Genomic DNA, 56001 nt, shown 5'->3' with positions numbered 1-56001 from the left:
ATTATCAGCGATCGGGATCACGGATGTCTTTAAGGAAGCGATTTCGAACAATTACAGCCGCCGGGGTTGCATTATGGTCCATTAGGGGTGGGCTGGAGCTGCTCTAACGAGCTCCAGAGCGCGGACTGTTAAGTTTTCAGCTTGAGCCCGGACACCTGGGGAACTGGCTCTGGAGTCTCTCCTCTTCCTGCAGAAGGCTCCCACGCCCCGACTCCCTCTCCGTGGACACGTGGGTGCAGCAGAGGCCAGAAGGCCGGGTCTGGGGTCGCAAAACCGAGCTCAAACGCAGCCTCGGCAGCTCCTAGGGGCTGCGGGCCCGGACCGGGCTCTTGGCCTGTTTGTCTCCCTCGTAGCATCTGGACGATAACAGTCGCGACTTCACAGGGTTGCTGTGAGCATCCGTGTGGGAGACTTGTCAGACGTACATACGAGGGGCTCGCTCTCTCACCTGGGCAGCTCTATGCAGAGAGAGGTTTACCTTCTCAGGGAGATGCGTGTTTGAGGAAGGCGCTGAAGAAAACCTGGGCTCCAACTGAGCCGCTGAGAGAGGCTTGCGGATCTTGGGCAAGGTGCCCTGGGTCTCGCTTTCCCCATTTTCCAAAGCAGGGTATCGGCCTAAGGGGGTCCCTTCGAGCTCAGTGACCTTTGACATCCCTTCCCGTCCGAGGTTCAAAGGTCCTCAGTCACTAAATGAAGGCACGATGCCGGCTTAAGTCCCAGCTAGCCCCGCCTCCCTCCAGAGCCTTCCCCCCGTTATTCGCCTGGTATCTCCCGAGTTTCGGGGATGGTGATTAGCTTCTGGCGACACCCCCAAGTCGGTGGGATCGCGAGCTGCTGGGGGCAGGGATTGTCACGGGCCTTTTTGCATCCCCGGCAGATGCTTACTGCGTCTGGATGGGATTGGATTGGGGAAGGGTTGAGGCGTTTGGGATGCTCTACTCCCGTTGGGACAAAGCCGGTCCCTTTTCCTAGCACCCGGCACACCATAGGCACTAAATAAATGCTCGGGGAAGGAATGAGTCTCGCCGGAGGCAAACCCTGGCGACTAATTAATCGCGCTTCTGACACGGACATTTCCGCGTTAACGTCTCGGGGGCCTCAGTTAACCCCCCCCCCCCCCCCCCCGGCCGTAAACACGGGATGGGGGAGGGAGGAAGGGGCTGGAAAGCCTTCCAGAAGCCAGGGGAGGCGTGGCCCGGACGTCTAGGCTCCGGCTCCTTCCTCCCCCAGGCGCCAGCCCTCCTGAGCGCGTGCACAGGCGGACGCAAAGCCTGACGCCTGGCAGCGCGCGCCCGAGCCCCGGCCAGAGTCGGGAGGGCCCCCAGTCGCGCGCTCCCGGCACCCGGGCCTGCCCTCGCCGAACGCCTGAGGGGCCATCGCCCTCGCGACCATTCGCTCTCGCTATAGCTGGGCGGGAGCCTTAACTTCTCGCTTCTGCCTCCTCCTTTCGAAATCTGCCCCGCTGGACGTGGGCAATCGGGCAAAGCGCGGGAATCCTCCCTCTCGGGATCACAGCCCTCTCGCTTTACTTTTGAAAGAATTGCATTTTCCATTCAGGCTCCCCCGAGGACACCTCCTAGCCGGGGACGGGGGGCGGGGGGAGCCCGGAGTGTTGTCAGCCGCGGCGATGCCGGCGCAAGCGCAAGGGCCGGTGCGTGGAGGGAGTTATTAAAGGGGCGGGGAAAGGGGGCGGAGTGAAGGCCCCGGTTACGGCGGCTGAGGGGAGACAGATTCAGAGCTCTGAAAAAGAAACTAGCGAACGAGCTGGCGCTCGGGGCCGGGGAGGGTGGGGCGGGAGTGGGGCCGGGCCCAAGGAGCGTCCGGGGGAGGGTCAGCCGGGCTCGGGAGCGCGCGCGCGCGGGGCTGCGGCTGCGCGGGGGCCCACGGAAGGCTCGGGGCGGCCCTCGCTCCCTCGACCTCCCTGCGCACGCGCCGTCGCGCTCACGCTCGCTCGGGGCGCGAGGCGCAGCCAGGCGGGCAGGAGGGCGAGCTAGCGGGCGGGCAGGGGGCGGCCGCGGGGCCGGGCCGGGCCGGGGCCGAAGGCGAGGAGGGCCGGACGAGCACAGGGCGGCAGCACGGCGGCCGTGACGGTGGCGGCGGCGGCGGCGCCGGGGCCGGGGCCTGGGCCTGGGCCGAGCCCGGCCCGAGGCGCTGCTGAGGGGCTCCTCTCGTCGTCCCTGCCCGCCTCCCTTTTCCGCACGGTGAGTGCGCGGCCCGGCCCCCGGGAGGAGGGGCCTGCGGCCAGCCCGGCGTCGGGCCGGGGCCGGGGGCTTCCTCCTGTCCGGCCGGGGCCGAGCGGCGGGGCGGGGGCGGGGCCCTGCCGGGGTGGGCAGCGGGCCTAGCCTCTGCTCTCCTTCCTAAGGTAGGCCGCCGCCGCGGGGGCGGGGGGGGGCCGGGGCAGCTGGAGCCCCTGCCCGGCCCCGGCAGGCTGGAATGCTTGCGCGGGGGCAGCCGGGTGGCCCGCGGGAGCGGAGCCTGACTTTGGCCCCGGAGGGCTTCCCGTGGAACGGGGCTCCCCTGCGGGGAGGGAGCTCCCTCGGAGCGAAGCTCGGGGCCGTGCGGAGCTCCCCCGGGAGTCGGGGGCGGCTAAGGCAGATGGAGGCCCGCAGCCTTCCGATTCCTAGGCTCTTCTCCTCCCTGGGGAAGAAGGAGGCTACAGTCCCTCCTCCCTGGGGAAGAAGGAGGCTACGGTCCCTCCTCCCTGGGGAAGAAGGAGGCTACGGTCCCTCCTCCCTGGGGAAGAAGGAGGCTACGGTCCCTCCTCCCTGGGGAAGAAGGAGGCTACGGTCCCTCCTCCCTGGGGAAGAAGGAGGCTACGGTCCCTCCTCCCTGGGGAAGAAGGAGGCTACGGTCCCTCCTCCCTGGGGAAGAAGGAGGCTACAATCCCTCCTCTTCCGAGCTGGGGGTGGGGACTTCTTGGGTCAGGTCTGGGCTGTCCCGCGTAACGCGGGGCAGCCGGGGCCCTGACATCTGCTTCTGAACGCTGAGCCCTCGTTAACACCGGGATGCGTAATTGGAGCTCGCGCGGATTCGGGGAAAGTTTCCTTCCCCGAGTTTAGCAGCTTTTTCTTCTCCACGAAACTTCCCACCGCGCTCTGTGGCCGTGACTAATCTTCGGTTATCTTGTGCCCGGTTGTGCCGTTCAGTGAGCTCAGCCCCTGCTTCTGCCGCTCTTTCTCTGCGCTAATTCCTCTTAACCTGTGAGATGAGGGACGTTCCTCTTTCCCAAGTTGGTTCAGAAAATAGCTTCTACACCAGTGTTTTTTCTTTGGGGGTTTTTTTTGGCCACTCGGGTTAGCTCCTAGGAGAGGAGCCCCACTTTAAAGAAAGGAAAGCCACTGAAATGTATTTCTAAAGCCCACTTAGATTGAGCCATAAACCTGCGCTGGTTTTTCCTTTCAGGTGCATAGAGTTAAAGACCCACAAATAGCCATGGATAGAAGAGGTGGGGGAGAGACAGAAAATGGTGAACCTTTCCTTGACCTGAAGAAGCTGCCAGCCTCAAAATCCCCACATCGTTACACAAAAGTAAGCTTTGCTTCTAATAGTTTCTTTTACAGATTGGAGGGAAGTGACCATTGAGCAGCTATTATTCATCTTGGCTCTGTGTTGGAAATTGATTTGATGATCAGATGACATTTTTTGGATTGTGCAGCGAGTTAGGAACATTTAAGCCTGTTTTAGATCCCAGAACCTTAGAGCTCAGGGGAATCTTCTTCACTCCTATGTGAGTGCTTGTGCTGTGGAAGCATCCTTTTTATTGAGGGTGCTTTGTAAATTCTGTAAGTGTTCTGTAACTAGTGTGTTATTGGTTCAAATAGTTGTGTAAACATTAACTCCTTAATGATTCACAAAATGAGTGTCTTGTGTGGAATATTTTCTTAGGAGGTGACATATTTCCTGAAAGGAATGCTGTCTAGTGTGCTTGTTCAGATTAATTGGGTATGAGGTTTGTTGTTTTTTTCCCCCCTTTTCCTTGTTTTTTCCTTACATTCTAAATTAGGCACAGGAAACTTTTTTTTTTTTTCCGTTTTGTCATTGTAACACAGAATGTTACAAATTGGCTCAGAAAATGTTTCTCAGATTTTTGTGATAGTTACAAGTGAAAGATCTTATAGTACATTTATAATTCTTACCTTTAGCCTTTCCGTTTTTTCCTGGGGGAAAAGCTTTGTGGACTTGCCTACTCTGACTTTATTTTCAATATAGGGAGATAGGGCTGCCAAGCGAATCTAAGAGATTAACAGGTCTCCATGATACTTTTCTTATATTGTCTATAGAGCCCATGGGAAACATTAATGTTGGTGAGAATATCTAGAGTGCTTTAACATAGTAACTGTTATTATTGGAAGAAATTCTTTTGTATCCCTGTTCTTTCTCTGGGTCAGAGCTAATTTAGAAGGTTAAGGGATCTGCTGTAAAGTGGTTGAGGTTCAAGTGAGAACCAATGGGAAGCAGCTGGGCAGGTGTGGTTGAGCAGCTCCAATCCAGGTCATCTCTGTGGATGCTAATGCCGTTGAGCTTGGGTTTCCCCTTGTTTTCTGCTCCTCGCCATAGCCATTCCTGTATTAAAAAATTAAGATTAAGTGGTGTTCCTCGTTGTACCTTTTGGTTTTACTTGTGGTTTTAAAAAAATTATTACAGGAAGCCAGACTCACAAAGCCATTTGCTCCAAAATCTGTTATTTAGCAGGTTGTTTTGATAAATACAAAGGAGAGGCAGCTGGGTGGTGCAATAGATCATTGGCCCTGGAGTCAGCAGGACCTGAGCTTAAATTTGACTTCAGACTAGCTGTGTGACTCTGGGCAAGTCACTTCACCTGGATTCTCCCCCACCCCCATCCCCCAGTAATATAAAAAATTTAGTAGTTGAACAAGAGTGATAGATATGATTTTTTTTTTCCCCTTCACTGGTTCATCTTGCTTGAATTTTCTGTCTTGCAAGCTCGTTGACTTGACTGGTACCCATTTTGAAAGCTTTAAAAATGCCTTTTTAATAGCTCCATATTTTAGTTTATCAAATAGGCATGTGAGAGCGGAAGGTGTGACTTCTCTATGTGAAAACAAAGGAAAATGATTTTGAAACACTTTGGTATTGGTTTGGTGGGGGAAGCAATCTTCTTTGATAAGGAAGCACTTGAGGGCTAAAAAGCACTTGGCTCTCTGCATGTGCTTCACCAGGTTGTTTGCAGAGAGGATGACAGTGGGGTTAGGGAGTTGTTTACCCATAGAGGAAGTATTGGAACAAAGCTTGGGTTCTCAGTGAACCTTCAACACTTTAGCTGCCTTCCAAGTACAAAAACTTTACTTCTGAAACCAGGACTGGGAATTTCAGGTCTGGTTCAAGGTGCCTTGTGCCACATTTCCAAATGTTCAGATCTTGTTTGAGGGGACACAATTGTTTCACTAAAATGTGACCATAGGAAGTGAAATTAAAAGATCAACAATCTATGCTCCTCTCTGACCCTGCCTGTTCTACATCATTGCATCAATGAGTGTTTGTTTTATCTGAAGTGTGGCCTTAGAGTGCTGGATTTTAGATACCACAGACATAGCTTCCCATCCTGCCTGCCAACCTGGGGGACCTTGAACAGGTCTCTTATTCTGGATCTTGGTTTCCTTTTCCATAAATAATCAGAAAATTGGAATTGGTCATCTAAGATCATTTGCAGTTCTGAATCCTATGATTCTGTGAGTATATCTCAATTTTTGTGTCTGGATTTTGACTCTTAAAACTTTCATATCACCCAAACCAAAATATTAAATAAAGTTTTAAAAAATTTAGCTTGGAGAAATCTCCAAAACAGGCTTCAGAAATGTATTAATATAAGTAATCCTTAAGTAATCCTCTTGAATATAAGTAATCCTTAAGACTTCACCTGAATTTCACTACATCTGGCAAGTACAGTGGGACCTTGTTATCAAGGCCAATGGTTTTTGAACAATCAGTTTTGAGATCGATTAGTGGGGAAGTGTCAGAAGGACTGAATTACGAGGTCAGAGTGATCAGAGTATCTTTCAGCATTAGCTCTTTGGTATACAAGTAGTTCTGAAAAAGATGGTATCACCGGCTTTTTTTCTGAATGAGATGAAGCGAAAGATAATTCTTCCTCATTTCCCTAACCATTCCTTCCTCAGACCAGGTGTTTCTACAGTTGAAAGTGTTAATGATCTCGGTGGTAAATTGGACTTGGATAGGTAGTATGTTATTTGGGGTGCATGTGAATGTCAAAAGCAAGAATAATGACTGGTGGAAGGGGACATGTCTTTGATAACGGGCTAGATGTTCTTCCCTTGGATTATGGGAATCAAATGTTTCAAAGTTATAGGCTTTAGTTTGTACTTGTCATTTGCTCCAAAAATGGACATGAGGCAGTGTGCTAGTCTCTGAATGTAGTGAGCTTGGAAGCAGGAAGACTTGGATTCAAAATTCTGCCTCTTACTAACCGTGAGACCCTGGACAGCTCCCCAGCCCTTCTTACTAAATTGGAGAGACACTCCTAGAGGTGAAAGGAATTTCCATACATTGAATATAAAAGTTTGCACTTGAATGCTTCAGGTAAAAATTCTCTCATATTGGATACATGAAATAGAATTTTGCCAAGAACTAAGTAGAAGGGCTGATGTACATAATTAAAATTCAGATGTCTTCTCTGAGATGATTCAACCGTCCTTATATCCTGATCTACTTTTCCTTTTGCTAACCTGTGGATTGTTGGAAGTCTTGGTGGAGATGACCTAGCTATGAGAAATTATGCCCGTTTTCTCTTTAGAGAGATGTTAAAGTGTATTTATTACATCTTCTTGAGAGTCTTCATGTGGAGGTTTTTAATAGCCCTAATTTTAAAATATGAACAGTAAGCTATTGTAAAATGGGCATTTTGTTTTAAGTGTTTTGTTTAGATGTTATAAACATGTTCCCAAGCCCCCTTTTGTTTTAGGGACCCGAGATAATCCAGTATAAAAATTGCTAGCTAGCAAGTGGCCCAAGGGAAAGTCAAACTCTTCAAAAGTGGAGTAGCCTTCCTGTTGACTTTGTCCTGTGGCAGTCTATCTATCACCTCTACCTTAATGTTTGTTTGTTAGCAGACAGTCTTGTGTCTATAGGCTGCATCATCTGAGGGTGTCTGTCTCAGTCTTTTTTTTTTTTTTTTTTTTTTTTTTTTTTTTTTTTTTGTCATTTCTGCTTGTTGGTGCCTCTGAAATGGTAGTGTGTCACAGGAAGCTAGAAAAGGTCATCAGAAGTACAGTTGGCTGGCCCGAGGTCACACAGAACAGAGGAGAGGCTTGGACCTAGGCGGTCTTGGACTCCAAACCCATCCTGCCATCCAGGAGAGGATCCCCTTCCACTACTTACAAAGCCATCCCAAAGGGGTTAAGTATAAAAGTATTACAGAAAAGCTCATTGTAGAAGTGGCCACTGTTATAGGGAGTTCCTCATACAAAAGAAATCCAGTCCGGTCCCCATCCTAAGCCTGAGGCAAGCGATCAGATGAGGGGACCCAGGAAGCCAAAGGGTAATGAAGGAGCTGAAAGTGGATCTTTATAGTTTGACTTGACAAATGGAAGTTTGAGGCCCTTACTTCAGATCTTGGATCATTGATGAATCTGAATTTACTCCACTGTTTGTTGCCCATTGACTTAGTTGGAGATCATGTGAGATGCCTTTTTAAACCAGGAGTGGGCTGATATTGAGGGTCTGGTTTTGAGTACCCTGTCAAAAGAAAGGGAATTAACTGCCATCTAGGGGAGGTGTTGAGGGGAAGGAGGGGAAAATTTGAACACAAAGTTTTGCAAGGGTCAGTGTTGAAAAATTATCCATGCATATGTTTTGAAAATAAAAAGCTTTAATTAAAAAAAAGAAAATGAAAGGGAGCTAGTGGGCCATTCTCCTGTGCTAGTGATGTCCCTCCTTTCCTTGGAAAGAGAGATGAGAAGAGTATTCTTGGGAGCTATAGATGGGGGTGTAGAGGAGCACAAGTAGCTCTCATTTTTATGAGAAGGGGGAATTGCCCATTTTCTATAAAGAACACTTGTGGTTCAGCTTAACCTGAATGCTTGCCCCCCTGTCTGCAAGGAACCCCGAGGTAACATGCCATAGCAAGATATTATGTAAATGGGAGGTAATCCCAGAGCAGAGGCTGTGAGGGTTTGGGGGGGGCCAACAATGTGATGGATCAGCAGAAACTTCTAGGTGGGGGTGAACTGAGGGGGTTGGTAGTTTCAGACACAGATTTGGAGGTGAGAGATTAACTAGGCTGCCTTAGGGACGAGAGCAGGTATAGATCGTGGTAGCTGGCTGTTAGATATAATGAAGCTTCTGTTACTGGGGATGAATTTTAGTGATGTGCTTGTCTAGAAACTATAAATTCTAATACTTGAGGCATGTCAAAATGGCCTAAGCGTCTTAGAACCTCTCAGGTAGAAGGAAGGTTTGGGGGGCTAAATTTTGGGGGCTCAGGAGTAAAAGATGGAGAATCCTGGGGGAGGGGAGGAGCCTGCTTTTAGGTCTTGTTTGTGGTTGTTGTGTTTTGTTTTGTTTTTTTGAATGCCAAGTACTGAACAGCAGGGTCCCCTTTGAGGCTGGGGCTCCAGCAGCCTTCCTTGTGTGGTGGGGGACTAAGAACTTCTGTAAACTGCCCTGCTCCATCCTCCCATTCCCTAAGAGGAACCCAGCCAGGCCCTGCCTGATCTCTTTGGGTTCCTGGGTCCCCTCATCTGATCACTTGCCTCAGGCTTAGGATGGGGACTGGACTGGATTTCTTTTGTATGAGGAACTCCCTATAACAGTGGCCACCTCTACAGTGACAGCAAGCTTTTCTGTAATACTTTTACACTTAACTCCTTTGGGATGGTTTTGTAAGTAGTGGAAGGGGATCCTCCCCTGGGAAGGCAGGAGATGTACCCCATTCCCCATTCCCCATTCCCCACCCTTGAGGATGACAGGGTTACTTTGTGGCAGTGGAGGCTGGATTTGAAGCCAGCTCTTCCTGACACCAGGCCCTACTCTCTGTGGCACCCTCTCAAAGCCTCTGCATTTAGGTTAATTTGAGGGGAAACTACTTGCTGGGTTCCCCAGCTAGTGCATGTTGGCTGTGGTTCTGGGGCAGCTCCTTGCCTTTTCCACATGCTATCTTCTCCCTGGGGAAGAATCACTAAGAGAATACAGGGCAAATGTCCTCAAGTGAAACCAGTTGGCGAGCGCTAACAATTGATTTCCACTTTTCCCTATTTTCTCTTTAAATTTTGTCTCTTGACTCTTGTTTTTGTGTCACCTTGGTTTTTCTCTTGCCCTGCCTCCCTTTTGTTAAAAGGGCAAGTGAAACTGACCCCCCACCAACACCGAGACAGGACGGGCACTGTCCACGCCCGAGGACTGCCAGCTCTGCTGGGAAGGGAGGACTCTTGGGGAGAGGGAGAGTGCCTCCTGCTTGCCGCACCCAGAACTGGTTTGCTTGTGCTCTTTCCTCCCAGAGATGAGGAGCTCCTCGAGGGCAGGCGCCCTTTGTCCTTGTCCTACTCTTACTTTGGGTCCCAGCCTTTGCACAGTGCCTGCCCTCATAGCAGGTACTTAATAAAAGCCCTTTGCCACGATTCTTTTGGTTCCATTTGATCATTTTAATAAATACCATGTAAATTGCCTTCATTTTCTCTCCCTTTTAAAAACATTTCCATTTCCGTTATTGTATATATTGTCTTCCTGATTTTTACTCTGCAACAGTTTGTATGAGTTTGGTCATACTTTTCGGGGTTCTCCATATTCATTTACAGCATGGCAACATTCTTAACTTCTTTTTAATAGTGAAGAACGGGTGAAAAGACAGTATTGGGAGCCAAGAGTCACAGGAATAGTCTTAAAAAACGTTTGGTATCCGTTTCTCTGTAAATAGAAACTGTTCAGTGGAAGTTGAGGCAGTGTTTTTGTCATGAATCTGTCCATAGATTATGTTGCCAGAAGATTTTGTGTTTTTTCTTGTTTTATTTTTTGTTTTTGAACAAAGTATTTTTTTCCTGGATAATTTGAGTTATAGTCATTTCTAGGGGAGTGATGCTTGAGCTTAATCTTTTTTTTTTTTTTTTAATTTTTCTATTTCTGATTTCCCTGGCAATCCATGTATCCCTTCTCCTTTCAGAGAACCATCCTTTATGATAAATTGGACTTTTTTTTTTCTTTTTTTAGAGGAAAAAAAACATCAGCACAATTTATTGTTAGATAAAGTCTGAACATCTGTGCAGTGTACCTATGGACTTTCTACTTCCATGAAGGGATAGGTTGGAGGGGGCGGGGGGGTCTCTTCTCATCTCTTTTCATTTTGTTATATTTATCGTTAAGCTTTTGGTGCATAGGTCTATCTGTGTTGTCTCTGTGTAGATCGTTTTCTTGACTGTTCATACAGATCTTTCCAGGCTTCTCTGTATATACATCATTTCTTACGGCACCATAGGATCTATTACATTCTTACACCACAGTTTGTTTAGTCATTTCCCAATCGATGGGCATTTACTTTATTTCCAAGTCTTCGCTGACACACAAAAAAAAATGCTATCAATATTTTGGAGTCTGTGAAGACTTTTTAACAGTGGCTTCCTTGAGCTTTAAGGCAAGTAATAGATTCTTTTGGTCAAAGAAACATTTTAGTTACTTATTTGCATTATTTGAAATGGCTTTTTAGAATGCTTACACTGTTTCACAGCTCTACTAACAATGTATATATTAAGGTGCCCATCACTTCATAGCTTCTCCAACATTAACTTGCTATTTTTTGGCATCTTTACTAATTTGCAAGGTTTGAGGGTTGGAAGCCCAGGATTGTTTTGATTTGCATTTCTCTTTTATTAGTGATTTGTAGCTTTTTCCTTGTGCTTCTGAGTATCTTGCAGTTCTTTTGAAAACTATTCCTATCCTTTGACTATTTTATCTATTGTGGAAAGTCTATTTTGTTTTTTAATGTGTGTGTGTGTGTTGATTTCTTAGTTGTTTATACATAATCTTGGATACCAAATTTTCACCAGGAGTTTGAGACAAAGACCTCCCCCTCCCCCCAATTCCTTCTCCTAGATTCATTAATGTTGTTTGCACAGAAACTTTTCAATTTCAAGTAATCAGTTTTCTATTTTAGAGCTGAGTTTTTTAAGGAAACTCAGGGATTCTTAGAATCCCATTCCAAGGATAGGGTTTTGACCTTTAAAGCAAAGATCCTCTGGTCCACCTTCATGGGCAGAGCCTGTAGCTAAAATTTAGCTGTTTATTAGCCACTTGACTTTGGGTCATCATTGCCCCCAGGAGAACTTAATATTTTTTCACTGAGATTGAGAGGATTATATTAGGTCATCTTTTCCAAAGTCCCTTCCAGCCCTTTTCCAGTAAGGGTCTAGCCCCCCAGAATGAGCAGCCATAATGAAACTCTCATTTCTAAAATCATCTGTGAACTTCTCTTTATAGAGGCAACTTGGTGTGGGGCAAGCGAGGGAGGCCTGGTTTCAGTCCTGCCTCTGACACTTCCGCCAGGAAACCCCTCTTAAGTCATTTTTCGCCGTTCCTGTTTTTTTTTCATCTGTCACATGTAGATGATTCCTGTAGTATATACTTCACAGGGTTTCTGCACAAATCAAATTAGTTCATATAAAGTATTTTGGAAGCCTTAATAATGAAAGCTGAAAAATACATATAGTATTTGCTTACAACAATATTCATATTTCTTTCCAAATCCATCACTTGGAAATTACTTCATCTGTCTTGCATTTCAATTCTCTTTTTTTATTAACAACTGAGTGACTTGATTAAAAAACCTCTAGGATTTTTATCACCTATTTTTAAAAAATGTTTTCTGAATTATCTCCCCCTCCCTGTTGCAGTTCCCCAGTCCCTTAAAAGGACAGGTGCTATGCCATCAATTATACATGTGAAGTCAGGCAAAACATGAAGAGCCTTTCCTCAGAGGTGACTCGCCCCAGAAGCCTGCAGAGGAGCCACATTTCTTTTTCAGTTTGTCTTGGACTTAGCAGAACTTTGCATTCTCCTGGACTCAAAGACCTGCATGGGTTGTTGTGAGGAAAGTGCTTAGAATTCCACAAAATGCATTTAATGTTCACTTCTGAGGTGTCATTGTTTGAAGGAACATTAGTCAGTAAACATTTTTTAAGTCCCTATTGTGTGGCAGGTGTGGAGGATACAGAGCCTTAAGGTTCTTGCCCTTGAAAATGGGGAGGCAGTATGCAAAGAGCTGAGTGGACAATCTGCAGAAAGGATCACCTGGAGGGGAGTCATTGGGAGAAAGTCCCAGAGTTAAGGGCTGTTGACAGCAGCCTTCTATAGAAGATGGGACCTCATCTGGGACTTGAAGGAAGGGGAAGCACTGTAGGCATGGGTGCTGGCCAGAGTCAATGCTAGGAGTCAGGAGGTGGAGGCCAGTGTTAATGGGAGGAGGAAGATAGGATAGGGGCTAAATCAGGTAGGACTTGGAACGCCAATTGATTTTATATTTGATCCTGGAAGTGATAGGGAGCCACTTTTATTGTAGAGAGCGTGACATATAAACCCTGTGCTTTAGAAAAATCACTGTAGGACTCAATGGAGGTTGGACTAGGGGGAAGAGAATGGTAGCAGCCTGCTAGGCATTTTCTTTCAGCAGTAGCTCTGTCTTTCTAGATCTTTATGAATGGAGACAGCCTCAAGAAATAGACCCCTTTTTGCAGTGTCCTTGAAAGCCCTTCTCACAGCTGCCCTAGCGGCACGATTGGTGCTGCTAAAACACCCCATCTGCAGCGTGCTTCTTTTTGGGAGCCCTGGCGCGGGTTTGAGTTCTCCCGGGCTCTTAAGGACAAAGTACTCCTGCTTAGGATGAAAGTAGTCTTCTCAACCAAAAATCAGAAGATACCTAACTGGAAGGACTGAATTCTTCCTCCAAAGAAAACTGGAAAGGGCAGCTTCATTTTTCCTTGCGTAGTGATCCTCAGATTTGGGGGGGGGGGGGTCACTGCTGTTCTCAGAATCCTGTGTGAGGATTGGATGAGCTCCTCCTTGTGAGGCTTATAGAGGGTTGAAGCAGACTTGGTCAAATATGTTCGGTTAGGGATGAGCTGGGTCAAGATAGCACTGCTGCAGCCTGGCCTTGCCTGTATTTGAGATCTGGGTACCCTAGAGTGAAGCTCTTTGGTTATTAAACTAAATGCATTGAAAACAACTGACGGCCCTGTCCTATTCCCCTGTTTTATGAGGAACTATTGCAGTGTTGGATTTGTTCTACAGAAGATATGGGACTTTTGTTTTAAGTTTTAATATATATATTTTTTTAATCTCTGGGCTCAACACCAGAGGTGAACAGGTAATTTGAATCTTCGTGTTGCAGGCTTTTTTCACCCTTTTCATTACCCTAAATAGCCAATCCCTGGATGTTCTTGTCAGGTCATTAGCAACAAGCATTTCATTAATGTCTAGTTCATGTACCATTCTGTGCTAGATGTGTTGAAAGTACCAAGACAGAAACCTAAGGTCCTGTCTTCAAGGAGCTTAGTAAATTCAGTTGTATGGATACATAAAGGGGGGAAAAAGTGAAAACCTATATACCATAACTAAACTTTTTTAGGCTGGAAAGATGGCCATCAGGAGTTGGGAAGTTGAGGCATGCAGAGGCACTGAAATGAGAGCTGGGAGGAGAGCTTGTTATGAGGACTGGCAAGTAGACCGGTCTGGTTGGCCAAGAAGGGCTTTGAAGGCCAAACATCAGAGCTCGTATTTTATAGGGAGCTACTGCAGTATCTGGAAAGGAATTGAGTTTGGCATTAGAGACTTGCCAGCGTGGGCTCTGGAGTCCGAGGGACAGAAAGGCAGGCAGGTGCTCACAAAGGGCCTCAGGAGTCGAGGAGGTGGGATTGACCAAAGGGAGACTCTTAGCCCTTGTTTGTAATAGGCTGAGCCTCCACTGAGCTCTCTTGGGAAATGATTTCTTGGATCTCAGATCTGGTGGTTTTGTTGCTTGGGTCTTAGCTGGTTTTACAGGGGAGAGACGAGCCCTGTCTACTCCTGCCAAACCCTGCATAGGGAGGATTTCCGCACCTCTGAAATGGAAGCAGTGACTGCATTCTCCCAGAGGACTCTTGGGTCCCCTCTCAAAAGAGAATGGGTGGCCTTTGGTCATGTGAAACACTACCACTTAGGAGAGGGTCTCAGGTGCCTGGACAGTGGCACGCATCCCTTTGTTTTCTGGGAATTGTTAGGGTTCCTTCTGCTCTTTTCTAAAATGCCTTTTGGTGAATAAATAGGATGCAGTTTTCTTCCCTTACTGTTGCAAATGGGGCTGCCTTGAAGGTGTGTTAGCATTTTTGGTAGTGGAGCTTTCTTGCCATTAATAGTTTCTGTGTCACTGAAAGATGATCTTTGCCCTGCATAGAGGAAGCACAGACGTGTTCATCAGAAATGGATTGGCTGTTCTGAGAGTCAGCTTCTTTCCTCATGCCATTTGGACTGTCTCATAGGTTAGATTTTAATATGTGTAAGAGTAATATTCAGGAATGAGGCAGCTATAACTAGGTGATCTATGTCTTTGTAAGCGTGATTCAGAGCAGCACGTTTAATTCTCTTTTCAGGAGGAACTTTTGGACATTAAAGAGCGCCCTCACTCTAAACAGCGGCCTTCATGCCTTTCTGAAAAGTATGACAGGTATGTTTACCATTTGACTATCTCTCTTTGAGAGATTTTCTTGCTGTGTTTGACATGTTGGCATTAACTACATTTCTAATTTTGGGGAAAAAGGAAGGTTTGCCATATTTGGATTATAATGAGAAAGATCTTTGTAATTATTGAGAACAGATACTTGGTCTCCAACCTCCTTAGTCTATCTCTCTCACTCACTGGTCATGTCTAGCTCTCCCTGTCTGTGTGTATGTGTCTCTCTCTCCCTGTCCTTGTCTCCCTCTCCCCAGGTCTCTTTCATTTCTTTCTTGCCAGCTTTGAGACAGCTTTTATCTGCCACTGCATCATATTAGAACTGTTTGAATGCAGCCATGTGTTTTATGTTGTAATACACAAATACTGTGTCTCCCTGTGTTGGCTGTTACTTGCCTAATGCTTCCATAGCTCACCCTCTCCCCAGTTTCCTGTAGGGAGACCTCTGTGTGCCTCACTGTCTCTCCCCTCCCCCTCTTCCCCTATTCCCTTCATTTAGAAAACAGCTAGAAAGTGCCTTCTTTCTTTCTTTGGCTGATTCTCAAGGGTCTGAGGCACTTCTCGTCAGTAATAGACAGGCCCCATTGAAAACTTTTATTTTTCCACTTTGCCCCAACTGCCGTCTCCAGAAAAAGCTAGGTGGCTGTGAAAATGCCTCTCCCTATTTAGAGCTAAACAGCTGGGTGCTGCCTCATGAACAGAATGCTGGGTCTGGAACTAGGGAGACCTGAGTTCAAATCTAGCCTTTAGACCCTTCTCATCTTGGCTCTGGGCAAGGCACTGAATCTCTGTCAATGTTAGTTTCCTCAAAGGTAAAAATAAAAATATATTTGGGAGGGAATCCTCCAACAGACCAATCACAGATGACTTGGTCACCTAGCAGGGGATTGGAATTCTTGGGAGACATCTCTAATGAGAGCACGGAGCCAGGACTCTGGTGTGCTCTAGGACTCGGTACTAGTTGTTAGGAGGCAGGCTTTCCTCCTAAAGGAGGAGGAGAAATAAAATCCCAAACAACTGTTAGTCCTTAGGTGGCTGCCTCTGGGTCCTGGGCTGTGGCTAGCTCTGGAGGGGGAGAGGCGGGATTTCCGGGGAGGGTCTTTGAAGGAAGGGGCAGCCTTAGGTGTGTGCTCTTCTGACTGGGCAGTGGGAAGGCAGGGACAACTGAGACAGCCCTGACTGCAGAGGTGTTGAGGGGAGGCCGCGCTAGCACTTGTTCCGCTGCCCTGCCCATCCCTCGGTTGCACACAAATCTGGAGTCAGGGTGGACAGCCTGCCTTTCCTCAGTATCATGACTTGAGTGTTTTCCCTTGGCCTGCAGCGATGGCGTCTGGGATCCTGAGAAGTGGCACGCGTCCCTTTACCCAACCTCAGGGCGAAACTCTCCGGTAGAAAACTTCAAGAAAGAGCTGGACTTGGAGCGGCCCCTGATGCGGAAGGCAGCAGGTAAGCCTCTATGGGCAAGGAGGTAGTGGGCAGAGGCCTTGTGGGAGGGAGAGCCTGACTTGGTGAGATCATGGATCCTTCGACTAGTTGGAGCAGGGCTTTCTTTAATGTAGGACTCCTGAAGCCTTTGAACCCCTTTGTTTGTGGGTCACAGTAACAGATAATCAGAGGAAATGCTCGAAGTTAATAAAAATGAAGATGGAATGGTTTTCAACATCCAAGTTCACAGACCCCTGATAGGAATGGACAGGACCCTTGGGGAAGATGGTAGGTCCCCTAGGAAAGATTTTCATCAATTGGGAAACCATCCTGTCCATTTAGCTCCTCTGGGCCAAGCTCAGCTCTTTGGAGGCCGGGGTCCGGCCTCATTCCTGGAGGAGTACTGCAGAGTCAAGCCTCACTCCCAATTCCCCCAGCAGTCTAGTCTGCCTTGGAATCCCTTTCACTGAGGTTGTGATAACAGTAGCTTGAAGCAGAATTTACAGGTAGCGACGGACTAGGGCTTGGGCAGTGGTGGCTTCCACAGGCATTCTGCCTGAGAAGTGAGTTTTCTGCTTTCCGAACATTTTACAGAGAGGATGTGGTTTATTGAGGGATTTTGGTTTGCTCAGCGTGAGATGGGCCTTCACAGTCGTGGCCACAGCAAGTAGGCTCTTCTTAGCGAGCTGACGCAAGTGTCTTGTAGGAAAAGTGGATGCTGAAAAGGCTAGAATTGACTGGAGTCTTGATGATTGGGCCACAGTATTTGTTGTTTTCTTGATGGTCCAGATTTCATGGAATTGTGAAAATGAATTGTTCTGAAGAATGTTTTTGAGAAGAAAAGCAGAACCCGTGCCCTCTCTCTGTTTAAAATAGAAAGTATCCCTGCCTTTTTGACTGACAGTAGCCTTGCTTGCTCTGTAAGGCCCCACAGAGAGTGCCCTTGGACAGAGAGGAACGTAATGCTGTTGTTGTTCCTCCCCCCTGCCTTTTTTTTTTTTTTTTTATAACAGATCCAAGAGAGCGGGTAAAAGAAGATGATTTAGATGTTGTTCTAAGTCCCCAGAGACGCAGTTTTGGAGGGGGCTGTCATGTCACGACCTCAGTCAGCTCCCGGAGATCAGGGAGCCCCTTGGAGAAGGACAGCGATGGCGTCCGCATGATCGGAGGCCGTAGGATTGGCAGTGGAAGGATCATCTCTTATAAGGACCACCGCAGTGGGGATAAAGACTTGAGGGACTGCCGAGACTCGAGAGACCGGGAGAGAGACTACAAGGATAAGCGTTTCAGGGTGCGTCTTTTCCATTGGTGCCCGGGAATCACTTGTGTTGCCTCTGTGCCAGATTTGGGGTCATAGCACTGCTCGGGATGGGCACAGGGTGGCTGGCAGGGGCAGAGATGAGTCTTGCCTATGGGCCCCCTTGTAACGCCTCTGTTCTTTTCTGCGTTCTTTTAGAGAGAATTTGGAGACAGCAAGCGTGTCTTTGGAGAGCGCAGAAGAAATGATTCCTATACAGAAGAGGAGCCTGAATGGTTTTCTGCCGGACCCACGAGTCAGTCTGAGACCATTGAGCTCACGGGCTTTGATGACAAGATTCTGGAAGAAGATCACAAAGGGCGAAAAAGAACGAGACGACGTGCACCATCGGTGAAGGAAGGTCAGTTGCCTTATCCGATGCCAGGAGGGGCCTGCACATAGATGTGTTGTCCCCTTTATGGGGATGGTGGGGCGAAAAGCGGTGAAGTCTTCATCCCATGAAGGGCGGCTCTGTTGGTATGAGCCTTAGCCCTGCTTTTCCCGAACCAGACCTCGAAGGTTGTTGGCCTTGGGGGAGCCTTCGGAGCTGGGAAGTCTGGTCAGCGCCCCTGGAAGCTAGCTTGTGAGGGACCATGTCCCGGGTCTCCCATGATCTTGTTCTTGCTTTGTTCTGGGTCCCTGACTAAGGCAGCACCTCAGGGGGCCGCGGTAGCTCTGGCTTCTTCCATCGGGTAGCACTGTGAGTCTGACTTGTCTCCCCCCAAAAAGGGAGTGGTGGGTAGGTGAGCTCTGGAGGCCCTGCCATCAGCTCTCTGCTGCTTGTCCTCTGGACCAACCAGCGTGTTGGTATTTAGAGCTAGAGAACAGTCAGAGTGCGTGAGAGCTGGCACGGCCCTGGACACCTAGTCAAGCCCCTGCCTGCCTTGCTAGTCTGGATGCAGGGTTAAGTATGGGAAAGAGGGATGGTGGTGGGTCCTTTTTGGGGGGAGTGGTAGGGGTAGGGGGGTAGCTGCTTTGACCAAACTCTTCACTATCCATGAATCTGTGAAACCATTCCTCATTTTACAGAGTTGTAAAACTATGAAACTTGTTAGTTTTGGCTGAGAGATAAGAATTGGTATCCCAGGTAAGGGTCTCTCAAGGGCAGAAGCAGCCCATTCCTCAGTAGTTTGGTTCCCTGGCTGAGCTGCTGTGGTCTCTTTATCTTAGGACCAAAATGATTCTAACCTGATGTTCTTCCAGTGTTTTTATGTCCAGTTGATTCAAAATGGTGGATGGGGAGAACCTTTAGTTTCGGTAGCTCTGTTCCTTGCCCTGGGTTCCCTAGTCATCCAGCTTTAGCATTAACTCATTGGAACCCTGACGTTTCCCAATCCTGAGGGACCTTAGGACACAGCTGGGGAGATGGGAGAGCTCTGAAGATAGGAGCTTAGCCTCTGGGGCAGGAGAGGGCCACAGTGGCCTCTCCTGGAGGGATGTTGGAGGGATGACCGCTCAGGTAGCAAAGGGACTTCTTGAGGAGGAGCCACCTTTGGGTGCTGGACACCAAGTGTGAGCATTGAGGATTCCCAGGTGAGGGGCTGCAGGTGGCCCCTTCACAAACTCCCCAGAGTTCTTCCCCTCCCTTGGTTGTTAGAGCTCAGTTCTTCTGCCTCTGACGTTCTCACGTCTCCGTCTTCAGATCTTCCTCTCTTCTAAGCCTTGCCCAGTTCTCTCAGGAAAAGCTCTGGCTCTTCTGCAGCACCCGCTCTTCTGTTGCCCCCCACAGATTCCACGCACAAGTCATTAGCTTTTGTGCGTTAGTGTGTTGTGCTGTTTTAACATTTGGGGTGAGGGGTTTCTGATGGATTTGGACTGTAAGAGACTTGGGCTAAAGAAAAAGCACATATGCAGCCGCTGCCACGAGAAAAAGTGACTCTGGGCGTTCTGGATCCTTCATAGTAACGTTCCTTACTAACGTATACTTAGCTCTCGTTCTCCTTCGTTGATGACTAATTCTTTCCAGGAAAATTAGTTCCATTAAAGTAAGACTTTAAATGTGCTCTTCGTGTTTTCAGACTAATGCCTCAGTGCTAGGAAGGGGCTAAACTAGCAGTGACTTGCCAGCATCTCCCAGAGCCTTAGAGACATTTATTTATTTTTATAAGGAGATTGTGCTTCACCTTTTGGTTAATTGTTAGTGTTGTGACAGGAGCCATTAGCCCACACTGTTCCAGGCACTTGTGCTCTCTAAGACTCGAGCTGCTTGTCTCCCATGGGACAGGCCCATGCTTCCTCCAGGCCTTCACAGGTCGCCCTATGTAAACAGCCAGCAGTGCGAGGCTTGCTGTTGATGTTTGGGACGACTCCCGTGCTGTGGGACTTCACAGCCAGCTCGCTTTCTAGGCGGGATCCGGCTGGGCCGGGAATGCATACCCAGACTACTGGGGCTTTTTTAACTTTATTTTTTAAATAACAGCAGGTTTAACCCCCACCACAAGAAAGCCAATTTTGTTTGGCCATAAAATCTTCGTCTCGCCATCTCTTAAAAGAAGGAAAGATGTCAATGTTTATCTTTAGCCTTTGCTAGATCAGTGCCTGCTCTTTTGAGGCCTTTACTGCTTTCTGACAGAACTCGAAGGCAGCCATATTTTTGTCCCCTGCACAGTCCAAAGAAGTGAGGGGATTGGTCCCTGGCCTTGTCTGACACAAGTTCACCACAGATTCCAGCCCAACCTGCCCACCTGCCTCCTCCTGAGAGTGAGGTTTGGTGTGGGAGCCAGTTAAGACAAAGTGTCAGACAGCAGGAGGAACTTTGGATTGAGGGGTGGAAGATCTGGGCTTTGGGGTCCCTGAGCCTGAGTGGGGGAGGGAAGTTGGGCACCAAGACCATCCAAGTAGCCCTGGCTATGATTCCATGAACTCTGGACCCCAAGCCTAAAAGGGGGTGGTGTTTGTACTCCCCCTTCCCCAGGCTGAGAGCTGCTCTTCTGGACCGTTGCTCTGGGCCTCTGTTTCCCCATGAGATGGGTGTGATTCTTATGTCTAAGAACAATGAGGAAAATACTTTGAACATGCTGTGGAAACGTGAGCTGCTTTTTTAGTATTGCAAGTGAATTACCTTGGCAACGGCAACTTCCAGGGGCAGAGAGTTCATCCAGATGGCCGGAGTCTGAAGCTGTCAGGGGAAGGAGGCAATGAGGGGACCGGGATGCATGGCTTTTACTTTGGTTGTGTGATGGGAAGGCCCGACCAGGTGGTGCCTCTGACAAGGTGTACCTCTGTAGGCAGGGCCCTAGGACTTGTTTCCAAGGGATTAATACACTAATGACGTTGAGGATTCATTTGGAAATGATGGGTTAACGAATCTCTGCCCTCCATTCCCTATTCTCCCTCCCCTCAAAAAACCTCTCTGGGTCAGATACAAAGAGTACTGTGTGGGAAGGAAGCCTTCTGCACTTAATGCCTTGGATGGATAATTCTCAAATATCTATAAGCAGGTGTAGGTATACAGTGATGTCTAAACAATGCCATATCAGGATTTTTTCTAGCTTTGTAGAGATAGTGCTAGATCTTGCATTGACCTAAGGGCGACTTGATTTTTGGCTTGTGTTTCTACACACCCATTTATAATGAAGTCCAGAGATTGCAGCTCAGATTTCTTAGGATTCTTGCTTCAATTTGTATAGATGAGACTTACTATTATTGGAACTTGACCTAGGTGCCATCTTTGGTGTAGAGTCCCTAGGTTGCTAAATCTTGAATCAAAGCTTTGTGGTAGCCGTGCCCATGGCGGGAAGACAAAGCCGAGTTTGCTTTCCACCTGCCTGTAAGTGCCTTCCACGCTGGGGCCGGGAATGCTCCCGGACCGCTTTGGAGGCCGAGGGGGCCTCTTGCAGCCCCAGTCTGGCTCTGCTTGTGCAGGACCAAGCTGTGAATGTTGAGTAAGCTGCTTCACAGTGATTAGATCTGATTTTTGTCCTCGTGGTTTTGCCTTAAGGAATAGTTTCAGAATTCAATGGAGGCGTTGCAGAAGAGGATGAAGTGGAGGTCATTCTTGCCCAGGAGCCCGCTGCAGATCAGGAAGTGCCCAGGGAAGCAGTGCTGCCTGAACAGTCGCCAGGAGAATTTGATTTTAATGAGTTCTTTAACCTTGATAAGGTGCCAGGCCTGGCCTCGGTGAGTGAACCCACCCATGTGGCTACAACCACATGGTAACGCCTTCTCTTTGAGCCTTTGTCCACTATGTTTTTGATAATATGGATGTGGTCTGTCGAGTGCAGCGTTTCCCAAACCTTCCTGGGAGCCCTGGTGTTGTGCATGCTGCCCACAGGGGTGCCCTGGGGATGTCGGTGCCAGCTCGAGTCTACCCCGGTGACGGCACACATTACACGGATGGTCTTTGGCTTGACTCTCCCTCCTCCCCCAGCACCTGTGGGTCCCATTGGTGCATTCCGGGCCCGGGAGTGCTCCAGGGCGGCCCCCTTTTGGGAAGCGCTGGACTGATGTTTGCAGAGTGTCCCCCTGCTCTCCCGCACTTCTGTGATGTTTTTTGTTTTGTTACGCTGTTGCTTCATTGGGGTTTTTGGAGTGTTTGTACTTCCTGTGAGACTTGCAGGCTTAGAATTGCGTTTTCAGTGCTGAGGCTCTGCCGGTCTGCCTTAGTTGGTCATGGCCGGTTTGAGGTTGGAATTGGGCCTTGAGGAGGAGGAGATGGGGTGGCCTCAACTGGGATCTACGGATTCTCGGATCCCAGACTGGTTTTGGATGGTGACGTCGTGTCTCATCCAGTGCAAAGCAATGTGGATTTGCCCTTCATGAGCCTTGGTAGATTAGTCACCCTCTTTGCCTCCTTGGCCCTCACCTTCTGCCGAGAAAGAAGGGAATGTAAGGACGCAGTCAGGAGCTCCAAGGAGGAATCCCCTCCCTCTGTCCCCATGAGTTCGCTGCCATGTCTGGGCCATCGGCCCCAGAGGTGCATCAGGTGATTGAACTGGGAACTCTCCCTGGAGCCTCGTTACCTAGAGCCGGCAGGGTCAGACAGAGGGGACCCAGATCCCCATTGGGGTGAGAACTCCCTTGAGGCGGCTGGGAGAGAAGAAGGGGGGCTTCCTATGATGCACAAACTTAGGTCTCCTTGGAGGGAAGGTCTGTGTGAGTTGAAGGAAAGGCTGTCAGCTGCTTCTCTATTGCCTCCCTCCCCGAAGACCTCCCCATGAGCCAGTCCCTGAAGCTGAAAGTGGGGGGAGGGAGAAAGTCTGCATTTGTTTCTTTGGCGCTCTGTTTGGTTGTTAGTGTCGCAGTAGGTTTGGGGCAAACTGATTCTGCCTGCCCATGTGGTTCCGGTGGCTCTCCGTGCTCCGTATCCTTGGTCGTCCTTCCTGTGGCCCAATAGTATCCGTCACACACGTGTATGACTATATCCAGTACTCGAAGGCCACTTTACAGATGGGATTTACAGGTTCTGTGTGCTCTGGTAATACTGGGCATGTCCTTGTGGTTAGTCCCAGGGCCCAAAAGGGCGCTCTCAGCCAGCTTCCTGTTCAGGCGTCCTTTCCCATGAGCACCCTGTGTGTGAACATCTTGGTGGGGGGAGAGGTGCTGGGGTCCCACCCTCCAGGAGCTCATGAGTCAGAGTGCTGTGATGAAGAGCTGCATAGGGATTCAAGCAGGCTGGTCCCAGGTCTGTGAGCAAAGATGGGAGGGGATAGCAGATGGGGAGAAGGGCTTCTGCCCATGAGAACCCCTGGTCTTGACTTCCTTTTCCCATGCCCCACTAAAAACAGTCGAGTTCTCGTCAGCTCACCAGCCATCGGCCATGGCATCCCCAGCCAAGCCCAGAGCCCTAGGGCATCGCCAACAAGTCGTCAGGAGGATCAGCCCTTGGAATATCAAGGGGAGTCTCCCCTCTTAATAAGCGGCGTGAAGTCCTGGGCATCGCACCCAGCCTAACGGCTGCTGCTGGAATGTGCTCCAGGTGCCCACTGCTGGTTAGGTGGGAGTCTCATAGCCTGGGTTGTGCTCCTGGGTCGTCTTCCTTCCCTTCTGACCTGTGGCAGTTTTCAGCTATGGTTGATGCTTCAGGACTTGCTGGGGGTTTCTGGGATTAATAAAACCATCTGGAGACAAAAGAAACTTGAAGGTCAGACCTTAGAGTCAGGAAGAGCTGGGTTCAAATGCTGCCTCATACACTTGGCACAGGGTGACCCAGGGAACCCTCTGGCACCAGTGCCCTCGGCTGATCAGTGGGAACTCCTGGCACCGACTTCCCAGCATTAATGTAAGGATCAGATGAGCTAATTAAGCCAACTACAGAGTCTGTTAGTGCTATTAACTGTGTGACCCTGGCTAAACCACTGCACCTTCCTCTTTTCCCTCCCAGGGTTGTCAGAAGGCGCCATAAATGATTACTGCTGCTACATTTGGGGCCACCCTGGGGCTCCAAGTTATCTTTACCTTCATGCCCTGTGATGAAGCTCCTGGAATTTGCATACTATTTGAAAACTTTTCTTATAAAACTTGACAGTTTCAATATTGGACCTTCATTGCAAATTAAGAGGCTCTAGTTCAGAACTTATCTTTTATCTTTTAAGTTATAAGATCTGTACAAATAGATAACAAAATCTGAATTGTTTAGAGTAATTTTGAGAAAAAAAATTCTGCTTTTTATTAAAAGGGGGAAGATGTCTTGAATTAACATCCTACAATTCACAGATTTTAAGGAAGAGGATTCTACAATTCTATAATCCCTTTTGTTAATTCAAATTTACATAATCCAGGGCCTGGAAATGGACTTTCTGGCCTTATTTGATTGGTCACTGACTAACTGCAGCAAGAACTGAATAATTGTTCAGTTTACTCTTAAGTAATAGGGTGAAAATCTGCCTAAGATGGGAGCTTCTTTTTTTTTTTTTTTTTTTTTAAAGTTAAAAATAAACCAGCATTCAATTTAGAGATAGGTGTTAAAGGCCAGTTTGAAAACTGCAAGTGACTTTCAAGAATTAGCTTATGACCAAATTACAAAATCATTTTGTGTTCAACTTCTAGAAAACACCGGACTGGTTTCTAAAGGGAAGAAGGTAAATTAAGGTGCCCTTTCCCCTCTTAGCGTCTGACTATGATTAGCTAAGCCTTCACAGTGCTGTGGTTTCCCAGTACTTGCTCCCTCCTCCCCACTCTCTCTAGTGACAAATACTGACTTAAGGAAACCTGCTGGGCATCTGGTGGTTGGCTGTAGCCTCAGAGCAGTCCATTCTTGGTTTTCTGCATCGATTTGGGTTCTGGAGTCTCCTCATTTTTCTTTCTTTTTCAGCAGTTCATACAAATGTGTCCCAAGTTTTTTGGAATTCATATTTGTCGCTCGTACAATAATCCATGATCTCTGCCTACCATTGGTTCTGTCCAATAATCTTCCCAGTTAATGCCCTTCTTTTCCTGTTTATCATTTCTTCTCCCCCCTATCTTATGTGCCTCATGAATGTTTTATTCTGTCTGACCTTTATAGTGACTTTGCGGGGTCAGTAGGATTGCTGGCTTAGGGGATCTGAATGGCTTAGTTATTTTACTCACGTTCCAAATTAGTTTCCAAAACGATCGGACCAAATTCATATCTTCATCAATTATGTCTTTGTTTCTTTTTTTTCCATAGCCCCTCCTACATTGAGCATTTCTGTCTTATCATCTTGGACTGCCTTGGTTATGAGATGAAATTCTGGGCTTATTTTCTTCTCTCTAATTTATTAGGCACTTGTAGCGTTTTCTTAGATGGCTCAACCATTTGTTCTGAGAGCTGTTCATGGCCTTTGGCCATTTATCTGTTGGTGCTCTATTTATAAATTCTGCATGTCTGGTGGATCTCTCTCAGATGTTTAATTTTGAAAGCTTCTCCGTCATTCTATTCGTATTTATTTTGTTTATATAAAAGCTTTTCTTATTACACAAATTTTGAGGGTTTTTTTATGGTTAATTATTTTACCTGTGAAGAACACTCCCCATGATCATTGGTTTGAAAGGCAGCTTCTTCCATCTTCCTGCTTTTCTTCAGTTTTTTTCTTTGGAGATGATTGCAATGCAAAGTGTAATAGCTGCTGCTTTCCAGTTTTCTCAGCTGAGACTCTTCAGACCTTTACTAGGGAGCAGCTTCCATTTGCTGCCATGGTTTACATGAGGTTTTTTAGCATGAGCAATAGCAGTTATTCGTTTCCTAGCATCTTGGGTCCTTGTGCAAAAGTTTCCTCTGTACTGGCTTGGTCTGCTTAAAACAATTAAGTGGAATGGAGCCTTCCCATCTGTCAACTATGGGTTCCTCTGCTGGGATGAAGTTGTCAAGCTTTGATAGTGCAACCTTGATTGGCCCATTTGTATTCCTGGCCTGTTTCTGCCTCTCACAGTCAGAGCCATGGTCCCGTGATCAGAGGAAGGAGGGGTTGCCCAGAGGATGCCCCTGTCCCTGTCTTTGTCCTGGTGTTTATAAGTAGCCTCCCCGAGGATAAATGTAGGTGGAGCTTGGGCCGCCCAGGGGGACAGAGGATGGACAAAAAGGAGTATGGCATAAAGTGGAGACTTCATATGAGTAAAGAGATAATGGTCAAATGTGGGCCAGGTGGTTGCTTCTCAGAAATGAGGCAGCTTCTGCGGAAGAAAAGTAAGTTCAAAAGCGGCTCCCATCCCTCAGTTCTGGAGTCCTGTACAAAGTAAGTTCCCTTTCTGATCTCAGTCTAGCACGCTGTTCTTTCCTTTCCTGAGATGGTTCTTTAAAAGTGTTATTCTCCTATTTAGATGATAGAAGATGTTCTAGGAGAAGGTTCCGTCTCTGCCAGCAGATTTAGCAGGTGGTTTTCAAATCCCAGTCGATCGGGAAGTCGCTCCAGCAGCCTCGGCTCGACGCCCCATGAAGAATTGGAGAAACTTGCAGGTAACGTGACACATGGCCACGCTTGTATTGGTCTTTGGGGCTGGTGACTGCTGCCCAGGGTCATTCGGCTCCTGCTTTGGTTGCCACTGGCTAGCGGAGTGCAGTCTCCCTTACCTCTCCATCTTGTCAAGCCAGTGCCTTCTCCCCTCCACCCCCATGAAATGCTGGTGTTTATCCCCATGGTGCTATTGGTCCATTTCTTCTTATCCTTGTTGATCCAGGTTTAGAACAAGCAATTCTGTCTCCGGGCCAGAACTCAGGAAATTACTTTGCTCCTATACCATTGGAAGACCATGCTGAAAACAAAGTAGACATTCTAGAAATGCTCCAGAAGGCCAAAGTGGACCTAAAGCCGCTTCTCTCCAGTCTTTCTGCCAACAAGGAAAAGCTGAAAGAGAGCTGTGAGTTCCCTGGAGGGGGGAGGAGGGTCAAGATTGAGGGAGGGCATTGGTGAAACAGTCTCTGAAGTGCTCTATGGGCATCCCAGCTCCCCAGGGGAATATGCAGCTTGAGACCCGACCCTCATCCTGTGGCCCTTTGTCTAAATGAAGGGAAGCAGAGTACCAGGGACGGACAAAGCCTGGCCATACTCCTGAGGGGAAGGAGAGCTTGTGCTCGGGAAGTCACTGAGGCTCAGAACTAGTGGGAGTCAGGACACTGGGGCCCTAAAAGTGTATGACAGATCCCCACTGTGGGGCTTCCTGATCCCTTAGCCAAGACAGCCCTCCTGTGCTCTTTGTTTCTGAGGGAAGGGAGAGGGGAACCTCTGACTTTGCCAATGGGCTAGTGTTTCCTGAGGGACACTTTCTTTCTCTGTTCTGCAGCACATTCAGGGGTCGTACTCTCAGTGGAAGAGGTGGAAGCAGGGTTGAAAGGCCTGCGAGTGGACCAGCAAGGGAAGAATGGCCCGCCCTTCCTGGCCGAGCGCTCAGAGGAGGCCCTGGGGGCTGTGGCTGGCTCCCGGCCGCTGGCCAAAGATGGTGATATGTCTGCCTTTAACAAGCTAGTGAGCACCATGAAGGCGAGTGGCACTCTGCCTTCGCAGCCCAAAGTCAATGTAAGTAGTGCATGGAAGCCACGCGTCTCGCCTTCCCAAGCCTCAATAAATGCATTCAAAACCTGGGATCTGGAGTACGGTGGATGTTCTTGGTGGGCTCGCCGCCACTGCACGGCCGAAGCATCCCCTGTGCTGACGGGGGTCCCGGGGTTCTGGAGGAAGAAGGGCGTGTCTGACAAGCACTTAGATGGACTTCAGTTTGTCGGCTGTGGGGTTTTATACTGGCGACTTCTTTGCTGCCCCTTCTCTCCTTTCCCAATCTGTCTAAATGCTTTCCCTCTCCTTGTGCAGGCCGGGCTAACCCCGCCTCAGTCCTTGAAGCCTTAAATGTTCTCCTTGGGTTAGAATTTGAGGATTCCTTCTTGGTGACAAGTGTGTTCATGCATGTTTCTGCTATTTGGAGTTTAGTGTGAAACTGGAATTCCTCTTGGGGGATGATGTGGAAACTGTGACTTAGCCATTTGCTTCTGAGCAGAGGATGTGGGGGGGCAGAGAGCTGGCAGAACGGTGGGGCAAGAGCCTGGGATCAGAGGGTCCAGATCATAGCTGTCAGGCTGTTGACCAGCTCGGCCAGCTTCCTTCTTTACAGACCGAGGCCTCGGCAGGATAAAAGGTTGGCCTGAGGCCCCTGGATAGGAAGCAGCAGGAACTGGGCTCTTGCCACTGCACTTCACTGCCTGAGAAAAGCAGGTATCCTGGCAGCAGGCCTTGGGGCTTCTGAGGGCAGGAAAGGGGGGGAGGAGGGGGCAACCTCTGGCTTCTGTCCTTGCTAAGTGTCTGAGGACTCGCCTGTTGGCCTGGGAAGGGGCACGTCCTTCCCTCTCAGGTGCAGATGTTTCTAGCTGTCTCAGCTCCCCACACGTAGGTGACAGAAATGTGAGCGGGGTAGATTTCCTGGCATTCTGGCTTCCTCTGAGGGACAGTGGCTGGTTAGAGATTGTGGGGAAAGCCGGGTACGGAGAGCAGCTTTGGGCTCTTTGGGCAGGAAGATAATCGGCCTCCTTCAAAGACTTTCTCTCACTTTTCTGCTTGACTGGGAAGGAGCTTATATGTATCCGTAAATGAGACATCCTTATGGCCGGCCTTCCTGCTAGAAGGCTTCTGGGGCAGGGGCTTTCCCTCTCCCCTTTTTTTCTTCTTGAGAGGTTTTGGACCTGGGAGGCATGCTGGTGACTTTTAGAGAAGTGCAGATGGTGGGTGCTGACCCAGGGGTTATCAGTTTTTGGGGGGAGCTGAGGGCTTTAAACCGGGCAAATGTCACGTATGTGGAACTGGGAGCCACCTGACCTAGGGGCCTGCCCGGGCATTGTCCATTCTGGGCAGGCTGGTGAGCCTTGAGACCCCTGCTCAGAATCATAAAGTATACAGCAGAAATCCACGTCTGTCAAGACACATTCACAGGTCCTCCTAGCGTGTTAGATATGGGGGGCCCTGGAGCCGGCCCCTCCAGCCTCCATGTGCTTTGGGGACAGTTCGATTAGAATGGTCTGTCTTTCTTGAGCTGTAAAAAGACTATTGGGCCAACTGTACTGGGAAAACGTCCCGAGTTTGCATATTCTCATTGCAGGATTCTATTTGGGTTTGGTGTTTTCCATTATGTGGATCTTGTATCAGTTCAGAAAATGAGTTAATGTTGTCTGTGTGAAGGGCTCGTTCCAGAGGAGGGGGATCACTTTTTTTTTTTAAATGTTTGCTATGTGCCGGACACTGTGCCAAGCATTTTACTGTTGTTATCTCATTTGATCCTCTCAACCACTCTGGGAGGCAGCTGGGGAGTCATTGCACCAGTGAGGAGACAGACAGGCTTTGAGAGGCTTGCCTAGGATCACCCAGCTGGCCCATCTGTCTGAGGCTGGATTTGAAGTCAGGCCTTCCTCACTCCCGGCCCTCGTTCATGCTTGCCTATTCTCTGGGTTCTGATTGAGCCCAGCCTAAGGGGAGGATGCTGGGGAAAAGGGTGGGAAATAAACAGCTTCTTGGAACTTCCAGGTCACAGTTTGCTTCCTTGTAGTTGGGTGGGCTGTTTAGAGACAGTCAACATAATCTCCAGGGGTTCAACTCTGTGCAAGCAAGAGAAATTTTGTATGCGGATGCAGATTGGAATTGTCACTGTGACAAGGGTTTTGGGGTTAAAATGACTTCCTTGGTGATTCCCTATAATTTGTGTCTGAATCCAAGTCCCTAAAAGAGCAGGAAAAGCCGCCAGCTTTAAAACTGGCCACGACAGCTGAGACCTGTGGGGGGTGGGCACGGGAAGCTCTTGCTTCCGCCCGAGGTAGAAGTTGTTGGTCAGGACCCCTCAACCCCCGGCTCGGGCTTTTCCTTCTTTCCCCCAAAGTTGGGGTAAATACAGAAAAGGAAGGACCCAGAGCTGTGGGTTTTTATTGGGGAAAAAAGGGACAAAGAAGAATTTTGGTTAGAAATTTTCAATGTCCAATGGACAAGGTGGGGTTAAAAACTTCCCTTTTTGCCCTTTTTGGGAGGGTCAAAACAGGACGCAAAGTTTAAAATACCCAGGAGAGTTTGGGGGAAGCCTTGTTGGAGGAGAAGGGGGCAAGACCAAGGGGCAGAAAAGCCTTGGGAACGGCTTTCCCCTGGGAGGGGGGCCTATTTCAGGAAAAGGAGCAGGGCCCCTGATGTTCCAGGAAAGAGGTGTTTAGCCCGGAGTTTTTGCAAGGACCAGCCTTTGGGCCTGGTTAGCCCACTTTCTTTTTAAAGCCCGCCACTGCAGGAGTGTCGTTTTAGTTGGAGAGCCACAGAAACAGGGAAGTAGGTTATGTGGCAGGGAAGGGCTCCCCGGGGGGTGGTGTGAGGCAGGACCCCCTGGACTGCCCAGGGCCTAGGCAGGGGCCATTGTTGGGGGGGAGTGTGTGCTGTTGGGAGGGGACTTTTTGTAGGGGGGAAGTGTTGTTTGAGATTGAGGGGAGGAGGTTTATGTGTGGGAGGGGGAAGGGGTGTGGGGTTTTGATGTAGGAGGGGGAGAGGTGTTTGTTGTGGGGGAGGAGGGGTGGGTGTATGTATGGGAGGGGGAGGGGGGTAAGGGTGGGAGGGGGGAGAGGTGTGTTAGGGATGTGAGGGGGAGAGAGTGTGTGTGTGTGTATGTATGTGAGGGGGAGAGAGTGTGTGTGTATGTATGTGAGGGGGAGAGAGTGTGTGTGTGTATGTATGTGAGGGGGAGAGAGTGTGTGTATGTATGTGAGGGGGAGAGGTGTGTGGGATGTGAGGGGAGAGAGGTTGTGTGGGTTGGTGAGGGGGAGAGAGTGTGTGTGTGTGTGTGAGGGGGAGAGAGTGTGTGTGTGAGGGGGAGAGAGTGTGTGTGTGTGGGTGTGAGGGGGAGAGTGTGTGTGTGTGTTGGTGATGGGGAGGGGGAGAGGTGTGTGTGTGAGGGGGGGAGAGTGTGTATGTATGTGAGGGGGAGAGGGAGTGTGTGTGGGAAGGGTGTTGGGGGGGGAGAGGGTGTGTGTGGTTGAGGGGAGAGGTGTGTGTGTTATGTATGTGAGGGGAGAGTGTGTGTAGGGTTGTGAGGGGGGAGAGAGGGGGTGTGTGGGCAATGTGAGGGGAGAGAGGGGGGCCTGAGGGGAGAGGGGGTTGAGGGAGGGGGAGAGAGGGGGGGGGAGGGGAGGGGGGGGGTGAGATGTAGGGGAGAGAGGTGTGTGGGATGAGGGGGAGAGAGTGTGTGGGGGGGGAGAGTGAGGGGAGGTGTGTGTGTGTTTTGGGAGGGGGAGGGGGGGTGTAAATTGGTGAGGGGAGGTGTGTGTATGTATGTGAGGGGGAGAGGGGTGTGTTAAGGTTGGGAGGGGAGAGGAGGTGTGTTGGGGATGGGAGGGGGAGAGTGTGTGTGTGTGTTTATATGATGTGAGGGGAGAAAAAGGTTGTGTGGGAATTATATGGGGGGAGAGAGGTGTGTGTGTGTGCAGGTAGGGGGAGAGGTGTGTGTGTGCAAATGTAGTGAGGGGAGGGGTTTGTTGTGGTGGATGTATGATGTGAGGGGGGAGAGGAGGGGAGGTGATGTGGAGGGGAGGGTGTGTGTGTGTGGAGTATGATGGAGGGGAGAGGAGAGGGGGAGTGGGGGGGAGGGGGGGGGAGAGGGGGGAGAGGGGATGGGAGGGGAGAAAGGGGTGTGGGGGGGGAGAGGGAGGTGGGGGGGAGGAGGTGTGTGAGGGGAGAGAGAAAGGGGGGGGAGGTGTGTGTTGGGGGAGAGGGTGTGGGGAGAGGTGGGGGGGTGTGAGGGTGTGTGAAGAGGGTGAGCCAGACCGGTGGGGGCACAAGACACCTCCACCTTTGGGGGTCCCTGATGCTAGGCCCCAACAGAAAACACCCAGGAAAGTGGACGGTGTGCGTTGGGGGCGGGAGGACCGGGCCTTTTCTTCTCCTACCTTTGACTTTTCCCAAATAGTACAAGGGTTCATGCGCCCTGACTTTAGCGAAACCTTGAAAGCCATTTGATGTCCCCCGCTGAGATCCCAGGGCAGCCTCTCCCTAAGAACATCTTACAGGTAGCTATCCTCCTTTCCTTCTGGTTTCAGTTTATGCCTTTCTAGTAATGGTCGGCCCCTGGGGCTGCTCTTCCTGGTTAAACGGGGGATGAACTTTGAGTTTGGCTTGTGAAGGCTTTTCCCATCATCCTAAGCGCCTGAGACAGGAACTTGAGCTTGGGGGTGGCCCAGGGCCAGCTCCGGATGTGCCCTCCTGCCACTTGGGCCCTTTTGGGAGCAGGGATTTCCATCATTGGGCGCCTCCCTGGTCAGTAGGGGGGCCCCAGGGACCCCCCGCCTGGGATGGAACGCCAGAGGCGCCAGCGTGCACGGCACTTTTTGGGACCGGGAGGTTTATTTATTCATAGGCTACTTGGTCTTTCCCCAAGAGTGGGGATGCCTTGTACTTTCAGCTAAGAATGGTGGGGGGGGGGGAGAAGTGGGGGTCCCATTGGGGAGAGAAGCAGTGCTTCATTATTTAGTCTTCCATCCAGGAGTTTTGGGTCCACCGTGAAAACCAGCTTTTTTCACCTCCTGAGGGTTATGGAAGCCTGGGAAGCCGTTGGGGTCAGAGACCTGCCCCTCCCATTTACAGGGTTTCCAACCCGAGCAGCCCTGCAGACACGCCCCTAGGAACCACCCATTGGTAAGTAGGCCTTTGTTTAGATTGGAAACTTTTTTTTTTCCAAAATACATGCAAAGATAGTTTACCCCAGGGCACACAAAACTTAGGAGAAGTCTTGGATAAAGGGGTCCAGCCAGGACCCTTCCGTTTGGGCCCGGGAGATTGTTCTCTGTCCCGTTTTAAACGCAAGGACTGGCTGGGACAGATTCTGATGGCGTGGGGTCAGTTCCACCCCTGTGAGATATTTGCCAAGATGTTCTCATCTGATCCCCTTCGCTCCTCACGTTCTCTGCAGGTTTTGGACCCAGTTCTCAGCAGTTGCTTGGAGACCCATTTCATGGAATGCGCAAATCAATGAGCCCTGTTGCTGCCCAGGTCAGGCCGAGCTCCTGGTGAAAGGGGAGGGGGGGGGGGGAGGGGTTGGGGGTTTAGTTCTAGATCCAGATGTTCTTGTAATGGCTGTCCCCCAGCTTTAAAGACTTGGGAGAATTATGGCTATTTGGGCTTTGTGTTCATTCCCTCAGAAAACGTTTTGTGGAGCCCTTTTCACAATGTCGACAGATTAATCCTCACGGCGGGAGGGATTTTAGAGGGGGACCCGCCCCTTCCCCGACCCTGCCTCTCCCTTGTAGATGAACTAGCTGGGACCAGCACCCCTGCCCTGGAGGGGCTTGGCCTGCCCCACGAGCTCGCCATGCAGGCAGCCAGCTTTTACCAGCCTGGCTTTGGCAAACCGCAGATGGACAAAAGGGATTTTTAGAAGTGTGTGGTTGGGCTTGCCCTGGAATGAATAAATTAGGGAACCCCGGGAGGAGGGGTTGGGTCGGGTCATTCTTTGTCCCAGGGCCTGGCACCCAGGTGATTAATGAATACTCATTGACCAGGCTCCTGTGACTACTTGGGGCTCTGATGCTTTTATTTTGCATTTGAGGGTTAGGCATGCTAACAAAGGGAGCCCAGGAGCTCCCTGGTCCTGTCCTCAGGGAGCTCCCTGGTCCTGGTCCCCTCCTCAGGGGAAACCTGTTTGGTTCAGGTCCCCATCCTTGGGGAGCGTCTTGGTCCCCTCCTCAGAGAGCCTGCCCGGTCCTGATCCCCATCCTTGGGGAGCTCCCGGATCCCCATCTTCAGGGAACTCTCATTCTGGTGGGAAAAGGTCCACACATAAGTCTATAGGAAACAGTGCTGCATAATTGGAGGAGACAGAGGTCATCTGGGAGAGCTTTGGGCTACTATTGGGGGGGGGAGGCCGAGGCAGAGTAAGTTCCATACTTCATACTTCAGTGGTCTCCATACTTCAGTGTTTCTAATGTACTGGGGCAAAGGAGGTGTGTAGATGACCCCAGTATGAATGGAAGGATGCAGGGCTCTGGCCAACAGTTTGGAGTTAAGAGAGGATTTGTGGCGTCGGCATGGGCGGGGGAGAAATCTAAGCAGAGATGAGGGGAAAAAATAGGGAGAGCTCGGAAATCAGTTCAGGAGGAGGAATCATCTAGTTTGGCTGAAATTTGAGGGGTGGGAGACCAGATGAGAAGAAGTTAGGGCCAGGCTCGGAGAAACCTGGAATGCCAGACCTGGGACCTGCTGCCTTCATCCTTGGTCCTCTTAAAGCCTCTGGATTTAATTTTTAAAAATTGTGCCAGGCTCCAGGTGTCATGGCCCCCGGTGCCTCCAACATCGGCTGCTGGGCTGTCTTGTGTCCTTCAGTAGATGGTTGTGGGAATCTCGGCAGTCAGACTGGAAAGATAACTTCTTGTGGAGTTTGTTCTCTGTGAGGTGCCAGCTGGTCAGAACATTGGGGGGCTGCTGCTCGCTCCCAGGAGGCCATTGGGCCCCCTCTGCTTCTGGAACTCTAGTTATTTTCTTGGATTGAAGGCTGTGCTCATTGATTGTCCTTGTCTGGCATGACTCGCAGGCAGGGCCAATAACTGGCATCTGAGGACGCCCTGTCCCCTTCCTTACCTCTCCCCAGGCCTGGCACCCAAAAAGGCAGCAAGCACCAAGCCCTTCCTGGTGCTGGTTCTGGGGCTTACAAAAGTAGTGAGAGCTCTGCCCTCAGGAGTTGCCATTGGAAAGGGGACAAAATGTGTCCATAAGCAAGGATGTTTAAGAGGGATACAGAGTAGGTGAGAGGCCATGTCTGGGGAGAAGAGTCTTGCACTTGGGGAGACTCAGAAAAGCTGCCTCAGAGGGGGAAGACTCTTTCCTCCATGGACGCAGCAATGGCGCAGGTCTTTAGGGGAACGGGAGAGTTTGCGGAAGGGGACTTCTGCCTCCTCTGGAGGCAGGAGAGAGCCAGCAGCAGTCACAGGGCAAATCTAGGTTGACGGCATAGGAGAGAGCATGGGGATGGGACGGCAGGCTTGAAGACCCTCCTGGGGTCCGGAGAGAGGTAGAAGAGAGACAGCAGCAAGGGTCAGACTGGGCCATTGAAGCTGTAGAGGGGTCAAGGATGGCACTGAGGAGCCTGTAGCTGTGATGAGGAAGTTGGGAAGAGAGTTCTGCTCCGAATATGCCTGTAGGGTGTCTGAAAGGTGGGTGCCATGAGACGGAAGCCGAGGACAAAGATTCAGTTGACTATACTGGGGGCTTCCAGCTGTTAAAGCCTTGCCAGTTTAAAATTGCCACCCTAGATAGGCCTGAGACTCCCAGCAGAGAGAATGGAGTCTATGGATGCTGAGGGGGTCACTCCACAAAGCAGTATGGTGGGGGATCAGAAAAGGGCCTCGGATGGATCCCTCAGAGACGCCTGTAACTTGGAGGTGTGCCGTGGTGGAGAAGAGCAGAGAAATCCGGGAAAGAGGACTTTGGGCCCTCTTGAGGCCTTTACCTGGTCCGGAGCCCTGGGCCGCTCTGGGCACCTGTGGTCAGTCTCCCTTGTGGGCGCTCTGTCCTCGATGGTTCTGGCACAAGCAGGTGTTCGGTCTCATTAGGGATATTGTCTGGCTCTCTAGCGCTCTGAATTGTGGCTTTGGCAGTGACTTGGCCCTGGGAACTAGAGCCGTGCCTGGGCCAGCCGGCGAGCCCAGGGAGGTCTGGGTGCAGAAGGGTTGCAGACACAAGGGACCCGTGGGTCAGAGCAAGCGAGGGTTAGGAGTGCAGGGGTGGAGGAGAGAACTGGGGCTGAAGCAGAGCTCGGCGTGTCTTGTGTAGACCAGGGGAGCCTGCACACTACGGTCGTTCCTTCTAAAGGGGACCCAGGGAATCTGAAGGGTCAGGTGGTCTGGCCAGGAGCAGAAATGGAGAGTGGAGTCCTGGCTGTCTCCCCCAGAAAGGCTTTGGCAGGTGGAGATGAGGAGAAAATACTCTCTGGATGTGGGGGCCACTCTGGGCCCATCAGCAGGTGTTTATTTTATTATGTTAAGTGCCACCATGTGCCAAACACTAGGAGTACAACAATGAGGTGTCCTCCACTCCTGGAGGTCTATAATTCTTAGGAGAGCAGCAGTGGGGATGCCCCAGGAAAATCACTTAAAAAGGAAGTGTGGGAAATGGGCAGCAGGGTGGTAAGCCCCAGGCCAATGCCCTCTCCAAGACTAGAGATGAGGAGGATCCCCTTGAATTAAGGCGGTGCTGCTGTAGGAGAAGCAGAGGCAGAAATGGGAACGCCCAAGGGGCCTGGGAAGATGGCCACTGCCTTTGGGGAGAAAAATGCGGTGTGTTTGGACATGGTGAGAAGTGTGGAGCACACAGCAGGCCTTGAGGCTCAAGAGAAATTGGGGCTGTGCTGGGAGAGCCAGAGTTAGCGTTTGGGAGATAGGAAAACCTGGGAAGCTGATGGCGTCACCAAGAGAATGTCGAGAGAAGGCAGAGGATGGATTCTTGGGAGACGCCCAGAATAGGGGTGACCTGATGAGCCAGCCACGGAGGCTGAGGAGTGGACAGACCATTGAGAGGGATGTGAACCCTCCAGTGAGGGTGGAGCAGGTCTAGAGTTCTATTTTTGTAGAGTAGAGAAGACTAGGGAAGAGCTTGCAGCTCTGTAGCAGCCATGTTGTTCCCAGGTGTTTGAGGATCTCGCTGGGAGCTCCTGTGCACACCGCTCTCTGGACGAGCAAGGAGCAGAGACAGGGCGGGGGAAGAAAAGGGGGAGCATAGAGGGGAGCTGTTGCTGGGCTGCAAGTAAAGGCTGGGTGAGGACACAGGCTGTCCTAATTCTTGGTCTCCTGCGGGCCCAGAGCCAAGCATCGGGAGAAGGGAGACAGGAGGATTGGTCAGCCCGTGGGCCAGGGGGCTACACGGGGCCGAGCTCCTCCAGGGCGGGCATGGGGCCTGGCGTTGCCGAGCCTTCAGCTCCTCCATCAGCTGCTCCTGGGATTCGGCGTGGTGCCTTTGCCCAGTGTGAGGCGGGATGGGGGGAGAGCGGGGCTCCACAGGCACTCGCTCTCACTGACCTCTCTTGACAGGCAGCAGCGTGTAGCCAAATCGCCGGCCCCTGGGCATCGAGGAAACTCTGCGTCTCCTGCGCCCGCCGCCGCTGTCACGAGCATGGTGAGTGGTGGGCCTTCTGAAGGAGCCAGAACCGCTCTTGTCCATGTTGGCCCTGCCCCAGCCACAGAGGCCACACAGGAGAGGAAGTGGGAAGAGATTTGGGCGTTTTGTGCAGCCTGAACCATTCTTGCCAGCTCCGATACCCAGAGGCTGTTTTCTCTTGGCCCTGTCCTGTGCTTTCCCTTCTGTATTGAAAAGACCCCACGGGGCAGCTGGGTGATGCAGTGATAGAGCCCCAGCCCTGAAGTCAGGAGGGTCTGACACTTAGCACTTCCTGGCTGTGTGACCCTGGGCAAGTCACTTAACCCCAATTGCCTCAGCAAAAAAAGAAAAGACCCCACAGCCCTTTGTAAACTCTGAAGAGTCGGGGCTGTCCTACCTGGCCCTGGATTGGGGCCTCTGGAGAACCGTCCTCAGCATTGGGGTTAGAGGAGGTAGAGAGAAGACTTCAGCCCTTCTGAGGGTGAGGGAAGCCCGGTAGGAAGCACCTTGGGGGCGGCCGGAGATGATCCCTGGAGTGACCCCTTCATGGCAGTGACACTCGTCCTCCTGGGGCTGGTCTGACGCTCCTGTGACTCGGGTCTCCAATTTAGAATTCTTGTGGGCTGCATTAGACCTCGTCCCCACCTCTGTGGGTGGCAAGATTGAGTGATGGGGGGTGGTTTCAATAGGGCGCTCTCTGTTCTGGGGAGCTGCTGGTCCAGGAGATCTGAGAGCAGCCTGATGACATTGAAGGAACATTGGGCCATTTGGGAGCGGTTTTGGTTGAGGGTTCAAGAGACGAGCATCAGAGTTGGGCAGATAGGAGTGATCTAGGGGCCTCTCCCAGAGCGGTCTGGAAAAGGAGGGGGCCTGGGGATGGGCCTGCCCTGGGCGCCCCTGTGCTTGGGCGTCTTCTGGCTGACACCCCCTCCCCTTTAACATTGGCCTTCAGCAAGTGCTTCTATCCCCCGGGTTTCCCACTCTGTGTTGGGGCAGCGTGCATTGGTATTTGTGATGCAGGGACACTGGGACACAGCACGAATATGGCCTGTCTGGGCCGGGGGCTCCCCTGAGGGGAGATGGCTTGGGAGTAGGCAGCCAGGGCCTCGCATGGTCAGAGCCTGAACAGTGGCCGTGGTCTGGTTGGTCGGGCGCGGGGTTCGGGTGGTCAGGCTGTTGTTTAACAGGCCGGATGTTGCTTTTGTTTGCAGCTGTCTCCTTCCTTCACTCCTACCTCAGTGATACGCAGGATGTATGAAAGCAAAGAGAAGAGCAAAGAAGACCCCATTTCTGGAAAGCCGGCCAGTGACGGGAAAGAGGAAGGCCAGAGGGCAAATGAAGGTACTGAGCAGGGGCTGCTGGGGCGGGGCGACATCTAGAGGAGGCTCTGGGGGCCCTGTCTCAGGCACTGCCCCTCGCTGCATCGCTGGGCGCAGGTGAGCTGGGAGAGACTCTTTTAAGTCGGCCCGTGATGCCTTGAGACTTGTCCTTGATGTCATTGGCAAGAGGGAGATCATCTCAGCCCTGAGAGGGAAGGGGAGGGACCCTATGTGGAAGAACTTGTTCCTCTGATGGGTACATTTCCAAAAGGGGCCTGGCCGGGGAAGGGCCCTGGGCAATGTCTGTCCTGATGGGCTTTTGTCCCAGGGAGAGAAGTGGTCCTTGGGAAAGGGAGTGAAGAGAAGAGCAGGGGAAGGAATGCTGCCCACTGCCCCTGAGACCCACATGGGCATCCAACCCAGGCCAGAATCCTGCTTCTGCGAAAGACCATCTGGAAGCCTTTGGGGGACGCACTCCAAAGTTGAGGGGGCACCCTGAATGGCGGCTCCAGTTGTCTAGTCTTGGGATCCTTAGGGTGCTCTGCACTGCAGAAAGCCCAGCTTCTCGGGAGGGATGTAACAGCAGCCAAGCTCATGCCCCCCACAGCTGGGCTCCTTCTGCCATGACCCCTCCGGTGTGGAGAAATCCTCTGCTCACAAACCTGTTGGGGATTTTCTAAAAAAGAACAAAGCCTAGAATGCCAAGATTGGAGAGCTTGAGCACCATTCAGGGTGACCCCTAATTTTGGAGTGCCTGACGGTTGTTTGCCAAAGCAGGATTCTGACCTGAGTCTGATGCTCCAGCCTGGTCCCGTCAGGGTCAGTAAGCAGGAGTAACGTGGGGATGTGCCTGCCCAATTTCTGGGTTGCCCCTGTGTGGAGCATGTCGAGGGGCAAAGCAGCCAGGCCTCTGCCGAGCCACTCGGGACGGTTTCCCAGCTTAGCGGCGTAGTGGGATCCGACCTTATTGGTAGTGAAGACTTTCCGGCTTCCTCCCAGACCATTTTGGCCATGGAGTCTGACTTTGTGCTCACAGAGCTCGCTGGGGAGCACTGCACTAGCCAAGCCAGGGAGCACATGTCTGGCTCTGTGTCTGGGCCCATGTCCTTCAGCGAAGATGCCATAGACCAGGACGGGCGCTCTCCGTAGCCTCAGAGACCGCCTAACAAGGACCTCCTGGGAGGAGCGCCTGCAGCTGCTGTCCTTGTAGTGTGTTGGGCAGCCCTCCGGTGCAGAGCAGAGTCCCCTACCCCGGGCCCAGCCAGGACAGGCCGTGGGCTCTTGAATTTGTCTTTGGGTGTAAACAGAGAAGTTCCAGACTGACCAGGAGACAGGTGGGCAGGGGCAGATCACCTTTGGCTTGCAGGGTGACCGGCCCCCAAGCTGCTGCCTGGAGTGCAGGCCCCTTTTTGTGCTAATATTCTCTGGAGGCCAGAGCGGAGGCTGGGAGGCTTGTCAGAAGCTGGGCCCCCAGTTTTGGAGGCGAGGCGGGTGCTGGACCTGACCGCAGGGAGGGGCTTTGTTTGCAGGAGGAGGCGGTACCACATTCCCAGCTTCTCCCGAGCTCTTCCTTGTTTGTCAGGAAGGGGCTTGTAAGTCCCAGGGAATGAGCTGATCCCCTAAAAAGTGGGGAGAAGAAAGAATCCCCACACTTTATCTCAAGAGAACATGAGGACTGAACCTCTCAGATTGGGAAGAGCTCTTGGGGTGTCTGTGGGGGAGGCAGGGGTGGTTAGACTGGGGGCGACCTCAATTCAGACCATCCCTGCAGCTGATCATTGGGACAGGATCCCTTAGAGTACTGGGGGGAGCCAGCATGATGCAGGTGAGGCTGCTGTGTAGAACCCAGAGGAGAGGGGGGGGGGGGGAGAAGAGCCTGCCAGCATCGGGGGCTTGGCAAGAGGGAGATCATCTCAGCCCTGAGAGGGAAGGGGAGGGACCCTATGTGGAAGAACTTGTTCCTCTGATGGGTACATTTCCAAAAGGGGCCTGGCCGGGGAAGGGCCCTGGGCAATGTCTGTCCTGATGGGCTTTTGTCCCAGGGAGAGAAGTGGTCCTTGGGAAAGGGAGTGAAGAGAAGAGCAGGGGAAGGAATGCTGCCCACTGACCCTGAGACCCACATGGGCCCCTTGTTGACCCCATGCAGGGAGGGCCAGGACCTCGGTGCCCCATCAGGTGCTGGTTCCGAGGTGAAGCCCTCGTCACTTCTCCGTTTCCTGTGCTTGTGACTTGGGGTGGGGTGAGGAAGGGGCAGGGCTGCCTGTGGCTGCAGAGAGACTGGCCTGGAGGGCAGGAGGCCTGAATTGGCCCTGGTAGTCTTGGGCCATTGGGCATCCCTCGGACAGGTTTCCTGTCTGCCAGCCAGGAGCCTTCTTATCTCGCCTCCTTCCTCAGACTGAGCTAATGTAAGATGGGGGGGGGGGGGGGGGGCGGGGCAGTGTTCATCAGAGGGTCTCTGGTCTGCAAATGCCTGGCGGGGTCTTGGGTCAGGGCGGTGAGAAAACTGGTTGCTTTGTTGCAGAGAACCTTCTGTTGAGTTCCATGGCGAATCCAGACCGCGACACGTCCCCTCCCATGAACCCCAAACTCTCCACGCTGCAGCGCTCGACATCTTCCACCCCCTTGTCCCAGACCAGCCGCTTCACCAAAGAACAGGACTACCGGCCTAAGGCAGCCGGCAGGAAGACCCCCACGCTGGCTTCCCCAGTGCCCGGGGCCCCCTTCCTCCGTCCTGTCCACCAGGTCCCGCTCGTCTCTCACGTTCCAATCGTCCGGCCTGCTCATCAGTTTCACCCAGGACTGGTCCAGAGGATGCTTGCTCAGGGGATCCATCCTCAGCACCTTCCATCTCTGCTTCAAGCTGGTGAGTGCCTCTTTTGCAGGGGGCGCTGGGCCCTGGGACAGTGACACCCCTAAGCCCCAGCAGCTTCCCTCGCCCTGGCTGGCAGAACTGTTTCCTCCCTCTGGGGCACCGTGCCCAGGCCCTTCACCTGCTGGGCCTCGGCTGAGGGGGGTCTCTCTGGATCCAGGGATCCAGGATCCGGCTCTCTAGAGTCTGGGTTCGAGTTAATCGCCCAGGGAGCCCGTGCACATCTGAGCTTGTGACACTGGCCACGTCGAGGTTTCAGCACCAAATCTGGGCTCTCTCCTAACAGCCACCGATCCCAGGGCTTGGGACTTAGCCTCTCCCTTAACCCGCGCTGTCAGCTGTGGCTCTGAGCGTTCCCAGAGTCAGTTACTCCTTCGTTTGTCCTTTTCTGTGACAGGTATGCTTCCTCCTGGGATGGACTTGTCCCACTTGCAGGGGATCTCCGGCCCTCTCCTCGGGCAGCCCTTTTATCCCCTCCCTGCGGCCAGTCACCCTCTCCTGACCCCTCGCTCGGGGACCCCTCTGCAGCTCGCAATGATGCAGCAGCAGCTGCAGCGGTCAGGTAGGTCCGAGGGAAACCCCCTGGCAGGGTCAGTATTGGGGAGCAAGAGACCTGGCTTTGGGAGCCGCAATTGTTGGCTGCCTGAGAACGTGCCAGGACCCGAGGAGCCGGACATCCGGCCGTCTGCAGGGGCCTCTCCAGCTCTCGGCACCCATGGTCCTGCAGCTTACAGCCCCCCAGCACCACGCTTCTGGGGGCTTTAGGTCGGTTCTCTGAGGACTGATACCAGGTCACTAGGAGCAGTTGCCCCCTTTCTGGGGATCCTTTCCAGCACATTCCTGGTGTGGGGTCCCTCAGAGCTCCTTGTGGCGGCCTGCCGTCCCAGGGCTGGGCCTGGCGCCTACCGGGGGACCTGCTCTCCAGAGGAGCCGGCACCTTGATGTCTTTGTGGTGTCCTGGGTGCTGGGCTGGGGGGTGACCACATCCGGGTTTACTCGGCCTTGATCCTGCGAGGTGGGCAACTCTGGGCAGGTCATGTCTGGGTTCTCCCTGGACTGTGGGCTAAGTCCCTTCCAGAAGTACCGGGTGGTGCTGCTCCGGGTCCTTGGGGGAGGGTGTGCACCCCTGGACTTGGCCCTCTCTGGAGCCAGTCTGAGGTCTGTCCCCCATGCAGGGTGCCCCTAACCATCTCTCTGTCTCTTCAGTCCTCCACCCCCCAGGCTCCGGCTCGCAGGGAACAGCCATTGGTGTTCAGACGCCCCCCCAGAACCTGCCGGGCCGGCCGGGCCTGCCCCACATCCCCCCGCAGCTGGAGCCCCGACCCAGCCAGAGGAGCGCCTCCCCCGTGGGCCTGGCCAAGTGGTTCGGCTCGGACGTGCTGCAGCAGCCGCTGCCCTCGATGCCCTCCAAAGTCATCAGCGTGGATGAGCTGGAGTACAGGCAGTGAAGCCGGGCCCGGGGCCACGGACACGCCGACGCCCGGGCGCGCCCGGCCCGCTCCCCGAGAACCTTGGGCGAGCCCGCGTGGCCGGGGAGCGGAGCCTCGAGCGGCGGCTGGACGCCCAACTGCGCCTCCAGCCCACTGGGCCCTTTTGTCTTGGTTTGTTTTTTTGTAAGATATGTGAATGAATGATGTGCAGGTGACCTCCCCGAGAGGTCACGCCTGAGGGTTGCTCTGCAGAAATAAATGTATAGACTCTCGTGTACAGACTTGTGTATAAACCCCTTTTGTACATACCTGGGATGGCTTTTTTGGAACTGGAGCTGTACATAAAAGTAGCCGGACTCCGCGAAGCTTTAGTTGTGTCTACACTTTGGAGTTTTTCGTTTAATGTACATCTGGGACTCTTCTTCCTCCCTCCCTTTTTTTGTTTGTGTTTGTTTGATTAAAGTTGCATATGCCAAGTGTGTGAGTGGAGTGAATGAAGTTCCCCTGGCCCCTCCTCCTCCCCCCAGCCTGTTTGGGTTAGCCTCCCCCTCCCGTGGGAGTCCCTGCCCCATGGGAGCCCTGCCAGTCTTCCTCAGTAGACTCAGTTGTGTCAAGGAAGGGGGGTGGAGAGAAGGGGAACAACCTTTCTTTCACCCCCAAAAAAACCTCCTCTCAGGGGGTCGGAGCCTGGCCGGGGGGGGGGGGGTCTTTGGAGGTTCACTTTGTACTGAGTGCTGTCCTGGCCCTGCCCCCCGCTCCCAGGTGCAGTGACCAGAGGGTGGGCTGGGGCTTGTTCCCTGGGAGTCTCTCGGTACAGACTGACTAGGAGCTGTTCCTCTTCTCCGGCGGCTCTTGGGGAATATTGCAGAAGGCATTAGAATGAGCCGGTGCCCTGCAGGAGAGGGCTGCTGGCCTTGCCGTGTGCTGTGCAGCCTCCAAGCTCGTGTGTAAGACTGCTCCTTTCCTCACTGTCTGTAAATAAAGCCAATTCTACCAGCCTGCGGTGTCTGGTACTCGTCAGAATAGATGGGAGGGGGCTGCCCCCTTTTGTTGCCTCCCTCTTCTGCCACTGGGGGCCCCTCTGTGCCCAGAAAGTGGAGAAGTCTTATATTGGTGGTTCCTCTGTGGGTCAAGCAGAAGGGCCTAAGCCAGGAGACACTGGGGGCCTGATCTCCATGACAAGAGCAGTAGGGGGTGGAGGGGATCTGTTGGGGGATGGCCAAACTTGGTAAAAAGGACTGGAATTTGGAAGCTTCTCAGGTGCCCAAGGAGAGCCACAGGCAGGGCCCGAGATGGGGAGGATGGATGGGTGTTGGAGGCCCTGGAGTCCAAGTATAATGTTCAAAACCAGGCTGTCCATTTATATGGTATTGGTTGAGCCCAAGGATATCAATGCTGGGGAGGGGGAAGGGGTTCAAGCCACCCCCTGGGCCAAGCCTATCACCTTAGAGAAGGCTGAGGGGAGAGTGAAGTGATTGCTCAGGCAATGACCCATAGGAGGCCTGGGGTTGGCCGTCTGCTTCTGGCCAGGCTCTCGGGTTACCCCGAAGGCTACAAACGCCAGCCTGCCTCGACAGACAGGGGTTCTCCGCACACTTGTGGACACTGTAAAAAACATGGCAGCACCCGAGTTGGAGTTGGGGCAGAAGGTGAGTGTGAAGCTGGCTGTCCTGTCCAGCTCAGATTGTCCTTAGTGGTACCTTATTCTTCATATTTTCAGGTTTTTAGGTTAAATGTACAGTTCTTCTAAACCTATTTCCACATTTGTCCTGCTACATGAGGAAAATCAGGTCAAAAGGGGGAAGAAAAAAAGCAGACAACTAAAGGTGTGAAACTGCTGTTGTGACCCACATTCAGTCCCCCTCTCTCGGGATGCAGACGGCTCCATCAAGACCATTGGAATTGACCTGAATCACCTCATTATTGAAAATAACCATCACAGTTGATCATCAGTCTTGCAGTCTACAATGTTCTCAGTTCCACTCCTCTAGCGTCAGTTCCTATAAGTCTCACAGAACAATAATATTCCATAACATTCATACTTGTTCAGTTGCTCTCCAACTGATGGGCGCCCCCTCGGGTTCCAGTTTACAAAAAGGGCTGCCACAAACATTTTTGCGCATGTGGATCTTTTCCTTTTTATGACACCTTTCTGATACAGACACGATCACTATTTGGGATAGAGACACTCCGGGATCACAGTATGCACGCTTTGATAGCCCCTTGTGCCATAGCTCCAAATTGCTCCCAGAATGGTTGGATCACTTCACAACTCCACCAGCAATGCATCAGTGTCCCAGTTTTCCCCATATCCCCTCCAACATTTGTCATTATCTTTTCCTGTCATCTTAGCCGATCTGAGAGGTGTGAAGTGATACCTCAAAGTTGTCTTAATTTGCATTAATTGTATTAATTTAATTTGCATCAATAATGATTTAGAGCATTTTTTCGTATGACTACAAATTGTTTTAGTTTCTTCACCTAAAAATTGTTCATATCCTTTAATCATTTATCAATTGGAGAATGGCTTGCATTATAAATTTGAACCAATTTCCTATATATTTTAGAAATAAAGTCTTTATCAGAAATCTTGAATGTAAAAAATTTTCCCCCCAGTGTATTCTTTCCTTTCTAATCTTGGCTGCATTGTTTTTGTTTGTACAAAAACTTTAATTTAATATAATCAAAATTATCCATTTTGCATTTTATGATGATTTCTGGTTCTTTAGCCATAAATTTCTCCTTCACAGATCTGAGAGGTAGACTATCCCTTGTTCTCCTAATTTGCTTATAGCATCCCCCTTTATGTCTAAATCTTGAACCTATTTCAACCTTATCTTGGTTTAGTTAGATGTTGGTCATTGTCTAGTTTCTGCCATGCTATTTTCCAATTTTCCCAGCAATTTTTGTCAAATAGTGAATTCTTATTCCAGAAATCTGGAGTTTTTGGGTTTATTAAACACTAGATTACTGTAGTCATTGACTATCTTGTAAACCTAACCTATTCCAATGATCCACTGCTCTATTTCTTATCCAGTACCACTTTTTTTGATGACCACTGCTTTATAATATAATATAATATAATAATATAGATCTGGGACAACTAGATCACCTTTGTTTGCTTTTTTTTTTTTTAATTCTCTTAATTCTTAACCTTTTGTTCTTCCAGATGAATTTTATTAAGTTTTCTAGCTCTAAAAAGTAATTTCTTGGCAGTTTGATTGGTATAGCACTGAATAAATAAATAAATTTAGGTGGAATTGTCATTTTTATTAGCTCAGCCTACCCATGAGCACTTGATATTATTCTAATTGTTTAGCTTCAACTTTATTTGTGTGAAAAATGTTTTGTAATTGTGTCCATATAGTTCCTGGCTCTGTCTTGGCAGATAGACTCCCAATTAATTTATATTATCTACAGTAATTAGAAGTGGCATTTCTCTTTCTATCTCTTGCTGCTAGATTTTGTTAGTAACATAGAAATGCCCTTGATTTATGTGAATTTACTTTATGTCCTGCAATTTTGCTAAAGTTCATTGTTTCTGGTAGATTTTTAGTGGATTCTCTGAGTATGCCATCATATCATCTACAAAGGGTGATAATTTTGTTTTTCTTATTACCTACTCTTAATTCCTTCAATTTATTTCTTTTTATTAAAGCTTTTTATTTTCAAAATTATATGCATGGGGGCAGCTAGCTGGTATAGTAGATAGAGCACCAGTCTTGAAATCAGGAGGACCTGAATTCAAATCTGGCCTTAGACACTTAACATTTCCTGGCTGTGTGACCCTGGGCAAGTCACTTAAACCCAATTGCCTCAGCAGAAAGAAAAACAAAATATATGCATAGATAATTTTCAACATTCACCCTTGCGAAACCTTGTGTTCCACATTTTTTCCCTCTTTTTTCCACCATCTCTTCTCCCAGACAGCAGATAATCCAGTATATGTTAAATGTGTAATTCTTCTATACATATTTATATAATTATCATGTTGCACAAGAAAAATCAGATCAAAAAGAGAAAAAAATAGGAGAGAAAACAAAATGCAAGCAAACAACAAAAAAAGTATTTTTCTTTTATTGCTGAAGCTAACATTACTAATATGATATTGAATAGTAATGGTGATAGTGGGCAACCTTGTTTTGCCCCCGATCTTATTGGAAGTGCTTGTGGATTATCTCCATTACATACAATGCTTGCTGATAGTTTTAGATAGATGCTACTTATCATTTTAAGGAAAACTTCATTTATTCCTATACTCTCTCCTATTTTGAATAGGAAAGAGTATTGTATTTTGTCATGTTTTTTCTGCATCTATTGATAGAATCATGTGATTTCTGTTAGCTTGGTTATTGATATAATCAATTATGCTAATAGCTTTCCTGATATTGAACCAGCCGTGTATTCCTGGTATAAATCCTACTTGGCCATAGTATATTATCTTGGTTATAATTTGCTGTAATCTCTTTGCTAGTATTTAAATTTTTTGCATCAATACTCATTAGGGAAATTAATCTATAATTTTCTTTCTTTGTTTTGCCCTTTCCTAGTTTAAGTATCAGCACCATATCTGTGTTATAAAAGCAATTTGGTAGGACTCTTTGTCCCCCTATTTTTCCAAATAATTTTTATTGTGTGGGAATTAATTGTTCTTTAAATGTTTGATAGAATTCACTTGAACCTAAAGACTTTTTTCTTAGGGGGTTCATTAATAGCTTGTTTAATTTCTTTTTTCTAAAATGGGATTATTTAATTTATTTCTTCCTCTGTTAATGTGAGCAATCTATACTTTTTGTAAATATTCAACCATTTCACTTAGATTATCAGATTTATTGGCATACAGTTGGGCAAAAAAGCTCCTATTTATTGCTTTAATTTCCTCTTCCTTGGAGGTAAGTTCATTCTTTTTATTTTTGGTACTGGTGATTTGGTTTTCTTCTTTTTTCTAATTAAATTAATTAGAGGATTATCCATTTGGCTGATTTTTTTCATAAAACCAACTTAGTTTTCTTTATTCAATAGTTTTATTTCAATTTTATTAATTTCTCCTTTTATTTTCAGAATTTTAAACTTGGTATTTAATTGGGGGGGGGGAGGTAATTTGTTCTTTTTTAGTTGCCCAATTCATTGATCTTCTCTTTTTCTATTTTGTTCAAGTAAGCATCAAGAGATATAAAATTTACCCTAAGAACTGCTTTGGCTGCATCCCATAAATATTAGTATGTTATCTCGTAATTGTCATTCTCTTGGATGAAATTATCAATTGTTTCTGTGATTTGTTGTTCCATCTGCTCATTCTTTAGGATTAGATTATTTAGTTTCCAATTAATTTTTGCTCTTTATTGCTCATAATTTTTATTGCATCATGAATGTGAAAAGAATCTTCTTTTTCTATCTTTCTGCATTTGATTGTGAAGTTTTTATGCCCTAATACATGGTCAGTTTTTGTGTAGGTGATGAGGTCTAGATTTTGGGGTTCCCAGTCAGGGAACCAAAATGATAAGATTTAGGGTTCCTGGTGGTCAGGGAGTTAAATGATGAGGTTAGTGGCAGGTTCGGGGTTCAGGGAACCAAATAAAGAGGTTTGGCTTCTCTAAATCCCCCTAGGATTAGGCATAGGGTAAGGAGTTGTGGGAACTCCCTTCTGGCATTGCAGAGGTCCTTTGTAAGGGAATTTATGAACCCAAAAAACTAGACTGGTAAAAGAAGTTTATTATTGGCTTTGGGAAGTCAGCCTTTGCTGTGCATGAATAGAAAGACTGAATTCCTTGGTGGCAAGGTCCTGGCAGAGAAGTAACATTTCTAGCAGAGAAATCCCGACGGAGAGGTATAAAGTCTTGTTAGGGAAATAGGTGAGAAAGATAGAAAGGGTAAAGCTGAAAGAGAATATCATTTCAGCGGGCAGACATTGCCACTATGCCAGGGAGAGAGAAGTTCCTTGATATGTTAGTCCTTTGCAAGGACTGAGTCTTTGTAGAGGTAGGATCCATAGATTCCTCGACCAACATGTAGGAAGAGACATGAAAAATATCGATGCTCCATTTGCATGGAGGTTATGAATTAGTCAACCGTGGTTGACGTCACAGCAACCGCTTTTTTATAAGGAAATCTGAGACAGAAGTTTGTTTGTTTTTTTTTTAATAGCCTTTTATTTACAGGATATATGCATGGGTAACTTTACAGCATTAACAATTGCCAAACCTCTTGTTCCAATTTTTCACCTCTTACCCCCCACCCCCTCCCCCAGATGGCAGGATGACCAGTAGATGTTAAATATATTAAAATATAAATTAGATACACAATAAGTATACATGACCAAAACGTTATTTTGCTGTACAAAAAGAATCAGACTCTGAAATATTGTACAATTAGCTTGTGAAGGAAATCAAAAATGCAGGTGTGCATAAATATAGGGATTGGGAATTCAATGTAATGGTTTTTAGTCATCTCCCAGAGTTCTTTTTCTGGGCATAGCTGGTTCAGTTCATTACTGCTCCATTGGAAATGATTTGGTTGATCTCGTTGCTGAGGATGGCCTGGTCCATCAGAACTGGTCATCATATAGTATTGTTGTTGAAGTATATAATGATCTCCTGGTCCTGCTCATTTCACTCAGCATCAGTTCGTGTAAGTCTCTCCAGGCCTTTCTGAAATCCTCCTGTTGGTCATTTCTTACAGAACAGTAATATTCCATAATATTCATATACCACAATTTATTCAGCCATTCTCCATCTGATGGGCATCCATTCAGTTTCCAGTTTCTAGCCACTACAAAAAGGGCTGCCACAAACATTCGTGCACATACAGGTATCTTTCCCTTCTTTATAATCTCTTTGGGATATAAGCCCAGTAGAAACACTGCTGGATCAAAGGGTATGCACAGTTTGATAACTTTTTGAGCATAGTTCCAAACTACTCTCCAAAATGGTTGGATTCGTTCACAGCTCCACCAACAATGCATCAATGTCCCAGTTTTCCCGCATCCCCTCCAACAATCATCATTTTTTCCTGTCATCTTAGCCAATCTGACAGATGTGTAGTGGTATCTTAGAGTTATCTTAATTTGCATTTCTCTGATTAATAATGACTTGGAGCATCTTTTCATATGACTAGAAATAGTTTCAATTTCTTCATCTGAGAATTGTGAGACAGAAGTTTCAACCCAGTGAGATTCCCTCAATGTTGTCACTGCCTTTCCCCCCTCCCCAAATGAGAACACTTACTGGGAATGGTTTTGAGCCTGCAGTAGGGGTCAATAAAAATCTAGATCTCCAGCTGAATGAGATTACTTCAACTAGTCCCACCAAGATAAACCACTTTATCTTGATTCTCTGGGGCGAGTCTCTCACAGAGGCAGGGTTCAAGGAGAACCTCTCCTTCAAGGAGCTTCTCAAGTGCTTTACCTCATGGCTCACCCCCAAAGTCAGAAAGAGTTTCGGGGCCCCCCTCGTCATAAGCTCATGTGCCACTGAGAAAAAAGTATATTCTTTTCTTTTCCCATTCAGTTTTCTCCAAAGGTCCATTATACCTAACTTTTCTAAAGTTCTATTTACCTCCTTAATTTCTTCCTTGTTTATTTTGTGGTTCAATTTATCTAGTTCTGATAGAAGGAGGTTGAGATGCCCCAGCAGTATAGTTTTCCTTTCTATTTCTTCTTGCAACTCTTAACTTCTCCTTTAAAATTTGGATGCTATACCACTTGGTGCATGTATTGCTATTGGTATTACTTCATTATCTATGGTATCCTTTAGCAAGATGTGGTTTTCTTCCTTATCTCTTTTAATTAGATCTATCTTGGCTTTTGCCTGATCTGAGATCAGGATCCTATCCCTGCTTTTGCTTTTTTTTTTTTTTTTTAAACTTCCACCGAAGCATCATAGATTCCACTCCAGCCTTTTACCTTTACTCTGTATCTCTCTACTTCAAATGTGTTTCTTGTAAACACCACATTGTAGCATTCTGGCTTTTAAAGCACTCTGCGATTTGCTTCCTTTTTTATAGGAGAGTTCATTCCATTCACATTCACATTTAAAATTGCTAACTGTATTTCCTATTTTTCCCAAGTTACACTTTTCTCTTGCCTTTCCCCCTTCCCCCTAGTGTTTTGCTTCTGACCACTACCTCCCTCAGTCTGCCCTCCCTTTTTCCAGTCCTTCCTCCTTTTTTTCATCCCTTTTCCTCTTCTACTTCTACTCCTTTATTTGCCTCCTCCTTTCCTTTTCCCTCCAACTTCCCTATAGGATGAGACAAGTTTCTACTATCAAACTAAATATATGTGATATTCCCTCTTTGAGCCAAATCCGATGAGATTAAAGTCCAAACGATGCTCATGGTGCTACCTCACAGTAGATCTCTAGTAGAGGGCTGCAGGTCTCTGTATAGCTTGGTCTTGGAACTGAGAGAATCTGCTGAGGAAGCAAAACTGCAAGAGATTGCTAAACAGATGATGGAATGGATTCATTCAAAAAGATTGTGATGGACCTAGAATGTTGCGCTCGATGCAAGGTTGCACTTGTAAAAATTGGCTTCCCAGGCACAGGAAGGTGGGGACTATCTGGGGATTTTAAGAGAAAGCAAGCCCTAAAATTACAGTGGCTCGTTTCACGCTCTTGGTGTCTTTGTTCTGCTCGAGTTAGACCACATTTGGTAGATTCTGTTCAGTTGATCAGTAAGCATTTATTAAGCACCTGCTGTGTGCCAGGCACTGTGCTAAATGTTGGGGATGCAGATTGAGGCAAAAATGTTCCCTGCCCCCAAGGAGAGTGCAGTTTAGTGGGCAGGGACAAGGCAAAATTATTTACCAACTATATGGATAGATAGGAGTAATTAATGAAAGATACTGGTGTGATACTGGTGTCTGTAAGGTTTCCTGCAGAACGCAGGACTTTAGCTGGGATTTAAGGGAAGCTGGGGAGATCAGTCAAGTGAAGGAAGGGGAGCCTTCCAGAACCAGGGGAAATGCCTGCAGATGAGCAGTGGAGGGTCTTGGAGGCCTGGGTCAAAGGTGGGGAGGGCGGTGTAAGAAGGCTGGAGAGAGAGGAGGAGGCAGCCTGTGGAGGGGCTTGAAAGCCAAGCAGAGGACTGTGTATTTGATTATGAAGGCCAGAGAGCCACCAGAGTTTGAGTGAGGGGTGCTATGAGCAGAACTGAGCTTCAGGAAAATCTTGTTGGTGGCTGAGTGGAGGCAGAGAGCCCCAGGGCGCAGACTGGCAGTGCTTGAGTGTGGTGAGGAAAGAAGGAGGCATTATTGGAAGGATGGCACAGAGCTGTTAGTGACAGGCCTGGGCATCAGCTTGAAGAAAGGTGGGGGTAGGGAAGGGGGAGAGAGTCGAGTCCTGGGGGACTCCTAGATTTGGGGATTGGGGGGAGTCAGTGGGGAAGATGATGAGTTCTGTTTGGGACACCCACTGGGAGATGTCGCAAAGGAAGTTAGTTGTTGAATGAATAATTGATACCCAGCACTTAAAAAAAAATTGGCTTTTTACTTTCAAAATAATACATGCAAAAAGTTTTCAAGATTCATCCCTGCAAAACCTTGCTCCAAACTTTTTCCCTACCCTTTCTCTTCTTTTTCTCCTTCCCCTCCCCTAGAGGAAAGTAATCCAATATATGTTTATAAGCAGCTCTTCTAAACGTATTTCCACAATTATGTTGCACAAGAAAAATCAGATCAGAAAGAAAAAATTGAGGAAAAATAACAAAAAGCAAGCAAACAAAAAAAAAAAAATCTTGATGATTCTGAAGGCTTTGCTGTCCTTCAAATCTGGTTCTCTACCCATTGGTGTGTGTGTGTGTGTGTTGTGTGTAATTTTATTTTTCCAAATACACACACAGTTTTTGAATTCATCTTTGCTAAGCCTTGTGTTCCATATTTTTCTCCTCCTTTTGTCCTCTCCAAGCAATCTGACGTAGGTTAAATGTGCAATTCTTCCAATCATATTTCTATATTAGTCACATATGAGAAAAATCAGATCAAAAAGGAAAAGACCATAAGAGTCATTCTGCAACTGAAGTCGGTCCATTCTTTGATTCACATTCCCCTACACACCACCTCTTCCAGTTGTCCCATTTCAAGGTACGTGTCCCTTTCTCTGTGCTCTGTGAAGTGCCAACATTCCTCTTCCACCTCTTCCTTCTCCCTCTCCTTCCACCTTCGGACTTTCTCCTGATGAAACAAACTCCTTGGCTGCGATTTCCAACACTGGCTTCCCTCCAGGCCCCTTCTCCTGACTGATGGCAGAGGATGACGTGAAATTCTCTTTATCTTCCATTCCTGTGCTTTCCTGACTCCCCCTCCTGCTTTGAGCTTCACTTGGTGCTTCCCCATCAAAACAGCTCCACACTTGTTGCCCTAGGACCCTTGCTGCGTTTTTCCAATGAGTCCTGAGTTCGGCTCCCTGTCTCCCTCCCAGCTCTTGCCATACTAGTAGATTCACTCGGCCATCCTACCTGCTGGGCTCTTCTTGAGCATTACCTGGGACCTCCTCCATCCCTCGAGGTACACACAGAGATGGGGGCTCGCCCAGTGTCACAGCATCTGAAACCAGTCTCCTTGACTCCAGGTTTGGTGCTCTGGGCACTGTGGCCACACAGATACAAATAGGGGCTTCCAAGGAACATAGATTCCCACAGATCCCGAGTTGGCTTAAAAAGTCACGTGTTTTATCCATGTTCTGTCATTTTTTTCATTGTGTTAAACGTTTCCCAGTTACATTTTAATCTGTTTTGGCTGCATTTGGGAAAGGATGTTCTGTTTGAAGTCTTTTGTCAGCTACATTCTCGTCTCTTGGGTGCCCCCCAGATCCTGCTCGGCCACCTCTCGACCTTGGATCCCTCCTGCCATCTGTCACCTTTGCACCTACACATGTGCTGGAGAAAGCTAGGAAACCTTGCTGATTGTATCCACCTACAGATTTGTTACATAGCCTCAACTAAGTCCTCATTGCTGCAAGGCAACCCCGTTACAACTCCCTAATTAACTCGCTATCTCACTCTTTCTAATATTTTCATTCTTCCTCAGACCTCCCATTCCCACCAAACTTTCAACTGAGAATTTTGCCTCATGTTTCGTTTTTAAATTGTTTTAGTTCATTTTGAACTTAAATACAAAAAGACCAAAAAAAAAAATTCCACGAGCACAACATAAAAAGAGGATCCAAAATAAATTCACAAATTTTCATTTCCTATGGTTTACTTCAAAACAAAACAAAACAAAAACACCCTACGAAATAAATGCCACACCTCGTTTTCAAAGCTAGCCCGCTTTTCTATTTTTCCTTCTACTTTTTTTGTTTTCTGCTGTGTAAACTTATATTTTTTTCAGTCCTCCCTATTTGCCCCAGAGAATGACATCATCAGACAAATATATATGTATGTAAGTATTTAAATTATACCATGCATACTTCTGGTTATCAGTTCTTTCCTTGGACGGAGATTGTCAAGAGACAATCCCAACTTCACAAAACTTCGGGAAAACTAGGTTTATTAGAAGAGGAATGAACATGCATGTGGAACCCAAAGAGCTCACCATCCATACATACATAGAAAAGCTTGCATAGTTATGATAGTACATTTATGCCAGTCCCTTATCAAAGGAGGAGAGAAAAAACCAAAAATCTCCCCCTAAAGGATGTGGCTCAGGTAGAGGGAAAGATGCAGTAAAAGTGGGAAAAGAACAAAACCCCTCCCAAAAGTGGAGGAGCAAAGTGATGGCAAAAACCTTATTCTTTCCCCTTGGGAACTATTAACCTGTGAAGATAGAATAGTCTGCTTATTTACAGGGCCAAAGTTTCTCATTCTAGTCCAGATTGACTGGTACCTGGGATGCAAACAGCACATTATGTCAGCTAGAGAAGGGGCGGGGGTGAGACTTCATTGTTGACACATTCAGGTTCTCCAACATCCTCTGGGTCCAGTGTTTCCAGAAAATGTGGCAACTCAAAAAGATAAGTTCAAGGGATCCCTTAACATTTCTTTAACAAATGCATTTTCCTTCATAGGTCCCTTGTAGCTGATGTAATACTCAAAATGATTTGTTTGTTCAAAATTGTTCTCAGAATAATATTCCTGTTATTGTGTCTGCTGCTGGTTCTGCTCATTTTTCATTATTTCCTGCAAGTCTTTTCATGTTTTTCTAAAATCATTGAGCTCGTTCCTTACAGCACAGTAGTATTCCGTGACAATCACACAGACGTCTTTTTTTCAGCCGTTACCCATTCATGAGCATCTCCTCAATTTTCTTTTCTTTCCCACCACAAGAGATTTTAGAACATTTAAAGGTTTGTTTGTTTTTTGTTTTTTTTTCCCTTTTTCCCTTATCAATTTGGGAAACAGACCTAAGAATGCTATAGCTAGGTCAAAGGGTATACAGTTTAATAACTCTTTGGGCATAATTCCAGATTGTTCTCCAAAAAAGTCAGCTCAGTTCACAGTTCCACCAACACCAATGAGTTTCCCAATTTTTCTATATCTCCTCCAACATTTGTTGCTTTCCCCTTCTATAATTTTAGCCAATATGTTAGGTGTGAGATGATGTCTTAAAATTGTTTTAATTGGCATTTCTCTAATTAGCAATAATCTAAAGTATTTTTTCATATAATTATATATATTTATAGTTTTGATTTCTTCATCAAAAAATGACCTTTTTATATCCTTTGACTATTAATCCGTTGGGGAATGACTTGTATTCTTATAAATTTGACAAAATTCTTTATATATTTGAGATATAAGACTTTTGAGAAACTGTCTACAAACATTTTCCCCTGATTTTCCTTCTAATCTTGGTTACATTGTTTTTATTTGTATAAAATCTTTTCAAGTTAATGTAATAGAAATTATCCATTTTATATCTTAACAATGCTTTCTCTCTTGTTTATTTATAAATTGTTCTTTTAGGTAATATATTCCATGTTCTTTTAATTTTCTTATATGGCCCTTTACATATAGATCATGCATCCATTTTGACTTTATCTTGGTAAATGACATAAGGTATTTTTTTTATTGAAGCTTTTATTTTCAAAACATATGCAAGGATAATTTTTCACCATTGACCCTTGCAAAACCTTGTGTTCGTTTCCCTTCTTTCCCCCACTCCCCCCCAGATGGCAAATGATCCAGTATAGGTTGAACATGTCTTTCCTTCTTAACCAGTGGCAGGTAATTTTGATAATTACTATATTTTAGTATACTTTAAGAATCTGGCTACTACTAAACTTCTTTTTTTTTTTCATTAAATTATTTAATATTCCTAATTTTTGTTTTTCCAAAGAATTTTACTATTTTTTATATGGCTTAGTAATTTTTTTGATAATTTAATTGGGATGGAATTGAATAAATAGATCGGTTTAGGTAAAATTATCTTTTCTGTTATCTTGACTCTACCTTCCCATGAACAATTACTATTTCTTTTTTTATTATTATTATAGCTTTTTATTTACAAGATATAAGCATGGGTAATTTTTCAGCATTGACCCTTGCAAAACCTTTTGTTCCAACTTTTCCCTTCCTTCCCCCAAC

The 56001-nt window shown here is 48.6% G+C and overlaps 1 protein-coding gene across 1 annotated transcript; it reads left to right on the top strand.

The window, feature by feature from the left end:
• The first annotated feature begins 1635 nt into the window (after window positions 1-1635).
• Window positions 1636-42962, top strand: EIF4ENIF1 (eukaryotic translation initiation factor 4E nuclear import factor 1). The gene is given in 19 exon segments (XM_031948924.1): window positions 1636-1651; window positions 3403-3528; window positions 14586-14659; window positions 15987-16111; window positions 17104-17381; window positions 17547-17748; window positions 21328-21506; window positions 26106-26241; window positions 26463-26642; window positions 27066-27298; window positions 31723-31817; window positions 31941-32041; window positions 32694-32783; window positions 33040-33160; window positions 36742-36886; window positions 38080-38209; window positions 40709-41050; window positions 41454-41618; window positions 42263-42962. Coding segments are annotated over 18 exon segments (2934 nt in total). The 5' UTR covers window positions 1636-1651; window positions 3403-3432; the 3' UTR covers window positions 42505-42962.
• Window positions 42963-56001: the final 13039 nt, after the last annotated feature.

The sequence above is a fragment of the Sarcophilus harrisii genome, chromosome 1 (genome assembly GCF_902635505.1).
Source record: "Sarcophilus harrisii chromosome 1, mSarHar1.11, whole genome shotgun sequence".
Taxonomy (NCBI): Eukaryota; Metazoa; Chordata; class Mammalia; order Dasyuromorphia; family Dasyuridae; genus Sarcophilus; species Sarcophilus harrisii.
The sequence above is the reverse complement of the archived record's forward strand: the minus strand, read 5'-3'. Positions and strand labels throughout refer to the sequence as shown.